The 72,089-nt window shown below is 36.1% G+C and overlaps 1 protein-coding gene across 1 annotated transcript; it reads left to right on the top strand.

The window, feature by feature from the left end:
* The first annotated feature begins 20,494 nt into the window (after positions 1 to 20,494).
* Positions 20,495 to 71,035, top strand: LOC106070144 (pyrokinin-1 receptor-like). Its single transcript, XM_056028329.1, has 7 exons — positions 20,495 to 21,293; positions 23,000 to 23,154; positions 26,554 to 26,803; positions 31,934 to 32,110; positions 64,216 to 64,426; positions 66,655 to 66,823; positions 69,947 to 71,035. Exons 1-7 carry the CDS (start codon positions 21,120 to 21,122, stop codon positions 70,323 to 70,325), a joined length of 1,515 nt encoding a protein of 504 aa, XP_055884304.1. The 5' UTR covers positions 20,495 to 21,119; the 3' UTR covers positions 70,326 to 71,035.
* Positions 71,036 to 72,089: the final 1,054 nt, after the last annotated feature.

Genomic DNA, 72,089 nt, shown 5'->3' with positions numbered 1-72,089 from the left:
TCTTTGAAATTTTCAAGTATGTATATCCCATACAGAATCGTTCCCAGTATTCTTATTTTTAGATTCTTACATTTTCTCTATAAGTAAAGAAAGTTTCCCATTCAGACCTTGCGATCTATAGGGCAGACAATTTAAAAGTCATCTGTTTCTTTGACCCACTGTTGAAGAAGAGATCAGCACAACGACCAACCGCCTTTACTTTTCCCCAACTAATGTCAAGTATCCATAGAGCTGGGTAGACTGAGAGACGCCCAAAGATCCCAAAATGAAGATCTCAGTCTACACCAGGATTCGAACTGGGACGCCCAGATCGGACATAAGCGCTTTGTCGCTCAGTCACCGCGCCTTTTACATTATTGTCACATTATATCCTCTCTACGTAACTTCTACCACCACACACATACACACACGTCTCCATACCCCTTTCTCTTCTTTTTCTGTTCCTCTATTTGATAGCTATAAAAAAAATGTTAGCCAGTTCTCTTATGTTATGTATAAATCACAGAACTATATATTCACGCAATCTTATGAAAGAAAGGTTCCATTAGAATAATGTTTCGAAAATCTATAATCAAAATAATTCACGTCTATTGATTTTAGTCATCTTATGTACATTTAAATAGATTGATTACCTAGATCTTTCTAGATTATGTATCTAAAATTGCAAATAATAATTATGAGACGACGGTGCTATTTTTTCAATGTTCAATATCTAGATCTAGATGTAAACATTTAAATTATATGTTACATAGGTTAGGGTTAAAAAAAAACTTGACTTCTTATAACTACTTTACAAAACAACGCCCTGTTTCAACTTTTCAAAAAACATTTCATGACATTTTTTGTAGCGTTAAAAGATTTCCATCTCCAGTCTAGATATAATATATATATAGGTCTGTGTTCCAGTCTGGATATAATATATACATAGGTCTGTGGTCCAGTCTAGATATAATATATATAGGTCTGTGGTCCAGTCTGGATATAATATATATAGGTCTGTGGTCTCAATTCCCTTGGTCTCGTGCGTGTCCAAATGTAAATGTGTCTCCTCTATGACTGAACCTAGAAAGGAATACCCAACCAACAAATGGTCGTCAACCATTTAGCAGTATTGTGTCAATGTGAGATTCTTGTTCTGCTCTGCGAACCATTAAATTTAGAACAACATGTCAAAAAATTTGTTTTGAAATAAGTGTTTTTTAGTGTTACCTCTCGCGTGACAGTACTACTCGCTCTGATTGCCACTTTAATACATGTTCCAACGACTGGCAGACGTGTGACGTTGGCAGCCGACTCTTTTGAATGTGAATCTTATCACTTACATCAGGGGCTCTCAACCTGTGGATCGCGACCACCTTGGGGGTCGATTGACGTTTTCCCAGGATTCGCCAAAGAACATTGAAAACATGGATTGTTATTGTCTATTCTACAATTGCTTTGTGTGTGCGGGGGGGGGGGGGGGGTAGAGGCTAAGTGGGGTATTGTAAAAAGGGGTCGCCGAGCATAAAAGGTTGAGAACCGCTGACTTACATGATGAATGTTTTTAAAGGGTCTCCTTTCCCCATTCTCCAACTGTTGTTACTGGTCGTTGACTTGTATCACCAGGCCGCTGGTAGACAACTAAACCGTAACGTACCTTAACAAATAAAGTTTTAAGTAGATTGAATAACTTCCTTTTGTAAACAAACTAAATGTAACTTTATTTATAATATAGACAAAATCAAGTTAATATCAAATCAAATAAATGTATTAGACTTTAGTGATAATATTCTTAATAAAATCAAACTCACTACAATAACATTGTAGTTATTCAGTCTCACGTTCTAGAGGCGTCTCCCGTAAGTAAGATAAACAACGACAATGCCACCTATATTGCATCATTCACAACCAATCGCTAACGTCTTCCCATCGTCACCATAGAAACACACACACACACACTCCATAACACCAACGCCAAAGGGAAACCATTGGTTTTAAAAAGTCACTCTCTGCCTCAGGGACCCAAGATGACATACAAAAGTACCAATGATGGTGGCGTTATATGGTCCTTAGTAGTGATCAGCCAGGCTGTACATTTCAGATACTTACCGAATGCTTTACCGCTAAGCCATTCTGCACCCAGTGACTGGACGCTAGACTCCCAAAACGACAGGGGACTTTGCGAGTCCAGTTCAAAGTGCTCCATACTGGCCTTGGTCGCTGGACAATACCGAATATCCTGGCGTGACTACACCTCTTTAGCGACCCAAGTCTCTTTTTTATTCTTTTGGAGACATTTATCCCTACGATCAATCATTCCACATGAGAACTGTCAGGAGTAAAACATAAAGTGTCTATTATGTAGTGTGTCACGTGATAGGCTCATTACACTTGAGTGTAAGCATTTAGGTGGGTGATATAAACAAAGGTGTGTGTTGGGGGGTGGGGAGGGGTTATAACGGACTCCCTTTTATAATTTTAATATTTATTTAAACTACAGTATTTATATATCTATGTATGTATCTATCTATCTGTATATGCATCTGTCCGTCTGTCTTTCTGTCTGTTTTAAATCTCTTATAAGGGACACAATTTAATAATTTTTAAATACTTATTTGAACTACAGTAGAAAACTATTTTCATCTATGTATGTATGTATGTATGTATGTATGTATGTATGTATGTATTTATGTATCTATGTATGTATGTATGTATGTATGTATGTATGTACAGTGGCGTAACTAAAGGGGGGGGGGATGGGGGGGGGAGAATTTTAAAATCCCCCCGGGCCCCCACCTGAGGGGGGCCCCCAAGTGGTTGTCCGAAATTTATTTGTAAATACATAAATTTATATATTTGATTGACAAATAGTGTCAACGGGTGTCTTTTTTTTTCAACATTTATGGATTAAATTTATCACAAAGACTAAACCTCGATCTAAGTCTATCAGTACGTTGACTTTGTTGACATTTTAAATATATTTTTTCCCACAGAGATCAAAGTTTTTTTTTAAAGTTAGTCTTCCATTTTCAACTTTGTTGCCACGAATAAAACTGCATGATATACAGCGAATTCCAGGTATCTTGTTACCTTTACTAATAATAGATCTAAATGGCGAGTATTTTATGGCTACACTAATTAACCTTGAAGCAAAATTTAGAGAATCTAGTATAACAGATCTAAAAGTTAATCTTAATAATGCTATAATAGTCCATTATTCGGGTGTGGCGTCTATGATTTCAGAATTAAACTTCACACTCGAGTTATTACCCCTCTATTCATCTTTCCTCAATCCAATGGAAACTCTCTTTTTATTTACATCTAATTCTTTTGATTTCGCACAAAACATAAACAAAAAACAATGACGTAATATCATATAATATTAGCACATCCTTCCTTTTGAAGTTATTATCACACCCTTCCTTTTAAAGTTCTTAAGAGTGATATCTACTAGCAGGGCCGGCCCTAGCATTTGCGGGCCCTATGCGAAACGGATCGCGCAGGGCCTAGTCTAGGTAGGGATAAGCATAATGTCAAAATTATTATTTTTTTTATTAGAAAAAAGGCCTACTTTCGTCTTTGCAATAAATTTTTATCAAATGAAAGCTCGCTATGCTACTTTTTTATTTATTGGCACCCCAAAATGTCCATTTTGTCTATTCTTTAGGAGATTTGAATAAATTTTAAAAAAGTTCAGGACTTTATCGTATATTTTGCCTTTTCATGAGATTTCCTGGAGGCCCATGGAAAATCAGGAGGTCGCGAAAACCCTGTTATTTTATATACGTTTTAATGGTTTAATTTAATAATGTACACTTAGCATTAGCGCGGGGCCTATGAAAGAGCGGGGCACACTGCGACCGCATAGGCTGCAGTGGCCTAAGGCCGGCCATGTCTACTAGGAACTTTAACAATTCGTCCACTTCTGGTTATCTTGACTGGCACAACAAGTTCTTTAGACGTTGGTCTATAACTGTCTGTTTCGCTTGTTCCAACAGTTTGCAGTTCATTGTCTTCATCGGTATCATAGTACCCAGAGATGTCTTTATCGAAACTCTTATGTAAAAAGCGTTGATTTCTTCTGTATGTTTTTCCATCGTTTGTCTTTATGATGTAAGATCTGGGTGCTGAATGTTTTTTTTATGACAACTGCTTTCTGCCATGTTTGACCTAGACGAACTCTCCGACAGAATAATCTTTAGGTAGTCTTGCTTTTGCATCGTATTTCACTTTGCTTTTCATCTGTCGTTCGTTGAGTAATGTCTCTGCATTTTCAGCTACCGATGGTTTCAATAGTTTGGGATCAGTTGGAATGATTCCCTGAGTCTTCTACTTGTCAGCAGTTGTGATGGTGAATACGGCAGTCCACTTATCGAAGTATTTCTATACTCGAACATAACGAGATATGGATCTTTTCCACTTTTGTATGCTCTGAATCCTTTTGCTTTCGCACAAAACATAAACAACCAACACTGACGTAATACAATTATAATATTAGCACAGAATCTTCTTCATGCAGTGGAAAATTAAGAATGTTTTGCCTATCTGGAATTCTGGTCAAAGCTCCTGCGTCCAATTAATGTAGTTCAGAAGAAGCTACAAAAGTCTGGACTGCATATACGGGAAGCTGCTAAAGAAATTAGTACCATTTCATGCTTTCTGCAAAATGATGAGAAACTGACAAAAACCCAATCCATCGAAAAAGCAAAAGAAGGTACTGAATACTATGGATTCCCTGTAATCAAAATAATCAGAAGAAAGAAAAGACTTGATGGGAAGTTTAGTTCTAATGTAGGACTGTCAATAAAACTGCCATTCAAAAGTGTTGCGACAGAAGTGCTGGACAGATTTCATATGGAGATGAAGGGCAGATTCCAAAGGCTGGAAAGAAAATGGATACCTTTGGGTTTCTTCTTCAACCAAGACACCTGTTAGATGAAGACACGCTTATGACAAATTGTGCTATTTTTCCTATTTGTATGATGAAATAAATGGAAAATCGCTTTTTCAATGATGTCATTGATGCACGAGCACTTTTCATCAACAAACCAGTAATACAATCACCAATAGACATATTGAGGAAACAAGCTTCATATGGGAATTACGTGTGCTCAAAGTATCGATGTAGTTGATGTTATAGATTTCTTTGCTGCACAGAATGCACGACGTGAATTGAGATTTGTCACTTGTGCATTATTTAACTAATAAACAACGGCATTATTCATTCAAAGAGTCTTGATGATTACTTTTTGGTAAGTTTACTGATATACTGAACCAATTTGATTTGGGGCTTATATATTTTTGCGTACATGATATCATGTCATATGTCGAATGTCAAAATGCAAGGGGCCCCCAAAGAGGTCAATCCCCCCGGGCCCCCAAATCCCTAGTTACGCCCCTGTGTATGTATGTGTGTGTATGTGTGTGTCTGTGTGTGTCTGTGTGTGTGTGTGTCTCTGTCTGTCTGTCTGTCTCTGTCTGTCTATCTATCTATCTATCTGTCCGTCTGTCTTTCTGTCTGTTCTATATATCTCTCTCTTCGTCTCTCTCTCTCTACTCCTTATTTCATTATTTGTCTTTCTCTAATTTCTGACTCTCTTCTCATTCTCTCTCTCTCTCTCTTTCTTTTTTCTCTTCCTGGTCTCTCTCTCTCTTTATCCATCTCCTCTGTCTCTATATTTTTACTATTAAGATGAAGACATCGCAGGTCAGTGTTGAGGGCTACAGTTGAGGTCTGCAAAAATGACAGGTCTTGGACATAAACAATCCAACTAAAACACCTTGCTCTACTGGAGAATTCAAAAAAAGATATACAAAACAAATCTACGCTACATTCTAGTTCTCGCTTCAACCCAAAACTACTTGACATCGCATTGAATGCAGTAAAATATAAGATATAATCTAATAACGCTTTCATTTGTTAATAAAGAATTGTGTATTCACATTAATGTGAAGCGCCAATGCAATGAAATGTTGACGCTTCGATACACAATTCTATTTTTGCTTCGATTTAGAACTTTTTGTGGCAAATAAAATTAATTTCATCGAACAAGACTGAATGACGCTAATATCCAGTTCAATTATTATCTCAGAAATCTAACTCTTTCATTTTTTAGCCTTTTTAATTAATTTTATAAATTAAATATACATTTTTAAATGCTTGCAAAAGAAGTGGAACATTTAAAAAAAAAAAATTCACTAGGGCGATGACATCTTGTTGACAGGGCGAGAACATCTTCCAATGTGGAGATCTGAGTTAAGCTTACTACATAATCTCCAGAAGAGCTTTATAGAAAACAAGGCAATACAAAAGCAAATGTTCTATAATAGTTTACAAACATCTTGATTAGATGATAGGGCGATGACATCTTGAGACAAGCGCGCCCAGGGTGGGGGAGATGAAGACCATCTCGTTTTCTGTTTCTCAAAGATGAGTATAATCTCATCTATAATCTGTTCATCGAACCCAATTGCAGAAGCGTCTTTATCGGGTGAAACTATCAAAAAATCAAACAAAGTATTAGGGTTTATTAAAAGAAATTTCTATAAATCAAATAAGAACATAAAACTAAAATGTTATTTAACCTTGGTTAGACCAATAATAGAATATTCATCCTCTGTTTGGGACCCCTCAACTCAAGAACACATTAAGAAACTGGAACAGACACAAAATAGAGCAGTTAGATTCATAACAAACGAATATTCACATTTGATTAGAGTAACACTTTAGTAAAAACACTAAATTTAGAAAGCCTTCAGGAAGAAGACTCAAAAGTAAAGGAGCAATTATACATAAAACACTAAACCATAATCTTCAAATACAAAAGCAAAATTTAATAAAATACTCAGAAAGACACACAGATAAAGGTACGTTCCTCGTTCCATATGCTAGGACAAATTTGTACAAATACTCCTTCTTCCCTAGTGCTATTAGAGCATGGAATGGGTTGCCTGAGCTAGCCAGGAAAACCATTGACTTGGCAGAATTTAAGTCATTGGTTAATATGAATGACTGAATGCATGACGCGTAGGACGTAATCATCTTTTTGAAGTAACGTCTGTATTATATAAGATAAGATAAGATACACACATAAATGTATAGAATGTTTAAAGAGAAAGATTACTTGTTCCACCCTCTTTTTTTTTTCTGAGCCGTGCTCTCTGTCGCCGCGAAAGTTATGTGGGGTAACTCTAGTTCGACTCTTTCGTGTCGTCCAGCATGTTTGGGCCACGAAGTTAATTATATATATATAGAGAGAGAGATCTCTATCCGCAGTGTCAACTGACAAAGAATAACAACAAAGGTCGGCCAGTTCATCAATACACAGTTGATAGCACTACTGGTCACTCAAAACAAACACACTTACTAAACACATCTTAACATTCAGGTCTCTTCTGAGCTTTTCATCTGCATGGCAGAACTTTCTGGTCGGTCATTGGGTTACCGAATTTCGGTCTTCGCTTGTGCATTACTTACTTCTGTTTCATGACATTCCTATTAGATGACCTACGCGTCGAAAAGTGTCACTATTCTGTCCCCACCGACGAGTCTATGATTAGGTCATGGCAAGTGTAAGCAGGACTACCAACAGCTATAATCTATTTGATAACATATAAACAGTCTCTCGTTCAACATTGATAGATTAAATCTTAGTTTTAATTTTTTTAAACCGGAAAAAAAAAAAGAAATGAAAAGAAAGATAATTTTTATGTTTTAACTAGTGATCAACATAGTCCTAGACCGCACTATGTGGAGAGAGATGGTGACCAAAAAGGTTCCGGACAGCGAAAAAGCATTAGCTTCAGCTCTGGAAGAAAAGCAAGCCAAACGAATAAATGACTGACTCCATATGAAAGTCAACTTAAAATGAGATTCGTGTGGACGGAATATCTCTCGAGAATAGAGCCTTACAGTCACAGGAACCGTAGTCGTTCTACAACTGGGGGGTGGGGGGCAAATTATTTTTAGATTTAGTATTTTGTTTTTTTGTGAGACCTGTTTCTATGACATCTTTGCACCTCTCTAGTTCAGAGAAGACAGATCAAGTATAGTACCGTTTTCAGACCTTTGCGATCAGTAGGGCAATTGATGTAAAGATAATATGTTACTACGACCGGGCGATTAACCAGGGTGTCATGTGGCCAACACAACGACCAACCATCCTTACTTTCCCATCTAATGTCAGGCACGCATTAAGTGATTCATTAAGTAATCCAAGGCCCAAGATTTCTTCAAAATTCTAACTCGAACTGGTCTGTTCAGAAGCCATTCGCTTTAACCCTCAACCATCACACCTACTCTCCAGTTCTACGGATTTGTCCAATTATGAGGTCACATTCTTCAAAAATCTAAATTAAATTTTTTTACGCAAGAAGAGGCTTTACGTCCGCCTTTTTTTCCCACTTTATTCTTTTGATTATTTTTTTTTCCTTAATGTTTTAAAAGCGAACTTTTTTTTTTTACAGATATTTGGCCTTGGGGTTTTCACTGACATATATATGAACATCTATTCGCTCACGTTCATACGTTCTTGTATTGTTGTTCTCATCCTCCTTTTGTAATTATTATTATTAGCTGGAGAGAACATTGAGAAGGTACAAAGTTTTTTTTAAATTCCTGATTATATCAGCAAAAAAAGGGCAACAAAGATTGCGATTACTTAGAAAATGTCCTCATTTAAGGTTCTTATCTTATCCTATATATATATTGGTTAGTGAAAAGGCCTCACGCTCACATTTGCATTATTTTAAGTATTAATACCACTGGCTGGTATGACAATGTAAATATTAAAAAGAAAAATGAGCTTCATTAAATCCTAAATGTTACAGTTAAGGTCATAAGAAAGCTGAAAAGAAATATAAAATAATCACCCTTTGGGTCAGGATTTTGTCATTTTGACATCACAAAAGAGATACAAGACAAGACAAACACAAAAACTCTTTTGATCACATGATGGATGGCATCATGAAAAGCAATTCTACTATCTGATATCAACTTTGTGCATGTCAATTATGAGTGAGTCTGGTGTGAATGTCTATTTTGGTTTTCTATAGTTATAATGTTTCGTTTGGGTGGTGCACAAACTGTAAGACAGATTTCCTTATGGATAATAAAGATTATTTTTTATTATTTTGTTTTGGTATTGTCCTATTGCTACAAGTTTAAAATTGCTGTAATAGGGATTTTTTTTTACAAAGCATATATCAACTCACTCTGTTAGTTTGTCTGTAACATTTTTTGTTATTTCTCTCACAGCCATTCTCTGATCAAGTTGAAATTATTTGTTGTACCTAACTAGCTAATTACTGTTTTCTTTAGTTTTAAAAAAGAAAAATAAATGCTACTTATTGAGAGATGTGGCTGTATATGTGGAGTTACTCCCATTTTAATGTCTAATTTCCTCCCACTTTTCATTCTCGGATCAAGTTGAAATTCTAATAATTATTCATAGTCGATGACAATGCATAAATGAATAAAAAAAATTAAACAATTAGTCAATAAATTAGTGGTTAGTAATTAGTCTTGTTTTAAATATAAAAAAGGGAGCTTAGTCCTGCAGTATTTTCTGTCTCTTTTTCGTAGATAAGTTTTTTTTTTTTTTGCTTTTTATTTATTTTTTGCTCGCTATTTATTTAATTTATATTTGTCCACTGGATAAAAGTTTAAATTGCATCTTTTTACAGAGCTTATATCAACTCACTCTGTCTGACTGGTGTTCTATCTGCCTGTCTATGTGGCCAAAAGTTTGTACACGTTATTTCTCCGACACCCACCTCACCTCGGATCAAGTTGCCCAATTATTTCTTTTACCTGACAACACAAGAATCATTTTTTAAAAATTAACCAATTAGTTAATTAACTATTGTTAATAAATAAATTTGTTTGGTATCTCAAACAAGGTAAAGAAATAGTAAATGACTGAAGTGGTGGTGTAAGCTGAATTAGTCCCCTTTATATTAGGCTGCCGTCTAATGAACACAAACATGAAATAAAAACAATAGATAACTATAATCATCAATGTTCATAGATGCTTCGCTAACCCAATAGTTACCCCATTGGCTTGCGAAGACTGAGAAGGCTTTAGCTCAGAAGTTCTAATTCAGGGGTCGTTCTCTATTTTTTTTTAAATACATTTTAAAGCGATCACCCAGATACCCCATTTTATTTCTCCCCCTTTCCAACTGGTTTAGACAAGTGATAGGATCATAGCGTATTGAGAACGCTAAAAGCCGTGAAATTAGGCCACAAAAACAATTGGTTAAAAATATTTCTAATCGCACAGATTTATTTTTGTTGTTTTACAAAGTTAATTACATGATTAATCCAAACTAATTGATGCAATTACTCTTCGTATAAGCTTTGCTTTTGTTTTTGAAGTATTTTTCTCTATACTCTAAGATCCTATCACAGACAGACAGAGTAATTTAATATAGCTTGTTCTAGACTTCCAGTAAAATATATAGCAAACAAGCAAAAAATATTTTTAGTGTGATTGAATGTCAGTACTTACACTACGTGATATAAAACTTATTTTATTTTTAAAAAGATAACTAACTGATGGTAATATATGAGATTTGGCTCACTGATTAATTATATATCAATATATGTTTAAATTAACTCTTTCTCTCCGTAATTATTTACCACATTCTGATGGAATCAACTTTTGTATCGTCGGTTAGGAGAGAAAGAGTTAAACAAGAATTAATAACACAACAAAATCTGGTGGAAAATACCCAGCTTTGATAGCACTGATTGTAAATATAGGGGAACAACATAAATACAAAATATCAAGTGAAAAAGAGCAATGGCATGACTTTCTCGACACTTTTCTACTGACATCGCGAAGCTAGTTGTCATAGTGACTGTAACCGCCGGTGTGGAAGACATAACACATATCTCTTGCCAGTAACTACTAATGACTCATCTTGCGATTGACCAGTACAGGGAACCCACGTATTGACTTTAGCTATTAAGTCCACGCCACTGGCCGAAGAGGTTGTTTAGTTTAGTGGTGCAGTAGGGCCTGATGTTCTTTTGGCGCTGGCGACTTTCATTCAATTTAGCCAACGAGCATTATCTGGTCTTTTGTTTGGGGCAATCTTCCTGGCACCCAGGGGACTAAAGACTACGATGTGGTCACCATTCGGACCATTAAGTGCTATTTAGACAACATGATAGTCGGGTCTTGACCAGAGAAAAAAGAAAGGAAAGCTGGTTTTTCTTTCCTTGATTTTTTTGGGGCCTCATTTTTCATTGGAATTTTTTTTTCCTTCTTTGTCTCTTTCTCTCCCTCTGACTCTGTTTCTCTCTCTCTCTCTCTCTCTCTCTGTCTCTAACTCTCACTCTGTTTCTTTCGCTGTTTTTTGTCTCTCTCTCTGTCTCTATCTCTAATTTCTCTCTTTCTCTCTCTTTTCTCTCTCTGATTGTCTTTCTATCTTCTCTCTCTCTCTTTTCTTTCTGTATCTCTCTTTTTCTCTCACTCTGTCTTGGTCTCTCTCTGTCTATCTCCTTGTCTCTCTTTTTCTCTTTCCCTCTATGTCTCTTTTCTTCATTCTCTTTCTCCCTGTAACTCTCTTTTCTATAACTCTTTCTTGGTGTCTGCCTCTCTTTCTTTACTTTCTCTCTCCTTTTTTCTTTCTTTCTTTCTCTTTTTCTCTCATTTCTCTCTCTCTCTCTCTGTATCCGCTCTCTCTAAGGCTCTATCTCTCTTTATTCCGTATCACTTTCTGTATGTGTCTCTCTCTGTCTCTTTCCGCTTCTCTCTAAGGCTCTATCTCTCTTTATTCTGTGTCTCTTTCTGTGTGTGTCTCTCTCTGTCTTTTTCCGCTTCTCTCTACGGCTCTATCTCTCTTTATTCTGTGTCTCTTTCTGACTCTCTTTCTCTCTCTCTCTCTCTCTGTCTCTATCCGCTTCTCTCTACGGCTCTAACTCTCTTTATTCTGTGTCTCTTTCTGACTCTCTTTCTCTCTCTCCCTCTCTGTCTCTATCCGCTTCTCTCTACGGCTCTATCTCTCTTTATTCTGTGTCTCTTTCTGTGTGTGTCTCTCTCTGTCTTTTTCCGCTTCTCTCTAAGGCTCTATCTCTCTTTATTCTGTGTCTCTTTCTGACTCTCTTTCTCTCTCTCTCTCTCTCTGTCTCTATCCGCTTCTCTCTACGGCTCTAACTCTCTTTATTCTGTGTTTCCTTCTGACTCTCTTTCTCTCTCTCTCTCTGTCTCTATCCGCTTCTCTCTACGGCTCTAACTCTCTTTATTCTGAGTCTCTTTCTGTCTGTCTGTCTGTCTCTCTCTCTGTCTCTATCCGCTTCTCTCTACGGCTCTATCTCTCTTTATTCTGTGTCTCTTTCTGACTCTCTTTCTCTCTCTCTCTCTCTGTCTCTATCCGCTTCTCTCTACGGCTCTATCTCTCTTTATTCTGTGTCTCTTTCTGTCTCTCTCTTATCTCTTCATTGATCTTTTAAAATCTATCATCACCGTCTCTTATTTAATTCACATTGCTTTTACAATTGTTGCTGTTGCTGCTGTTTTGTTTTGTTTTCTTGTTGGTATTATTGTAAGAAATAATGTTACTTTTATTGTTGATGTTATGTGAGGCACTGGCGGATCCAGAACTTTGGAGTGGGGAGGGGGATTTTTTTCCCAACCCTAACCCTAACGCCCAGTAAACCCTAACCCTATGCATAAACGTGCGTACAGCATATATATATATATATATATATATATATATATATATATATATATATATATTCGATATATGAGAATAAAATCTTCGGCAAAAAAACAGAAAAAAAAAGTCTTTCTCTTGCAAGCTTGGGGGTCTGGGAGCGCGCTGTAAGCGCCCAAAAGCGTTTCTTGCATTTTTCTCTGCAGAAACGCATTTTTCTGACATCTACAGCTCATTATATATCATTGGTTTCGGGGCGAAGCCCCGACGCCAAAAGCGTTTCTTGCATTTTTCTCTGCAGAAACGCATTTTTCTGACATCTACAGCTCATTATTTATAATTGGGGTTCGGGGCGAAGCGTTTTCTTGCATTTTTCACGGCTGAAACGCATGCTCCTGACATATGCAGCTCATTACTTATTAGTGGTGTTCGGGGTGAAGCCCTGACGCCAAAAGCGTTTTCTTGCATTTTTCACTGCAGAAACGCATTCTTCTGACATCTACAGCTCATTTTTTATCAGTAGGGTTCGGGGCGAAGCCCCGACGCCAAAAGCGTTTTCTTGCATTTCTCACTGCAGAAACGCATTCTCCTGACATCTACAGCTTATTATTCATCAGTGAGGTTCGGGGCGAAGCCTCGACGCTAAAAACGTTTTCTGGCATTCTTCACTGCAATAACGCATTCTCGTGCCCTACAGCTCATTATTCATTCTATTATAAAGTGCCTTTTGAATAATGAGAAAAATATTCTAATATGAATTTATAGTCCCTTAATACATTGCAAATTAAACCGATTTGTTCTTTGAAAAGATTAAATACCCCACATATTTAGATTAAGGTTTTGAGGATCGCCGCCGAAAAAAAAATATTCGATTAATAATATTCAATAAAATTAAAATTTTTCCAAAGCAAAGTCTTTCTTAAAATAGTTATGATAAATTCATGTCAAATTACACAAACTCTGCCTGGAAAGGGCAAGGGCGGTAACATGAAAACTATTAATTCTCGCTCCTTTTTATAATTTCTGCTATTGATTGCATTTTGCATTAAAGAATAGGGGTTGGGCGACTCAATATAAGAATTTACTTTATAGCATATATAAATTATATTAGTGACAGATTTTTTTAATTTTGTAATTTCTTACTATAATACAAAAAGAAAAAGTATTGATTTGTCCGATGGGGGGGGGGGAAGGGGATTGCATGTATCGCACTTCCACCTGTTTATATTATATAGATATTCGACTAATTTTGTTCACATACTATTATTTCTCCATAATAGTAGGACACCCCCCCCCCACTCAAAGGGTTTAGATGGGAAGGGCGGTGGAGGTATTTTCTCTTCCCTTTCCAATCGGCCAACAGGTGAACGAAATTATATAAAGACCGGTTAAAATACCAATAACAAGTTTTAATCATATAGATATTTATTTGATTCTGTTAGCAAGCTGTGATTTCTACAAATAAATAGGAGCGCCCCCCCCCCACTCGAAAGTTTATGGTGGGGGGGGGCGGATTGATGCCATCGCCCCCTCCCGACCCTACCAAATCGGCCAAAATACTAGAAGGGGGGGGGCGAAATAATCTAAAAAAAGGTTGAAATATAAATAATTAGTATATATTATTAACATAAGTAATAAATTCGCATACAAATTGTGTGAATTCTATACCATAATTCGTCCGCCCCCCGGGGAGGGGTCGGCCGAGTGGGGGGGGGGGGCGATCGCCACTACCGCCCCCCCCCCCCTGGATCCGCCAGTGATGTGAGGTAACAGTTGTAACTAATGACAAGTATGGTTTTTACTTACTCAGTATTAAGTATTATTACTTAGTATTATTATTGCGTCGTTACAAACAATCCTAAGTTATTTCTCTGACTGATGCATTAACTAAAATACCATACATCAGAATGATCATCTACTCGCAGTGGTTAGAAAACCATAATTTATTTCAAGCGTTTGAGAGCCACCGGCTGTAGTTTTCTTTTTTAGTATCCCACACCAGCTGGCTTAATCTTTGAAATACACGAAGGTTTATGGGAAAATCCCAGAGAAACCAAACTAGAAGCGATTTACGGAAAATTGCAGCTCCGGTGAAGTCATTAGTTCAACATGGTGTCATGAAAATTGTAGGAGGAGCTTTTAGATTCAGGGCCGGATGTAGGGCACTGCGGACAGTGCGAAATTACAGTGCGTTACCCTTAAGGTACACAAAGTTAAAAAAAAGTAGAGAGGTCTAACATAAATGTGCATGTGAAAATAAAAAAAAAGATTGAATTTTAATCGAGATGCTATGTCTTTGGTTTTCCTGGCTGACTCAGGCAACTCATTCCATGCTCTAATGACACTAGGGAAGAAAGAGTACACATTCGTTCTATTATATAGAATAAGAAATGTGCCTATCTCTCTAATGTTTCAAATTTATTGTACAGCCTATATAGAAAATGTAATGACATGACTGATTAAACTAATTGATACAATTACACTTAAGATAAACTTTTTTGATGTTTTTGTTGTTATTAAGGTATTTTTTATTTTGTTTGTTTTAATATTTCTGGAAGCACTGCAAACTTTATTCGAATCTTCCCCTCTCCGACACAAAGCTGTAAGAGAAGCGTTGAAGATTTAATGGCACTCTTGTGGTCAAATCATCACTCTTAGGCAGCAAGAAAATTACGACTTTGTGTTCATGTGTATAAGACTTGTCATTGGTTGTTGGCACTACGTAGCGCGGCGTTTCTCAAACTGTGCGTAGGGAGGCAAAGCCGGTCTTTTTCTAAGAAGATTAATGAAGAATGCAGTATTTCCCGTGGCTACGCAGCCCCAGCTGTGACCTACATATTTTGCCACATTCAGCGCAGGCATAACCCTGTTGTATATGCAAAGTTCTAAATTGTAGTAAAGTAAAGTAAAGTTCCTCTTTCAGACCTTGTGGTCTATAGGGCAGATGATGTAAAGGTTATCTGTTTCTGTGGCCTACGGTTAACGAGGGTGTCATGTGGCCAGCATAACGACCAACCACCTTTACTTTCTTCTTCTTCTTATATAATACAGATGTTACTTCAAAAAAGAAGATGATTACGTCCTACGCGTCATGCATTTAGTCATGCATATTAACCAATGACTTAAATTCTGCCAAGTCACTGGTTTTCCTGGCTAGCTTTTTCCCAACTAGTGTCATTTGTAAATGATCTAACTAACTAAATACATTTATTGTCAAATAAATATTCTCCAAGTGGAATTCGTCCAACGCTTTGAGGTAACTCGTGTCTTTGTTGATTTCTAACTATTTTACTTTTCTAGGGGGAAAAATCTAGAACTTTTAAACCTGCAGACTTTTCCCATTTAAAACGATGATACCTAAATTATGGACTTGATATATTCAGTAGTGACTTCACACCGATACCAATCTGATAATATAGAGTCGACATACTGGAACATCTTAAGATCTTTAAAAAGAAATGGACTTGTGATTAGTAGAGAGGGAAGACGCTCTCATTTTAAGTCCTTTACTTTCTGTACTTTTAGACTCCAGTAAGTTTACCCACTGTGACGTCACACCTGGGGTAAATAAATTTAATTTGCGTAATCTTTATGGATTCTATCAACACGATAAATACTCGACTTGGATTTATGTCAAAAGATAGCCTCGTTTTTGTTTTTAGGTTCGTGTGCACACTCACACTTACACACTCACAAAGCGCTACCCCCCCCTCCCCTCTCTCTAGTACCTACATCACATACTCTCCAACTAATTTGTTTACGTTTGGCCCCTCGCGCTCGTGCGAGAAGTAACAAGGTTACGAGAGTATGGAGAACATATTTGAAACAGTGGGAGGCCAACGGGTCTCTTGTTAGGTTTTAATGTAATAGCTTTCCCGCTCCCGCCATCAGGCCAATCAGGTCAGGCGAAGTAGAGTATCGCTTTTTAAAAAATCCAATGTAGTTTTTATTCGACCTATTTTAATACCGCCTAATCTCGATATAGTAACATTTGTTTAAAATATTTTGTTTACTCTAGGTTCGTAATTAATGTTTTGATTTTGTACTAATACATATTCTAGTCAGTCTTTTGTATTTTTTTTCCGACCTATTTTAATACAATTCAATGCCGATAATGCAACATTTGTTTAAAATATTCTGTTTACTTTGAGCTCGTAATTTAAGTTTTGATTTTGGGTTTTGTACAAATACATATTCTAGCCAGTCTTTTGTATTTTATTCGTGTACCAGTTTTGTAGCGACACCAAATTGTTATGATAACTGCTACAATTTATCTGAATTCCATCACTACATTGTTATATAACTCTTCTCCAACTTACGATCCAGTCAATTCATAAAAAAATTATAGCAATTATACATAAAACATAGCATATACATAAAACATAACATATACATAAAACATAACATATACATAAAACATAACAATAAAACATAACATATACATAAAACATAACATATACATAAAACATAACATATACATAAAACATAACATATACATAAAACATAACATATACATAAAACATAACATATACATAAAACATAACATATACATAAAACATAACATATACATAAAACATAACATATACATAAAACATAACATATACATAAAACATAACAATAAAACATAACATATACATAAAACATAACTTATACATAAAACATAACAATAAAACATAACATATACATAAAACATAACATATACATTAAACATAACAATAAAACATAACATATACATAAAACATAACAATAAAACATAACATATACATAAAACATAACAATAAAACATAACATATACATAAAACATAACAATAAAACATAACATATACATAAAACATAACAATAAAACATAACATATACATAAAACATAACAATAAAACATAACATATACATAAAACATAACAATAAAACATAACATATACATAAAACATAACATATACATAAAACATAACATATACATAAAACATAACATATACATAAAACATAACATATACATAAAACATAACATATACATAAAACATAACATATACATAAAACATAACATATACATAAAACATAACATATACATAAAACATAACATATACATAAAACATAACATATACATAAAACATAACATATACATAAAACATAACATATACATAAAACATAACAATAAAACATAACATATACATAAAACATAACTTATACATAAAACATAACAATAAAACATAACATATACATAAAACATAACATATACATTAAACATAACAATAAAACATAACATATACATAAAACATAACAATAAAACATAACATATACATAAAACATAACAATAAAACATAACATATACATAAAACATAACAATAAAACATAACATATACATAAAACATAACAATAAAACATAACATATACATAAAACATAACAATAAAACATAACATATACATAAAACATAACAATAAAACATAACATATACATAAAACATAACATATACATTAAACATAACAATAAAACATAACATATACATAAAACATAACAATAAAACATAACATATACATAAAACATTGAACCATTATCTTCAAATACAAAAGCAAAATTTAATAAAATACTCTGAAAGACTCAAAGATAAGTGTATATTCCTCGTCCCGTATGCTGGGACAAATTTGTACAAATACTCCTTCTTCCCTAGTGCTATTAGAGCATAGAATGGGTTGCCTGAGTTTGAAAGATATAATTTTTTTAGACATTTATTTATGATAATAAAACTTTCATAACTAAAAAAAAAAAAGATTTAGTTGCCCAAATTTAAGTTCATGCGTTTCAATTAAAGAAATTTACCCAGCATTTAAATAGCAAGGAAACATAGAATGTAATTCGTCCATTTTTGCAGCACTGTAAAGTTACTTCCCTTTTTATTACGTAGAGCTACTTCCCTTTTTCCATTTACAACCCTATACAGTCATTACCCTTTTTACTTCAAGGTAGAGTACTTACCTTTACTGAACGGTAATATTATTGCCTTTTTGCATCGCTGTAGAAAAAGTTGCCCCCTTTTTGTTGCTCAGATGTATGCAATTGCTGAACTTTGTACTAAACTGAGTGTACATTCGATAGACAAGACACTAAGTTCCCCGTATATCGCCTAAAATTAAAAGGTCAGCGGTAAACAGCCAGTTGATGGCGCTCAAATTATAAAGCTCCCTTTAGATTGAAAGTAATTGAAACGCCAATTCCACTAAGACAGATACCTCCAGAACAAAACAACTGTTACCTTGCAGATGATCAAAGTTTTTTTTTCTTTTAACTCAGAAAGAAAGCACAGTAGTTTGTGTTTAGCGCAATTTCATGCTTTTAGCTTTCTCAATACTCTATGATCCTATCACTTGTCTGGACCAGTTGGGAAAATGGGAGGGGGGGGGAGAAAGAAAAGAATATCTGGGTGAATTTTACCGTAATCTCTTTTTAGACGAATTTTTTTTTAAAAGGAAAGGGGGGAGAAACTTGAAATCGAACTCATGGCTCAAGCCTCCTCAAGTCGACATACTTACCACTTTGCTAGTGACTTGCGTATGAAAATGGGAGTCTGTTTGGTAATTTATTGTTTGTTTCAAACTTTCTGATCTATAAAGGGGACTAATTCAGTTTATACCACCATTGCAGTCAAGTACAATTTTTCCCTTTTTCGAGATCCCAAAAAAACAAAAACAAAAATTAATTACCAATAGTTAATCAACTAAGTGGTTAATTTGTTTAAAAAATGATTCTTGTGTTATCAGGTAAAAGAAATAATTGTGAAAATTTCAGATCGATCCGAGATTAGGTGTCGGAGAAAAAACGTGTAAAAACGTTTTACCGGACAGACAGACAGACAGAGTGGGTTGATATAAGATTTTTAAAAAGAAGGAAAGTAAAAAAAAAATATTAAGCAATTTTTTTTTTACTAAATCTAAGAATAAACACAACCAAAAGAAAAACAAATCTGCTCACCTCGACAACATATGTCTTTCGACGGGACTTGACGGGTGACACCAAAACGTTTGACAAGGAATTACAAAAAAAAAAATACCTCTTTGAATGTCATCCGTTTATTTTACGTAGCATTCAGAACTCGGGGACGGTTGTGGGTCGATATAGCACTGACTGCAATAAATTGTGTTTAGGAATCAACAACATGTATAGAATCTTAAGATAGCACGATTACAAATTATTAAGCGGGAATGGCAATGGGGCATGTCTTGGCTAGGTATCGTACATTAGTTCTAGGAACAGAAGGTTAAAAAATGAAATGCTATGTTAAAGTACAAGGAAATGTAAACTACTCCAGAACATGAAGACGAGATCTGTCTGTGCCGTTTCTAATATAACTTAAGAGAAAGTGTCAGAGAATGCTGTAACTGTAAAATTCTTTCTTTCTCTCTCTCTCTCTCTCTCTCTCTCTCTCATATAAACAAATACAGAGAGAAAAAGGGTGAGAGAGGGAGAGAAGGGAGAGCCAGAGCGGGGGATGATAGGGAGAGGGAGGGAGAGAAAGATGGAGAGGGTGAGAGAGACAGAGTGAGAGAGAGAGGGATACAGAGACAAAGAGAGGTAGAGACAGAGAGAGGTAGAGACAGAGATAGAGGGCGAGAAAGACAGAGGGAGCAAGAGAGAAAGAGAGGGAGAGAGTCAGTGCGAGAGAGAGAGAGAGGGAGATGAACAGACACACAAACAGACAGACAAATACAGAGAGAAAAAGGGTGAGAGAGGGAGAGAAGGGAGAGCCAGAGCGGGGGATGATAGGGAGAGGGAGGGAGAGAAAGATGGAGAGAGACAGAGTGAGAGAGAGAGGGATACAGAGACAAAGAGAGGTAGAGACAGAGAGAGGTAGAGACAGAGATAGAGGGCGAGAAAGACAGAGGGAGCAAGAGAGAAAGAGAGGGAGAGAGTCAGTGCGAGAGAGAGAGAGAGGGAGATGAACAGACACACAAACAGACAGACAAGCGAAATGACGCCCCTCACATTATTTTATTATTAAATTTATCTATTGCATTTAGATCAGTTTTAGGTAATAAAAATGTCTGCTTGTTTTTTTTTTATTTTGTTGTTGTTTTTTTTTTTTTTTTTTTTGTTTTTTGTTTAACGGTATTTTTTTCTTAAAATTATTGCCTCTTAAAATTATTAACTCTTTTTAATATTTACAGGCACTGGAGGACAACCTGAGAGCATCAAGTGCAGCCATGCTGTGGATATTTCATTTCTTTTTTCATTAAAAACGTCGTTTAAAGGATGTGTTTACTCAGTTACTAGCACAACCAAAGTGTGCCCGTCCTTCGAGCGAATGGAATTTCGTGATTCTAAACGCATCATTCAGTTAGCCTTCTTGTTTCATTTTGAACAAGACCTAAAGCCTAAGGCTTGGAAATAATAGGATAACAAAGGTTAATTTCATTGATCTATACAAGAGTGGATAGTTGGTTTTTTTTTCCTTTTTTCTTTGGATTTAGTTCCACGGGGAGTTGTGGATATGGATGATACCGAGGGTCACGTCTCTTCCAATTCTAACATGTCCAGCTCGAAGCAGGAAGTGGTTTATGGGATACTGGCCTCTATAATGGAGGAGGAGTCGGAGGAGGGTGACGTTGCACTGCGTATAGCGGACAGTCTCAGGCCTTACAACATGTCCCTGAAGCCTGTTGAGGTAGGTTGGTAGCTACATGTAGAGAGAAAGATATTTCAAGCAAATGTGCTATAGCCTTTTATATATACTTAAGAAAGAGACACGTGAGGTCCTAAAGGGATCGCCGATGTACAGGGTGCATAAGGTGGCATTACGACAATTAATCACATCTCAAATAATTGTTGTGTTTTATGTTCGTGTTTAAGGAAACATAGGCATTTGTGCTGTTCATTTTTAGCTTTCTCATCCTAGGAATCCTTGGGCCCTAGGCCTCTTTTTTTTTGTTGCCCAATTTTATTGAAAAACAGTTTACATGTTGTTTTATATTAATAATGACAGGAAAATAAGTTCTAAATAATATTGTGAAGAAATTAATTAAGAACACTTCAACCCCCTACACATTCAGTTTGAATGTGGAGTATGTTATGTGGCTTTGAATGAATGCCACAATAGAAAAATATTAACTAATTGCATTTATATTCTTAAAATTAACGTTTTGTTTTAGGTGAAAAATCGATTGAAAGAATTCTTGAACCGCAGTTACAGGTTGGGTATCAGTAATCACCGGACGCCGTTGCACTTTCAGCCTTCTTTCTACTTCTGGTGTGTATGGCATCTGCAATCCAGGACCCTTCCTTAATGCTTGCTCACCACGTGAATCTACCCATTGCCTCTTTTTCGCAAGTGTTTGCTTCATGGCACGTTGGCATACAATGGTATACCTTAAAAGTGGACAATCTGCGGATCCCCTGCCTTCTCGCGTTGTGAAATGCAGATTGTCCTATGGGAGTCGACCTTTTTGCATTTTGTAACAGCGCGGATGTCATGGTAACTTGCTAATGGCATCACTTCCACAATACCTATTTTGTAAATTTACGAGATAATTATCTGCGAACCACAAAACTCCCTAAATTAATCAACATTCTAGTATTTCTTTATAGTATTAAATTTTTAAGGGAGGCAACTCAACAATGGCCAAGAAAAAAAGATTATAAACTTTTAATATAATAACACTGATTGTCGAACTTAGGTTCATGGTGTCTTTTTCTAAAGTTCAGCTAACCCTTCTGCCTATCCACTATCCAGTCCAACACCACACGACACAGTGTTGCCCCAGGTCCACACGCCAGTTATAAGGCAATACGAAGGACACTTCTCTTTCTTCTTGGTCTATAGCACTAGACTATTTTATCCCCTTGTTGGTGCTTTGGGCTCCAGGGGATCACTTCGTGTGTCTTCCATTACATTCAGCTTCGTTCTAGGCTTAAACTCTGCATTGGTGCGCACCACCAGCGTATAAACAGCGGGAGGGTTATTACAATTACAATATTAATAATTTAATTTCAGTGTTTCCCAAACTGTATTCCGAGGAACCCTAGTGTTCCGCGAAACCTGAATAGGTGTTCCACAAACTACTGGAATAATTAACTAGTAGGCCATCACGTCAATTAATCTCTCTAAAAAATATGCATAGTTTTCCGCTAAACACTCGGAATGTGTGAAGTGCTCCGCTAAACACTCGGAATGTGTGAAGTGCTCCGCTAAACACTCGGAATGTGGGAAGTGCTCCGCTAAACACTCGGAATGTGTGAAGTGCTCCGTTGAAGTCGGGAAACACTAATGTTAATATTGGCTAAATTACCTAGAGTATTGTATGGTGTGTGATATTTAATGCCTAGATCATTGCACGTATTGTTTTGCTATATTGAATGACTTTGCCAACTCAGCTGGACCTGATCAAGGAGTTAGTTCTTCCGAAGATACTTGGACACAAGCATCAACCTCTGAGCATCGTCATACCAATAACCATCGTCTATTCCATCATCTTTGTCACGGGCGTCGTTGGAAACTTTTGCACCTGTCTAGTCATAATAAGAAACAAGTAAGTATCGCTGTTGTATACAGGAAATATAATTAACTCTTTCTCTCCTAACTGACGATACCAACCCAACGTTGATTCCACCAGAATGTGGTAAATAATGACGGAGAGAAAGAGTTAAAGCTACATAAATCATAGAGATCTAGGCAACTAGAAATCAAATGGAAGGAATCATCAACATAAAATTTTTTTTCTTGAAGTTGCTTCCCTTTGCAACTCAAGGACTGTTACTATCTTATCTTATAAAGTACAGACGTTACTTCAAAAAGAAGATGGTTCTGTCCTAAGCGTGTTCCTAAGTCAATCGTTGCATGTTAATCAATGACTTAAATTCTGCCAAGTCGTTGATTTTCCTGGCTGACTCAGGCAACCCAATCTTTGCCCTATTTGCATTAGGGAAGAAAGAGCATTTGTACAAATGATCATTTATATAGACAAGTGAACTTTCGAATCGGAGATTTCCTGATAAATTTTTCTAACAGATTACCATTAAGTCTCTCCATTTATATATTCATACCTTTAAATCCGGTTTATTTAAGCCATGAACTAAAGTCATATAGAAAAAGAAAAGGAAACGATATGGAGAAATGTGGAGGAAATGTAAGAAAGGAAAAGAAAGGAAGAGATTAATTGATAAGTTTAATAAAGTTGCCATTCCCCATATTGAAAGGTCGTGATGCTAACATAATATGAAATTACTTTATGATAAAAGTGAACGAGCGGAGAAATTGAATAATTCAGTACCAGAAAATATTTGGTTAAACTCATAGCTTATCAATACTCCTATATCTTATACACCGGATATAGATTATACAGTACTAGAAAATATTTTGCTCAACTCATAATTTATTCATACTTCTATACCTTATACACCTGATATATAGTTCGTCCATCGTGGTACGATGATGACCACTTTGTCATCCAGGGGGCTGAGGGCATTGCACTGGGGTCTTATGCCTCCTCATGTGGCTAGTGAGACCTATGTGAGCCCGGAATGTTCGGCTGCACACTGGGCAGGTTATTCCAACTGGAGCTAGTGTCGTGTACCTTGCTTTTCTTCTCTGGCGTTTTTCTTCTGCCAGCGTTGTTATACACCTGATATAGATTATACAGTACCAGAAAATATTTTGTTAAACACATAGCTTATTAATACTCCTATATATTGAACACCCGAAATAGATTATTAGCTAGCTCTTTTAAGTTATCCACCAAAGATGTAAATCTATTTTGGATCGTTCTTTCATGTACTAGATCTCGATAGGTCGAGCTCAATCGATACCATTCATTACAGAAGGCCTCTAGGACAGGGGTTCTCAACCTGTGGTTCGCGACCCCCTTGGGGGTCGATTAACGATTTGCCAGGGGTCGCCTAAGACCATCGAAAATATGGATTGTATTTGTATATTCTTCTATTACTGTATGTTGGTTCAATATGTATGCACTTTGAACCTAAGTTTAGTTTTGAATTTCGAATATTTATTATTCATTGTGTTCGCTGTACACACATTTTTCATATAATAATAATGGCAATGTCTTCGATTCCGAAGATTAAGGATTAGTGATTCTAAAAAAAATGGATCCTCCCTCCCAATAAGAATTTGTTGGATGGGGGTAGAATTCATACTATACATACAACAATATGGTATAGAGCTACTTGTTTCTTAATTTATAGTCAAAATACTTCGCGCGAAAACGTCTCCTGCGCCTAAACGGTTCGAGCCAAAACGGCCGCGACAAAACAGCTCCGCCTAAACGCCACGTACCCACAGGTTGAGAACCCCTGTACTATACAGAGTACAGACAGAGTAGTTTTAAGAGTAATAAGTATCAGAAGAATAAAGTTTAAAAAGGAAAAAAAACAACAGAGAGCTGGTTGATTTAAAGAAATGGGGGTTGGAAAAACAAGGGACACAATACACTAAAATCGTGCACGCTAGGTTGCGTTCATTTTGAATAGGAGTGGGCTAGGAAGTTGCCATAAAAAAAAACATGTATATTTTCTACATCACCCACCTGCCGGCTGCCGCCCCCTCATCCTGACTGCCCTGTAACTCCAGCCCTTTTCCGAAGGATAGGTTTCTTTCTTTTATTATTACCATAAAGTTCTGACTTTTTCTTGTATTTGTCTTAAGAGAACGTGTCGTCTGCTATCAGATATAAAATATTCTTGTAAGAAAAAACGGACACCGTGATCCAAGGGAAATCGGAGCGCTTGAACTAACCACATGACGTTCTCATATGCCAGACAAGATTTTAAATTCATTTATGCTACATTCCATAGAACTTGAAATATACAATACCGGCTTTAGGCATAGGAAAGCTAGGCAGCTGCCTGGGGCCTCCGTTTGGTGGGGACCTCGCAAGGGACTCTAAAATTATTTTTTTTTTTTTGGAGAAGAACCTTGTCCACTTATTGGGTGTTTTTTTTTTTGTTTTTTTTTTGTTGTTTTTTAGATTTTATTTTGGCCCCTTAATTTACTTCACCTAGGGCCTCCCATGATCTAAGGCCGGCTCCGTAAGAACCAAGAACAATTTTGAAAGCTTTAACCTATAACCCCTGATGAAATAACCTAGATCTATGTTGTAACCGATCGAACTTGAAAAAAAAAACACAAGATTTTAGCTGGAAAAATTATTACTGTAAATAGGTATTGAGAAAATACCTTAGACCTATATTGAATAGTGTAGCACATTCCTCATAAAGTTAATACAAAATAACCCAGATTGACAAAATACCCTAGACTTTAAAGCTATATTGAATAGTGTAGCACATTCCTCATAAAGTTAATACAAAATAACCCAGATTGACAAAATACCATAGACTCTAAAGCTGTATTGAAAAGTGTATCACATTCCTCATAAAGTTTATACAAAATAACCCAAATTGAAAAAATACCATAGACTCTAATAGAGCTATATTGAAAAGTGTAGCACATTCCTCATAAAGTTTATACAACATAACCCAGATTGACAAAATACCCTAGACTCTAGAGCTATATTGAAAAGTGTAGCACATTCCTCATAAAGTTTATACAAAATAACCCAGATTGACAAAATACCCTAGACTCTAGAGCTATATTGAAAAGTGTATCACATTCCTCATAAAGTTTATACAAAATAACCCAGATTGACAAAATACCATAGACTCTAAAGCTGTATTGAAAAGTGTATCACATTCCTCATAAAGTTTATACAAAATAACCCAAATTGAAAAAATACCATAGACTCTAATAGAGCTATATTGAAAAGTGTAGCACATTCCTCATAAAGTTTATACAAAATAACCCAGATTGACAAAATACCCTAGACTCTAGAGCTATATTGAAAAGTGTAGCACAGTCCTCATAAAAAATTATACAAAATAACCCAGATTTCAGCTATTCGTTTTTTTTTTGTCCTCAGATATATGCGAACAGTGACCAACTACTATCTCTTCAATCTGTCCATCTCTGACCTTCTACTGCTGCTGATGGGCCTCCCTATGGAGATCTATCTCACTTGGTCTCAGTACCCTTTCCCCTTCGGGGAGGCCTTCTGCAGGTTTCGCTTCTGGGCGTCCGAAGTGTCCAGCAACGTGTCAGTGCTGACCATTACAGCTTTCACAGTAGAGCGCTACATGGCCATTTGTCATCCTATCAGATTCCCTACCCACGTAAGTACTCATCGGGTTAATGTTCCCATAATGGCTGTACACCGGTTCTTGGTTTAAAAAAAAACACAAAAAAACTTAGCAACAGATTCCCAGCCCACGTAAGCACTAAGCGGGTTAATGTTCCCTCGATGGCAATACATCAGTTCTTTGTCAAAAAACAACAAAAAAAAAACTGAACATCTTGGGGTTTCCTATCGATCTTTTCCCACATTTGAACCGCTCTATTGGTTGGAGTTCATGCACTAGAACTATGGAGCTTCGTCTGCGCGTTTAAGTATATGTAAGCAAGCCAAACATACGGGGCGCGGTGGTCGAATAGTTAAGCGCTTGGCTTCCGAACCTGAGGTCCTGGGTTCGAATCTCGAATCAGACTGGGATTTTGAATTTTTACGGCGCCCCTGAGTACCCAACCTTAATGGGTGTTGACTTTAGAAGTGGAAAGTAAATGAGGTTGGTCGTTGTGCTGGCCCCATAACACCCTGCCCGTTAACCGTTGACCAAAAGAAACAGATAGCCTTAACATCATCTGCCCCATAGATCGCAAGGTCTGAAAGGGGAAACGTGACTACTTTTACGAAGCCAAACACCCCCCCACTTATATTGAAACATGTATATTTAGGTCAACCATTCTCTTCAACACATAATAGTAAACGAGCTACTTCCAGGGCATAAGCAAGTGTGGATGTTCTGTACTCCTGGTGACGTTCTGTTAAGACTTGATGTATCGGTATACTATAGTCTTAAAGTGTAGGATTAGTTTGTTTGTTTTTTTACATGTTTTGGATGTTCCTTAAGAATGAAAGATTACTACATCCTAGCCCATGCCTCCCGCAGGGCGGCGGGTAGGGATTGATCCAGGGACTATGTAAATGACAGGTTTAATGGTATAAGGTTGCAGAATGCGAATGTCGTGTAATGCTGGGTTCTTGCTTCCTGAAGTACTCTTGACACGTGACAAGACAAATACTATAAACTGACCTAAGTCCGTTTCAGCAGACAAACATGAAGTTTATTTTACAACACAATAATAATAATACTGCACTCCTTGTTAGTGCTACAAGTCAAGAAATAATAAACATCCTATCCGCATGACAGCGATATCAAATGTATCCAATATATGTTAGTTACAAATCACGTCCACATCTCAGCGGGTAACAACAAGAACAATTACTACTAGTTACACTGGAGCTTCGACTATAGATATCCATTGAAATACGAATAATACTTAATATTCAAAAAACACATAATGAAATCAGCTCTCAATCACTAATCTATCGACTTTCATGCTATATACATATATATACACCAGTCCAGGAAGCAACGTCCAACCTTCCTGGACCGGGAGCAAGACCTTACTGACTTGACTTGACTGAACTCAAAGTCAACTTTATTCATTCTACTTCCTGTTTTCTACATCAGGAATTTCACGTGTCTTTTAAGCTCTTAACATGAAGTGAACATTAAATCATGCAATGTCAACTAAGACTGTGACAGACTATCGAGATGACGGTTCAAAAAGAAAACTACACGACCCCTCAGCCATAACAGCAACACATACTAAGTTCATGAAGTTAAACACTAGAGTGACATAGCGTTAAACTCGTAGTTCATTAAATTAAACACTAAAGGGGTATAGCGTTAGACTCGGTTTAAGTGATCTGTATATGACAATGTTGTAAACATTATGCCACTTCCCCCCCCCCTTCTTTTTTTTTGTTCCTAGAAAAATATCTCAGAACTATTGTGTTTAAAAAATAGTACTATAAACTCTGTGTGTGTTTGTGATTTTTTTTTCTTCCTAGGTGTGTGTATGTGGGTTTTTTTTTTGTGTCTGTGGTGTGTGTACTTTTCTGCAAATTTGTCTGCATTTTTTAACCGTGTATTCTGAATGTGTATATAATAACAATGGACATTTAGTATGGCTTTCTGATGAGTGTCTGTTTGTACTTTAAGGCAGATAGCTCTTTCTAGTTCTCTCTCTCTCTCTCTCTTCATCTCTTTTCCCTTTTGTGTTTTGTCCATTCTCTTTATCTTTTTTTCTTAAAGATTACAGACTTTACTTCAAAAAAAGAAGATAATGACGTCCTACGCAATTCATGTGTCAATCTAATCATGCATGTTAATCAGAGGCTTAAACTCTGCTAAATCATTGTTTTTCCTTGCTGATTCAGGCAACCCATTCCATTCTCTAGTGGCACTAGGGAAGAAGGAGCCATTGTATGAAATAGTCCCAGCATATGGTATAAGAAAAGTGCCTCTCTCTTTTTGTCTGAGTATTTTATTAGGTTCTGTTTTTCTCTCTCGTTCTGTCTCTCATTCTCTCCCTCTTTCTTACTCTCTCTTTTGTTCTCTTTCATTCTTAATGGTCTCTCTTCTCTCTTTTGTTCTCTTTTATTCTTAATGGTCTCTCTTCTCTCTTTTGTTCTCTTTTATTCTTAATGGTCTCTCTTCTCTCTTTTGTTCTCTTTTATTCTTAATGGTCTCTCTTTTTCTTTTCTCTCTTCGTACACTTTCTTTTTCATATTTAAAAAAAAAAATTTATCTGTAGCTCATGAAGTTAATTTTGCTATTGGACAGCTATTCTGATACGGATACATTTTACAAAACTTGCTGTAAGAACAGGATCAGAATAGCTTCCATTGTTGTCTATTTTCTAACCACAGAGCAAGCCCAATAATGTATTTTTCACCATCAAACATTACGTCTATAATAATAATAATTTTATTTATAAAGCGCTGTTAACAAACAAAATGTAGGCTCAAGGCGCTGTAATAACATTACAAACACAAACACGACAGCAAAAATGACCAAGTAATATAAAAAAGTTTTAAACAGATAGGTCTTAATGTTCTTCTTAAAAGTGGTGTAGGATATTGTCTATCTGAGATCAATGGGGAGTGATTTCCATACTTTTGGTCCGTGCACTGAAAAGAGGCATACTTTTAAGGGGGGGGGGTATAGTGGCCCAGTGATAAGGAGCTGGCTTCCAAACCGTGAGGCTCTCGGGTTCGAATATCGGTGAAAACTATTTTGAATTTCGGAATTTTTTAGCACCGCATGGTCTGAAAGCGGAACTTTACTTTACTAGGACTCCCTCCAGTTCGCCCAACTCTAATATATAATACCTGACATTAGTAAAGGGACAGTCGTTTTGACCACACGACACCATCATTAACAGTCGGTTGTAGAAACAGATGACTTTAAATCATCTGCTCTGTAGATCTCAGGGTCTTAATGGATACTTTACCTTAAAAGACATTTATTCATGTATACAACCTAGATTACGCTGTCTGTATCGCTCTGTAACATCATGTATAAGAAATGATGAGACAAATCATTTCCTCTGAAATGACGGATAACTCTGATTAACTTCATTCAGACGACAGATGATTTTGAAGCCCACCCACTCTCCTCTTGTTTTGTCGTCCAATAAAACTATACTCTTGGAATGATGAAATTATTCTTCTGGGCACACGTCGAGGATAGACCTATTAGATCTAGAGTTGTACTCCCTGAGAAGATCGATGCGGAAGTTCTACAGTGGATTCTTTTTTTTCATGTTTTAAAATCAGTTGTGGCCGAAGGTCATTCAACTTTTCAAATTTGGCTGACAATGCTTTTGTGGGCGAAATTATTTCCCCTCTATCACGTCACTTGGGCATTTAGAATTTTTTACAATTATTACAGCAGGGTTTGGGGCGTGGTGGCTGACTGTTTAAGCGACTGGTTTCTGAACTTGTAGTCCTGGGTTCGAATCTCGTTGAAGACTTGGATTTTGAATTTTGGGATTTTTAGAGTGCCCCTGAGTCCACCCAACTCTAATGGGTACCTGAAGGCGGTTGGTCGTTGTGCTGGCCACTTGACACTCTGCTCGTTAATCGTTGGTCAAAGAAACAGATGACTTAACATTATCTTCCCTATAGATCGCAAGGTCTGAAAGGGGAACTTTGCAACAGGGAGGGTGGGGACATTTGGCTGTTTTAATTGCAACTACTTGTCATTGTTTAGAAGAAGTCATCAAATCCCCCAAAGAATTGTTTGAATTCCATATTTAACTACACGTTATCTCTTAACATTATTGTTTGATTGACTCTCGTGTTTGTTGGCTGATAGCTGGATTACATTCTTTCCCCACATCCTGTCCTCCTTATCTGTGTTGATCGTCTGTTCAATCATGTCAGTGACCTCAGGGACAGTGTTTTGTCGATTCTAAATTAATTATTTCCCCCACTCTTCTTAAGTAAAAGCAAAGGTATCCTTTTTCAGACCTTGCGAATTGTAGTGGGATTTAGGTAACAATCGTCGGGGGTGGAGGCGAGGCGGACGACGGTTAACGAGGGTCTCGTGCGGTCAGCACAAAGATGACTTGCCCAGAGTGTGTCAGGTAGAGGCCCTACTTATTAGAGCGAGGATAAAACGTCCTTATAATTCTACCAGTCGAAGAATCTCAAACTGGAGTTGTCATTGGGAACCTCTTGGTTGAATATCCAGCTGTTGGATACCCATATTTCGTGTCAATCTTCTAGCAGATAAATAAAATAGTAGAATATAGTTTAGAGTTGTTGCTGCTTGTTTATAGGTTTGGTTTAGTTTGTTATTGTTGCTGTTTGTTTATTGGTTTGTTTTGTCGTTGTTTGTTTATTGTTTTTTGTTGTTGTTTGTTTATTGGTTTGTTTTGTTGTTGTTGTTTGTTTATTGGTTTGTTTGTTTTGTTGTTGCTGATTGTTTATTGGTTTGTTTTGTTGTTGTTATTTGTTTGTTTTGTTATTGTTATTTGTTTTATTTGTTGTTGCTGATTGTTTATTGGTTTGTTTTGTTGTTGTTTGTATATTGGTTTTTTTTGTTGTTGTTTATTTATCGGTTTGTTTTGTTGTTATTGTTTGTTAATTTTTGTTGTTGTTTGTTCTTTTTGTTCTTATTTGTTAATTTTTGTTGTTGTTTGTTCTTTTTGTTCTTATTTGTTCATTGGTTTGTTTGTTGTTGCTGTTTGTTTATTGGTTTGTTTTGTTGTTTTTTGTTTGTTTGCTTTGTTGTTGTTTGTTTGGGTAAGGTACGCATTCGTTTCTCCTGTTTATGACTGTAGTGAAGCAGGCTTAGTCCAGCATTGACTGTATGCATTACTATTTCCAGCCCGGACTGTCCAGGCCTCTAAGGGTAATGACGGCTGTCTGGCTCTTGTCATCGTTATGGTGTATCGGCCTGGCTCTGCAGATGGGCCTATCGTTCAAGCAGTGGAACCAAGAGAAAATTGAGGAGTCTGCAAGGTGTGAGATGCTGAGTCCAAGCGTCGCCATTACGGTGTTTCAGGTATGATTTAGTCATTTAAAAATATTCTTTTTCTGCCTTGATTGGATATAGGATAAAGGTAATACAATGTCTAAACAACACAAAAATGCTCCAATGTGATTTCTGCTGTAAGATCTTTATTAATTCTATCAAATTGATCAAGGTGATAAAATATTTACATCTACTTATAGAAATAACTATAATTAGCCTAAAGAACTCTGTGCTGAGCCATAATGCAAAACAGAAGACGTTTGGGCCATTTGGCCATCATGAGATACAATTTAATGAAGGCCTCGAGGGCCGAAACAAATCTATATATATATATATATATATATATATATATATATAATTCTCTTCACGGCTCAAGAGTTTCGTCACCAAGTAATGGCAAGATCACTCTTTTATTTCTGCAAGTCGGACGGACTAGAATTAGCGCGGGTCCTATCAAAGTGCGGGGCCCACTGCGGTCGCATAGGTTGCAGTGGCATAGGGCCGGCCCTGCAAAACAGCGGGGTATGCTACGCCGCGAGTCGACTAGTTTGAATATAAAAACAAACTGAAAGGAAACGTGAAATAATCATGAACAAAAAGCTTAAGCATTCATGAAGAGGGACTTAATGATCTTTCTTTATAGCATTTAACAATGGACCTCATTCACCAATGGTAAACAAACAACCTTTTGCCTCGTGGTTCTCTATATCTTCTAAACAAATTACGCAATCCATAAAGGCCGACACTTGATACGTAATTTTCATTGTTTTATCAATATTATCACGTGGCTAAATGTTGTTTGTTTACGATTGGTGAATGAGGTCCATTGACAATGTTGATGTGTTGACACATTTGATAAGTTACGTTGTTGTGAAAGTTACATGTAAACACAATATTTCAGGAATGAATATCTATCATTATGTTATACAGCTGGCGTTGATAATCAAATTATAGCTAATAAAACAGATGTATCTCGGCAGGACGCAAAGTTTTTAAAGCACTTGTAATTACATTAGAAGATATTTGTTTTCGGCCGGTGAAAGGTAAATAAAAATAAAGAAAATGTGTGGGGAAATATGTGGGAAATGTGTGGCGCATTTTGTGACAATGTATGTGGAACGTATGGTGAATTGTCATAGGTGTGTGGGGAAATATATGGGAAATGTGTGGCGCAAATTTTGACAATGTATGTGGAACGTATGGTGAATTGTCATAGGTTTGTGGGGAAATATGTGGGAAAATGTGTGGCGCAATTTGTGACAATGTATGTGGAACGTATGGTGAATTGTCATAGGTGTGTGGGGAAATATGTGGGAAAACGTGTGGCGCAATTTGTGACAATGTATGTGGAATGTATGGTGAATTGTCATAGGTGTGTGGGGAAATATGTGGGAAAATGTGTGGCGCAATTTGTGACAATGTATGTGGAACGTATGGTGAATTGTCATAGGTGTGTGGGGAAATATGTGGGAAAACGTGTGGCGCAATTTGTGACAATGTATGTGGAACGTATGGTGAATTGTCATAGGTGTGTGGGGAAATATGTGGGAAAACGTGTGGCGCAATTTGTGACAATGTATGTGGAACGTATGGTGAATTGTCATAGGTGTGTGGGGAAATATGTGGGAAATGTGTGGCGCAATTTGTGACAATGTATGTGGAACGTGTGGTGAAATGTCATAGGAGTGCGGGGTAGAATGTGGAGAAATGTATGTAGACAGTGTGGCAAAACATGTGGGGAATGTGTGGGATTCAAATTGAAATGTTCGTGGATGCATGGTGATTACAAGGCGAAATGTATGGAGAATGTGTGAGAAATGTGTTATGAATGTATGGGGTTTGTGTGTGAGTATAGAAATGTATTGTGAAATGTGAGGAGAATGTAAATAAAATGTGTTGGAATGTATGCGGTATGTATAGCAAAGTGTATGGGGAATTGGGACTATGACATTATATAGTATATGAGATCTTACTAGATGCTTAGACTAAGACATACAAACGTAACCACAGAAGAGATACAAGTAAACAAATATGTATGAAAGGCAATATAAGCATTACTTGATGTGTCATATTATTCTCTTGATATATTCCAGTCTGAAGACTCTCTGAAGAATAGTTGTATGATTAATAAAACATTTTTAAATTAATACAATTCTTTAAGTTAAAACGGTTAAAATTATTTTACAATGGCAATGTTCTCGATTCCAAAGATTAAGAGTGTGTGCAGTGGTTCACGTGACTATGGAGACCCAGTTGCGACCTGCATATTTTCCCGCATCTCGTGCAGACGTAGCCGTTGTCCGCTGGCGGTCTATCTAAGTTTTCTTTCCGTCTTCTGCGATTGTCTTCAATAATGGCTTTTCTTTGAGTCTCAACTGTTTGTCCCTCTTTCAGAGGCCATCTGCTGCCACTGAATGCCAGTTGCTTTCCTCTATGCCAGTGTGGGCGAAATGGCGCCTGAGTTGATCTTAATAGCGCTTACGAGAGGGGGGGGGCCACTTAGTTAAGGCGTCTACATTTAAGCTCGCCTCGGATAATAATAATAATAATGATAATCTTTATTATCCGTAAGGAAATTTGTCTTACAATGTGTGCATTACACCAAACAAAAAACATTATAACTATAAGAAACCAAAGTGTACATTCACACCAGACGCACTCATAATTTACATGTGACAAAGTTTATACCAGATTGTTCTTATTTAATGATTTGATTGCCAGGGGAACAAAAGAGTGTTTGTGTCTGTTTGTCTTTGCTATCGGTGTCTTGTATCTCTTTTGTGATGGTTAAATCGCAAAATCCTGACACAAAGGGTGATTCTTTATTTCGAGGATCTTGTTAGCTTTTTTATAGATGTTTTTCTCAAACAACTGCCCAAATGGGGTTTGTTTTTTGCCAATGATTTTACCAGCAGTATATAATATGGTGTTATGTAAAAATCAATAGTGCAAGAGTGTATTGCTATCTCGCACCACCAGGCACCCACAGTTACTGACATTACAGGCGAGTAGAAACATTATTCAGCGAAATGTATATTATTAATCAATTACTTTAAAATCAACATTTCACACATTGCCTCTAAAGAAGTTCTAGTCATTCTATAGAATGCCTAGGCATTCTTTCAGGGTCTTTCTTAGGCATAGGCAAATTAGACAGGGGCTTAAGGCCTCAGATTGGTGAGGGACTCATACATGACTCCAAACAATTTTCTAACAAGAAATGGCTACAATCAAGCCCAATTTTATTGCCGGAGTACACTAGCCTGATTAGGTTTGAAATAAATTGCATAATTTATTTTTTATTCTTTATTTTTATTTGTTTTTTAATTAATTTTTTTGCTGCAATTTTCTTTTTCTATTTCATTTGGAACGATTCACATCACCTCAGGCCTCAAATTATCTAAGGCCTGCCCTGATGCTATACAACGCCTAGGCAAAGTAGGGTACTTAGAATTCATTACTTACTTCGCCTGACCTTTTGCATTCTATTGAATGTTATAGAATGCCGGTTTTTACACTTTATATCTTGCCACGCAAATGAAAGTAGAGTGTGGAAATGGGTTTAGCCGTTTAGCCGACATATTCATATGTAATAAGTTAAGCATCTAATACAGCGGTTCTCAACCTTTTAAGCCCGGTGACCCCTTTTTACAATCCCTCACTCTGCAGCGACCCCACCCCCCAACACACATACAGCAATAGAAGAGTAGACAATAACGATCCATATTTTCGATGGTCTTAAGCGACCCCTGGGAAATCGTTAATCGACCCCCAAGTGGGTCGCGACCCACAGGTTGAGAACCCCTGATCTAATATATTATACTTTGAAAACGGGTTTACCCGATTTGTTTAAAAGTTTCGTTCTTTAGTAAAAATAAATGTAGGTATTTTTTAGGGGGAGGGGCTTTCTAGTTGTGGGAAGGACTTTTAAACATACACTACTGTCTCCGCATGATCAAAGGAACATTTTTGCCAAGTTTTATCAAGATTGGTCAAACAGTTTTGATTTCTACGCAGGACATTCATACTTACATCCGTACGCCTTACATTGTGCTTTATACATATGAGTTTGAGTGTGTGTGTGAATGTTTTTGTACGTGTGTGAGCGCGTTTTTTGTGTTTTTCTTGACATTTATCCATATTGAGTTCCATCAAATTTCCCGTTCAAACCGAAATAAGTGAATTTAATATCTTCTTTATTATTTAGTTTATCCGACAGATTCTGTCAAAGTCTGTTCCATTTTTTTTTTCATGCTCATTTGATACCAGCTAATGTTGTGTTTTTATCAAGCATTGCAGATCATATTTCCGAAAATAAAACCAGAGAAAGAAAGAGAGAGAATGAGAGAGAGAGAGAGAGAGAGAGAGAGAGCGAGAGAGAGAGAGAGAGAGAGAGAGAGAGAAAGAATAAAAAGGAAATAGAAGAAGAAGAAATGAAAAAAAACAAAGCTTTTATTTCGCCTGTTGCTTTCAGTTTTACCTGCGTAACATTTTTGAAAAAGTCAATGTCTTAGAAATGTCTTAGAAATGTCTCAAAAACATTGTGTGCAATTAGGACGTCAAAAACAAAGATATACTAGTACAGGGGGTGAACGATTGTATAGAAAATACAATAAACATGCATCGAGACTTAAACCTATTTTGTGTTTATTGTTTGTCTTTTTTTGTTTGTTAGTTTGGCGGCTGATGAAGGCCTCATATCCCAAACGTCCTTTGTTTTACCTGGTCTCACAGGATCACATTTATGCATATTTATTGTATTTACTGTACAAATTAGTGCGACGTAAAATAGCAGACATTTCATGACCAGTCCGCTGCATAGTTCATATCTTAAACTAGGTGACACTTTCGACACTAAAATAGCTTCGCAGGTTTAAGTTATAACAAAAAGTAGGTCATATCGGGGTTTTCGTAGCCATTTAAAATCCAACTTTCCTTCTGGACTATCAGCGGCATTCACGTTTTTATCAAGGATGTTTTATATAAACAATTATACATTCCATTGGCTGATTTTAAAAAATCATATCCTAGTCTCACGTGTAGTTGAAATTTCCTGTCTATAAAATTGTATATAGAAGGCATCTAAAGCTTCTCGAACGATACAATCAATGGTTCCTCTTCTACATAAAGGGCATACGGTGGTAGGACTTAACATGCATGACTAAATTGACCTAGGGACATATAGAACATGAGCTTCGAACCCAAGTCTTCTGACGTGGTGCTATAGGGTCACGCGATAGAAGCCAACAATGCATAGTTAAAGCGCGCAGGCTTGTTCCTCCATGCACTAATGTGAACACACACACTCTCTCTCTCTCTCTCTCTCTCTCTTACAACACACGTATATCTGTCTAACGCTTTTAGTTTTCTCATTTCAATTTTTTCTTAAATCCCACAAATCAGATGTTCATTTCATTTGCTCACCTATTCCCCTATAATTCAAACTCAACTGCACATGTATTCATACTTTTGGCTTGCTAAATATTAGGTTCTGAGTTCATTATTTATCTCTTCCATGTAATTGTCCTTTCTCTTTGCGAACCTGAATTCATCTTGAATTCTTTTCGCAGACTTCTCTTTTCTCTCTATTGGTTAATAAGTAAATGTTGGCAAAATTGATAGCCACTTCCCCAGTAATAGAGGAAGGAGTATTAAATAATAAAATATTAATCTTCTTCACTTGTCCCTTTGTCTGCTGGACTGCTGGGGCACCATACATGATCTGTCGACCGTCTCTCTCCATTCCTTTCCTCTTTGTCTTTTGTAAGGATTTAATTATTTCCATGGACACTCCGGTCCTTTCATTTGGTGTTATCTTACCAATCACATCTGAACCTGTCACTTTTTTACCTGGTTCTGTTTCTTTGCGGAAAGTTTTTTTTTTACTAGCCCTGAAAATCTCTTTTTATGACTGTACAGTTTAAGCTTGCGTATTTGACCCAGATCAATCAATATGGAAGGCCTGAACACTGACCTGCAACGTCACAGCCTGTGGGCTCGTTGCCACGTAGTAGGCTTGTAAGACATAACAACGAGGTCTTAAGTCCCCCACAGTTGTGACGTTGCTGGTCAGTGTTCAGGCCTTCTTTAACAAATGGTCTCGATATGACAATGGTCAGATGGTGATGGTGTTACCCAATGGCTATTGTGATTCCATCTCGGACACATTTGTATTGACCAAATATGAAACGCCTTTCCGTGCCCTCAAATCTACACATTTGCAACGACGGGGTATTGCAAATTGCTATAAGGTAAAAGTTAAAATAGGGGGCGCGGTGGCTAAGTGGTTAAGCGCTCGGCTTCCGAACCTGGGTTGCTGGGTTTGAATCTCGGTGAAGACTAGGATTTTAAATTTCTGATTTTTTAGGGCGCCCCTCTCGTTAACCGTCAGACATAAAACAGATCACCTTTACATCTTCTCTCCTTTTTTTACACTGGTCAGCCTGTTACACAAATGAATATCACTTTCATACCACACATACACTCTCAGACACTCTCACACACAATCTCACACATCAAAATGAAATGCAAGTGCAGTCCTTCCAAACGCCGTGATCAGATCCTTGACAACGTTATTAGATATTTTCTCCCCAGAACGTGCCCTCGCGTAAGTCTAGACACAAATCTTTAGCTTCGACTCGGTCATTGTGCCGCCCACTTTTCATATAGATATCAAGCGACATATCTCGTGTCTGTGAGGCGATATCTTTAGACTAAGCTTGCAGTCAAATCTGGCTCTCTATCTACATCCTAAAACATTGCCTACTCATCTTTCAACAGTTCAGCACCACGCACGTGCTGACGCTCGTGATCTTTACCTACTAAAGGAGGATGATGACATCGTTTGATATTTGAGGACGTATATAATCCTTGGACTAGCTTTATTACCCGGCTTTGTCTGGGATTGTAATTACAAAGAGAAACTGATAGTATTACTAACACATTTCATTTCTGCTGAGCTTGTCTTCGAAACTACCTAGACATTATTTACAGGGCATTGGACTGAGATGGACTAATAGCTTACATTGTTATGACATTAATCAAATCATTTTCTGCAACGGCCAGTTGTTCTCTATTCCGGTAAGAGAAAGAGGGCGACAGAGCTGGCAATGAACGTGATGTGATCTCAATACCGAGTATATTACATATAGTTACATTGTAGGAAAGGTATGCCGTTCCTAGTGGGGTTAACATATGATTGCGGCAGCCCTTTAACATTTAGTGGTGGTACAGTGTAGGCATACGTAGGAAGGGGGGAGGGGGGGCCACAATGAATCTTTTCTCAATTTTGGCAGATGACTTCCATGTCTCACATCCATATGTTGCTGTTGGGATGACGATTGTGTTGAGAAGGTGTATTTTTGTCTCAAGTCAAATGACTTGTCTTGTCCAAATAGGATGCAGCCTTTGGAAAATGCTCCCTGCCTTTCCTATTCGCAACGCTACATCGTGGTTGGCATTTGTTATGATGCTGCCAAGGTATGTAAACTTGTTCAACTCTTCAAGCTTAGATTCGCCCAGTCTGACGGGGGCACCCTTTGTCTTATATCCCACTCGCTAAATTTTAGTCTTATCCAAGTTTATGCGGAGGCCAATTTTAGGTGCTTCTCTATCTAGGTTCTCCGTCATTTCTTGTACTTTGAGGAATGACTATTAATAGTGAGACATTTCTTATAATATGATTACTCTCTATATCAGGGGTTCTCAACCTGTGGGTCGCGATCCCCTTGGGGACTATTGACGATTTGCCAGGGGTCGCCTAAGACCATCAAATATAAGGATTGTTATTGTCTATTCTTCTACTGCTGTGTGTGTCTATGGGAAGGTGGGGTCGCGGTAGAGTGGGAGATTGTAAAAAGGGGTCGCCAAGATTAAAAGGTTGAGAACCGCTGCTCTATATCATCTGTAAGCATTTCTTTTATTACCGAATGATACAAATAAAAGTTGAAAGCTCATCCGGGAAAAAAACGTGTCTCCGTCTACTGACCTGTTCTTTTATTTAACAAGTCTACCGACTTTACATCGATCGTGTCCATTCAGAGGTTCCAGGAAGTTATTGACCAGTGTATAATGTTGACTTTAATACACAAAATGTATTTTGTCCGGAATGCTTTCGGATTAAATCATTGAAATGAATGTAACTTTTTGTTTATGATCTTCATCTCTAGAGTTAGACCATAACTCATGTTGCTTTAAAGTTTAGGGTTCTAATCTTCAGACTATACTATTTGATGGGTAGTAGCTAAAAATAAAAACACTCGTGTGTCAAGACGACCTTAGAGGATTGCAGGCATTTGCAGCTATTCCAAATTTCCAGTAAAAAAAACAGGTTAAAGATTGGTTTGTAGTTTTCGACTGAATTCGACTTTTTAAAATGATATCACCAGCTTCACTAGTATTATGTTACCTTGAAATATATGAGGACAAACGCAAGAACCAAAAGAACAATTTAGCCTTTAATGATATTAGACAGTGGCGTCCCTACGAGGGTTGCGGGAAGTGCGGGCTGCACCGGGTAACACTAGCCCTAGTGACGCCTTGAAACAAGATCTCTAGTATACGATGTGGACATTATCAGCTGTTTAACAGTCAAATTACATGTAGGTATTTCAGTTGTTTACTATAGCTAACGCAGTGTACACATTTTAACTCATAATTTTGTATTCTATATATCAACAAATGTCAATATACATTGCATGTTTTGATTTATATTCATTTTTTTCTAATTGACCAGCTCAGCTGACCATCCATTAGCCAGGCATCACTAAGGGTCATGTTTAAACAAGAAATTTAAAAAAATTAAATTAAAAAAAAAAAAAAAAAAAAAAAAGCCTATCTAAGGGGAATAAGTCCGCACTTACAACTATATCTCTCACTAATGTAGAAGTAATCTCGCTTATTCAATATCAAACAAAATAACTAATGACCAATAATTAATTGAATAATTATTTAATTTCTTAAATGTATTTCTTGTCTATGCCAATGAATCGTTGTGCAAAGTTTCAGCTTAATCCTAGAATGGGTGTAGGAGAAATAACGTGTACACACTTTTTATCAAACAGACAGACAGACAGACAGAGTAAGTTTTTATAACATTTGTAAAAAATATTACTCACTGTAATTTAGTTTTGTTAAAAGAACACCCCCCCCCCTTTTTTAGAAAAAAGCAATTAAGAAGAAAAAATGCCTGTGTAGCTTGCAACCGGAAAGAAATTTATTTCAATTTCCTGTAGTTGGAAGATCAACCTCGGTGCAAACAAGTACCTAGGACGCTCAAAGGGAGATACACGTTTACCGAAAGGGGGAAGAAAACCACTTAATTTATAACTTTTATTGTAGAAATGTTCATGGTTTAACTGTTTCAACTTCCTCTCTGATTATCCTAGGGGCTAAAAAACAAACTTCTAGATTCTTTGACATTACTTCGATTGACGACGACCCCTGGTAAAACCCGAGCAGAGAACTGCTAGAGATAATCTCATACACGATTGTTTCCCCTGATTTTTCAGCCTCTATCTTAGGCGAGCAACTTTTTAGTTCTTTCGTTATGTGTCTCTCTGTTCGTCAGTGTGTCAGTCCGTCTATCAACTAAAACTATAAGCACTTTGAAAAATCCAATTTTATTTCGCCAGCACCTGTATCGTGCTAGATGTAAGTGCAACGGCTAATTTTTTTTCTTCCGATGGAAAACTTTCGCATTTTAAAAAGTTAATTTGCGAAATATTTGTAAAAGATTTAAATATTGTAATACTGCTCAAATTTAAATGTCATGCCAGATTTATGGAGAGATTATCTTACTAATCCGCATTGCGTAGCAAATATTATGCATGAAATTAATATCTATATATTGCTTTATATTTTTAAAAAGAATCACAGTTGGATATGCTTTTAACATATGTAATATCAGATTTAAATTACATAAATGTTTATATATATGTGGTGTCCATATTCTTTGTCATGCTTGACTGAAGATTACCATAAGGAAGAAAAAGGCAAACATCATCTTTAAATTGATGATGACCACGACTGAATAATGAAAGCTCATTAACCATAAAAAGATTTTGTATTGTGTGTCGCAGAAATGTTAAACTTCATAAGTAACTCAAAACAGTGACCTTCAACTATCTTTAGCTCCAGCTTTAGTTCAGCTGTGAACATTTCACAGGCAATGTCAACCGAGACTGTGACAGGGATGTAAGAGGATTTTCACGTGTTTAGGTGTAGCACATGTGGGAGGTAGGCAGAGGCGTAGCTGGGTTGGTGGGCGAGGGCGGGGGATAATTCCCCCCGGGCTCTTGTTGAGGGGGCCCCCTAATTAGTGTTTTTTTACTTTAAATGTTAAATATTACGCAAAATGCAGGGGCCCACAAAGAGGTCAAGCCCTCGACCCCAAATGATGGCTAATTCCTAACTACGCCACTGGATGAAGGAGGATTTTCATGTGTTAGATGTAGTACATCTGGGCTGTAATGGACCTTCACGTGTCTAGATGTAGGCACATATGGGATGTAGGAGGACATTCACGTGTCTAGATGTAGGCACATATGGGATGTAGGAGGACATTCACGTGTCTAGATGTAGGCACATATGGGATGTAGGAGGACATTCACGTGTCTAGATGTAAGCACATATGGGATGTAGGAGGACATTCACGTGTCTAGATGTAAGCACATATGGGATGTAGGAGGACATTCACGTGTCTAGATGTAAGCACATATGGGATATAGGAGGACCTTCACTGCCCACAACGAGAAAATAGTACAACCAAATGAGCACATGACATATGAACAATTTCTGTAAAAAAGTTTGAATTCTCCAATCAATCTAAAGTATATATTTAAGTCTCACTGTGATTAAAATATTAAATTTTTTAATCGGAAACTCGGAAAAGCATTTAATTTACAGCTGAACCGTGACAGGACATTTCAAAAAATGGAACCTCGTAGTTGCCAGCATAGCAAATCTCTTGGCAGATTAGAAGTTCTCAAAAAATAACTGTTGAAAAAAGAAAGAAATTTTATAACGAATATTTTTAAAGGAATTCCATGACGTCAATGCCAATAAAATTATGATTTTGCTGGCAATGCCTCTGGCGGTGCTACATTACAGATCTCGCCCATTCCTGAATTATGATAAAATGAAACTCGTCACTTTAACGAGACTCCCGGCCTTTTTAAAAAAATCTGAATTTAATTTTGTTATGATCTAGAATTAAGCCCCTTTCTGTATCCTCTCATTAAGAAATAAATATTAAGCAGACGAGATGACTTCCCTTGAGCAATGGATTTTTGTTTTAAATCTTTCTGTATGGTTAATGACGAAATAGCCAGGGAAAATAAAGGTAAATTATTCGTGCTAATAGTGGTGGACAATCAATTCCTTCGTATGTGAGAGTCAGAAAAAAGCTTGGTATCTAACGTCTCCAGACCGGTAAACGGTTACCTTTCACTCCACCGATGGGACATTAATTTAGTTGTGTGTAAGCACATATCATCTAACATCCACATAGAGTTTCATAGAAATCCATACTTACCATTTAAAAACATAATATCCACTTTCAGACCTTGCGACCTTTAGGACAGATGATGTAAAAGTCACCTGTTTCTGTGGCCCACGGTTAACGAGAGTGTTATGTGGCCAGCTGGACCAAACGCGTTACCTTCCCCAACTAAAAAGAGGCACCCATTAGAGTTGGGTGGTTTGGGAGGCCATAAAAGTTCCGAAATAATTAAACATCACTGTCTTCACCGAGATTTGAATCCGGGACAACGGAAGTCAAGCACTTTACCATTCAGCGATCACGCCCTCCTACTCCTACAAGGGGAAAACAATGGCACAACACCGAATTTACCATTTGACAAAAGGAAAACAATGGCACAACATCAAATTTACCATTTGACAAAAGGAAAACAATGGCACAACACCGAATTTACCATTTGACAAAAGGAAAACAATGGCACAACACCGAATTTACCATTTGACAAAAGGAAAACAATGGCACAACACCGAATTTACCATTTGACAAAAGGAAAACAATGGCACAACACCGAATTTACCATTTGACAAAAGGAAAACAATGGCACAACATCGAATTTACCATTTGACAAAAGGAAAACAATGGCACAACGCCAAAAGTCAATAGAAGAACTACTAGGAACTACTATTTGACGTGTGGGATTGCGGAGTACTCGCTTCTTCGATTCGTGCACACAAAAAGGCCAACTTTAGGGAATAAACACCGAAGGGCACGGCACCCAACACTTCCCTCTAACAAATAAACACATTGAATAAACTCCCTTGTATTCGCAGATAGTTCGTGTATTTACTACCGCTACACTACGTACTGATCACTATTTCTAATAGATCATCATTCCATACGTCTTATCGAAGACAGCATTGTGCCTTTTGGTGTAGATGTCCAAACCAGCAGAGGCTTTCTACTGCTGATAACATTGAAGATGTCTCGGCATCCAGCTCCTCACAGATGCAATATCTAAACTAGATATATTCACTAAGCTACATAGGCCCTACATTTATTTAACTAGATACGTTCACTAAACTATATACATTCACTTAATTATATACATTCACTAAACTAGATACATTCGTTAGAATATATATATTTACTAAACTAGATACATATGCTAAAGTATATACATTCACTTAAATATATACATTCGCTAAACTAGATACATCCATTAAACTATATACATTCATTTAACTACATACATTACTATTATTCACTAAACTATATACATTCGCTAAACTAGATATATTCACTAACCTATATACTTTTACATAACTTGATAAATTCCCTAAACTAGACACATTCACTAAACTATAACCATTTACTTAACTAGATACATTCACTAAACTAGATACATTCGCTAAACTAGATACATTCGCTAAACTAGATACATTCGCTAAACTAGATACATTCGCTAAACTAGATACATTCGCTAAACTAGATACATTCGCTAAACTAGATACATTCGCTAAACTAGATACATTCGCTAAACTAGATACATTCGCTAAACTAGATACATTCGCTAAACTAGATACATTCGCTAAACTAGATACATTCGCTAAACTAGATACATTCGCTAAACTAGATGTATTCACTCAATCAGATCTAACTAAAACAAACTGTTTCCTTATAAATATTTAATAATGCTAAGCAGCATAGACAGATTTGTTTTAATAAATATGTATGCAATTATGTATTGTTAATTAAATGAAAAAAAAAAATAAGTTGACGCTTCTGACACCATGTTTACGCCACTGCTTAAGTCTCATCTGTTTCTGTGGAGATTCCCCAAGCTTCAATTGCAAATTGACAGCATCTCTAACTTCAATCCCAAAAGAACTCTTTTGTGTTAGTAATTCCAGTTTGTCTTCAGAGATCTAATTAACTTAAAAGGGAGGGGGGGGGGGAGAGACAAAACTGGGGAAATTTCTGACCAGAGTCCCAAACGGTTTCTCCAAAGTACAATTCGGCCATTAAAATAAAAAGTATTTCAAATAATAGATAACAAGAACAAATATGCCAATGTATAATGAAGCTAAAATAAAAATTGTAAAATAAAAATATATTAAATATGCATTATTGTAAAACTATATTTTTTTTTATAGTTTTGGTTCTTCTGGGAAAAAACAAAATTTTTTTTGTCTCAAATTCAACATACAAAGACGTAATGAAAGATATCTTGGTTTAAATGCCATTTGCAAGACGTGTTTTGTTTTAAATTTTGGATATTGGCTTTGCTGTATCATTGTGACCTATTTTTAAATATACAACGTCGGAAGTAGAAACACGGGTGACAACAGAGCTCAAAATGAGACGGTGGGCTTCTCACATTCCCATGAGAAATGTCTTTCAATCAAAGAAATCATAAAATAAGTTTCTATTTTTTTATACTGTATTTGTTATGACATGATTAGAATTTAGTATTTGTTTCGGGAATAAAGGGGAAAGTTTTACTTAGCGACAAGTGACGTGACAGATCTTTAAAAAACAAGAACGCTCTAAGTGACGCTAGAAACACCACGTCTTTTGAAGAGACAGACGGCTAATAACGAAGGACATTGGACGGATCCCTTTCTTTCAGTATTAAAGGTGTTTATTTTGTTAACACTCGTGTGGACTACCTAATTTGATTGTTTCGGCCTTTCGCCGGTGTTTACTGAGTTGGTAAAGGTTACCTCCTTCTTTCTTCATTATTTGGATTTGGCACGGCGGAAGAGCCATAACATATTGCATATAATAATGATAATAATAATAATCCTGCTGCAGATTGGCACGTCACCAGAACATTCCTCAGTGGACACTGTTAAAAGGACTACAATGAATTTTCGTTTCACTTTAACGAAACTCGAACCTGGCAGCGCCAGAGAATGACTACTCGTTCGTTTCTAACATAATAATACGACTTTGGAGCCCCGTAGGCGGAGGAACGGTGGTAAAGGTACTGCTCTCTAGCAAACTTCTGCAGCTACCTGATCCAAAATTGCGATGGTGTTCCATCTCTTTGGATCGGTCAGTATGGAGGAGAAGTGAATGCTGACGTGTGGGCAGCCCAGCACTCACTAATTTACCTGCCTGGCTTTCCCACAGCAATGGAGAGGTCATTCTGCAATAGACAACGATAATAGAGAGAAAGGGTGAAAGTGCAACGGCGCCTGGTGATTACAGATGTGCCCAACCCGTAACTGTGGTTGTGCGTCTTAAATTGGCCTCTTTAGTCAAATGTAAAGTTGCAAATGAAAAAGATTCAAGTAAAAGTTGATTAGTTTGTTAAATCTTTCATTATTTCTTCTTCCTAAGAATACGACCACAAACATAGACTAACTAACGAGGCAATATTTTTGTATTCGTTCATTTTTAGCGGCCCCGTAAGGGGAAAAAGCCGCTATTAGGTTTGTGCAAAATGTCCGTCTGTCCGTCTGTCACACTCAGATCTCGAAAACTAGAAGAGATATGAAAAATATTATTTCATCATTAAATGCGGCTTGAAAAGTTTAGGTGCAACGGCTACTTTTGGTTTTCTAAAAGCAAACCGTTTAATTTATAAAATTAATTATGCAAGCTATTTTTTCATAAAAATACACCAATTCTAAAACAATTACGTAAATGTAAGGGAGGCAATGTTACAATATGCTAACAAAGATGGACAATTTTTGTTTATTTTCAGTATCACTAAGTCAAATATATTTTTAAAATGTACAGGAAATGTTTACAACAAATATAAATAGAAGTTAACGATGTTTTTTCTGGTCAACTAGCTGCTAAAATTAAAAGAAAACATTTCTGTTTGTTTATAAAGGCTAATAATGCATTTTGTATGTAAATATCACGCACATTTTTTTTAATGGACTTTTTATGCAGCGATTTTCGTGCAGTAGCGTAACTTCGCTACATGGCTAGGTGCTAAACCAATTCCCTAAACTTTTTTAAAAAATCAGATTTTATTTATTTTTTCTTTAGTGCCCCCATCCGAATAAAAGAAGATTATTTTTGTGCGTTTTGTCTGTTGGTCGGTCTGTCCGTCACGATTAGATTAAAAAAAAACTAGAACTCTAAAAGCTATTGAAAATCTGATTTACACTTTAATGTTCCTCCCGTAACATCTCAATAGTTTTAAGTATCTAAATATTGATTGTTCCGGATTTTTTTGTGCAAAACTAATCAACCCCAACAAATGTTTGTTTGCTCTTCTAATTTATATTACATTAAATTTCCATGCTTAAACGTTGCAAAAACACATTATCAACAATATGTAGTTCCGTTTTTTATGTAAATAGCATATTAATGCTAAATCAAAATCTCTATACTGACTTATATTTCATTAAGTGTAAAAATGTTCCGGATATTGTTTTATAAAACATGAATTATGCCTAATGATTGTTTGAAATCGCATAATTTACTAATATTATACTTATATTATTTGACAATGCGTTACTATAATTTGGTTATCAATATCAAATTGTTCCGTATTTTCATCTTTAAACAAATTTTAAAAATATCGACAATAGGTTGTTCAGGGCTTTAAAAAAAAGTAATTTACTAGAATTGATTACTGAAAATAACTTTTTAGACATTTATTTTTTTTGCTAAAACATAACATAGAAGTTTTGTAATCGATAAAGAAAGTTCCGGATTTTGTTTCTTATAAATCGTCGCCAGAAATTTCCGAATTTATTTAAAAATCTACTAACGCCAAATAATTGTTTGAACTCCCTCTTCTAATTAATAAACAAATAATCTTCTCATTTACGAAATAATGTTTTTACGGATTTTTATGAAAAATATTTTAACTCACTACTCTCTTACGGTACATTTAACTTTCTACCTAAAACATTTAAAAATCTAATTATCGTTAATATTATGTTCCGATTTTTAAGGAAAACAGAATCCAAACACCAAAGTAAGGTATGAAAATCTCTCCACATGGCTGTAGTACATCTAATTTTTATACGAGACCATCCAAAAAATTTAATTAACGGTATTTTATTTATCTGAAATTCTCTTTTTCTTTTACTATTTATACAAACATCCGGAACAATCTATTATATAAACATTTCAATTGTGTTCATACCTAAAAATTTTTGCGATGTTTTGAAACGTAGAATAAAGGTTAATCAATTTTAAATAACTTTTAGTTGTTTTTTTTTTTATATCAAGATGACGGACAGACCGACTGACAGACAAAACGCAAAAACAATGCGGCTTTGATCCTTTTTAAATAAATTCTATTAGAACACAGTGCACCAATGTCCTCGTTAAATATCTCGTGTAAATAAAGACAGTTTTTATGGTACCGGTACTAGCCTATTGTGAGGTAATGGAATTTTTTTTCTTTGACGTCATATGAATGGACTATTTAAATGTAATGTTAAAAGAACGCACTCGGTGCACCAATGTCTATTAACCCTCGAAAAATTGCTTGTATTAATAAAAACATATTTTAGTCTAACTAAGCCGTGTGACGTAGTGGTTTTTGTTTCTTTTGACGTCATATGGAATGAATTTTTTAAATGAAATGCTAAAAGAACGCACTCGGTGCACCAATGTCTATGAACACTCGATAAATGGCTCGTAATGATGAAGGCGATTTTTATTCTAGCTAGGCCGTGTGACGTAGTGTTTTTTTTTTCCTTTGACGTCATATGGAATGAATTCTTTAAATGAAATGCTTAAAGAACGCACTCGGTGCACCAAATTCAATGAACACTCGGATAAATGGCTCGTATCGATGAAGGCGATTTTTAGTCTAGCTAGGCCGTGTGACGTAGTGTTTTTTTTTTCCTCTGACGTTATATGGAATTAATTCTTCAAATGAAATGAAAAAAGAACTCGGCATAGTAATGTTTATTAAGCCTGGTTATGTGACTCGCGTTTAAAAAAGGAATGATATCTTGATTTAGATCTAATCTAGATTTTTTAAACTAGATCTAGATTTTTATTACAGTATAACTAGATCTGGATTTATATTCTAATTAAAATTATTTTAGAGTCTATATCTAGAATTTGTAGATCTAGTTTAGACTAAAATAGACTAGATTAAGATGTAGAATTTCAATTTCTAAACTTAAAGTGTAAAAAAAAGTGTAGATTTTCATTTCCAAACGTTTTGATCAATATTATAATGTTTTAATATACTAAAACTAATCTACTATTTTTTTATTTAATTTAAATTTAAATTTACGGCAAATGAATCTTTGAAACATTATTACTTTTGACCATCGGATGGCTGCCTGGTCGTGCGGTTTTCGCGTTAGACTGTCGTTCAGATTTATGGATGGTCCAGGGTTCAAACCCTGCCCGCTCCCATCCCCCGTCGTCCTGCGGGAGGTTTGGACTAGGAAGTAATTATCTTCAACTCTGAAGGAACATCCGAAACATGTAAAACATTTTACATCAAAATTAAATCACTTCTTGAATATTATTTGCGAATATGCAGATCCAACAGGGATCCGACTTCGACGGGGGCCGCCTCTGAGTTTGTGTAACACAAACTCTCTTTGTCATCTTGTAATTAATATCATTACTTCATCGCTAGGAAAAACAAATCTATGTACTCTAAGAATTTTTTCAATTACTTATTTACTTAGAATAAAACGTTAATTTTAAGAATATAAATGCAATAAGTAATAATTACTTTGTTGGCGCTTATACATATATCTAAAACCATATTGCACTCATGGATATCCAGTGCGTCAATGACACACAGTAGTGTACACATGCACACCACAAAGGTTCCTCCCCTTTGTAAATGGTGTAATCCAGTGATGCCCAAAATACGGCCCGCGGGCCAGATCCGGCCCGCGACGCGGTTCCATCAGGCCCGCCGAAACGGCGGCACAAAGTGTAGAAATCTCCCTTGCAAAAAAAAAGGTTGAAAAAATGTATCTTTACCTACGTTTGGGCCCTTATTTATGATCTTATGATCTTTAACATTTATGTGTTTATGAATGGGAACTCTGAATGTGGAATCTACCATGAAAAGTGAACGTGTGTGTACTTTTTTGTTGAACATGATAATAAGCGATATATTTATTTTATAAAGAAAGTGTCTGGCTGTTTAATAAAACGACAACATAAAAACGGCACTATAAAATAAATATGGCGGCATTATTGGTTTAAGTCGCGAATAAAAGATTGTTAAACTAGAGATTGGAGGATTGATGGGAAAATTTACCATAAAGAAACCAAAAAAAATGTAGTCGGTTGTAAAGTTATCTTCGCTGTTGCTCACATTTGAAGCTGTTTTCTGACGCTTAAAAACTATGTCAAATAACCTATTAATTAAGTATTAAATTCAAATTTCTACCAAAATAGTTTCAGAACAATTTCATTTCGTTTTTGAAACTTTTCGGTCATGTGGCCCGCGAGACGAGTGTCGGAAATTAAAACGGCCCGTTGGTCGAATTAGGTTGGGCATCACTGGACTGTAATCTGTATTGTTGCAAAATGGTTTATCTGGTTTGATATATGAATGAAGAATTAAGTCATGTGTAAAAGATGTAGCAAAGGCTTGTTTTGTAATATCCTTTATTATTCTGAAAGTGTTTTTTTTATTATTTTTGTGTTGTTTATACCAGAACTAATGGTCCTGTATGGTTGCAGCCAAAGGAATTACCTAAACCTTGACCACGGCTCGATATCAATGATTAGTCTCCTAAGTTACATGAGAAGTTGCAAAAGGAAAGAACAATAACAACTCAATACATAAAATGACCCAGAACAATATTGTTTGATATACATCCCATGAAAAAGAGATCTGCACTAATAGTTTTATATTCTGGGACACATTGACAGTAATGTCATTTATTGTCGAAGATATTTGTGAACATTTTTTTTTACCATCTTACAGTTGTAAAAATTCTACATTCACATTTTTTTTTTAAATCTGGACTCTCAAGGGAGCCAAAGAGTAGGGGTTAAGCTCCTAAAAAAGAAAGCCAATAAGAGTTTCACCCACCAAGGCCAACATGAGCTAAATTTCATTTTCTGTGCTCTAGGAGCAGGCATAGGAGTAGCTCAGGAATCAGGGAGGGTGGGAAGGGTGTTGGCACTCCTATATGTTACTATTTTCGTGGTCCGGGGAAGGGGTGAATTTATGTTAACATATTTGTTTAAAGCTCACATCATAAATAGGAAAGGACTGCCAGACGGAAATATTACAATGAATGATAAAATACAGAACTCCAATGTTTGCAAACTAAAATTACATTTAACTCTTTCTCTCCGTAATTATTTACCACATTCTGGTGGAATCAACGCTGGTATCGTCGGTTAGGAGAAAAAGAAGTAAATTTCCCCTTTCAGACTTTCCGATCTATAAGGCAGATGTATAAAGTTCATCTGTTTCCGTAGCCCACGGTTAACAAAGGTGTCAAGTGGCCAGCACAACGACCAACCGCTTTTACTTTCCCACAACCAATTTCCGGTATTGTGTGGACTCAAAGGCGCCAAAAGATCCTGAAATAAAAAAATCCCAGTCTTCATAAGGATTCGAACCAGGGACTTCGATTCGGAAGCTAAGCGCCTTACCCCTCCACCGATGGTGGACAAGTATGAATAGCTAGCTATTGTTAGGGTTATTTTCACGACAAATGTTCCATTCTAAACAATGTCAAGGACGCTTAATTTTAATATAAGATAAGAGCACTCTTATCTTATCTTCTTATATAATACAGACGTTACTTCAAAAAAGAAGATGAATACGTCCTACGCGTCATGCATTTAGTCATGCATATTAACCAATGACTTAAATTCTGCCAAGTCACTGGTTTTCCTGGCTAGCTCAGGCAACCCATTCCATGCTCTAATAGCACTAAAGAAGAAGGAGTATTTGTACAAATTTGTCCTAGCATATGGGACGAGGAATGTGCCTTTATCTTTGTGTCTTTCAGAGTATTTTATTAAATTTTGTTTTTGTATTTGAAGAACTACTTATCTCCGATTAGCTAATATCGCTTTGCAGTCACCAAGTTTATATCTAACAGCCATCTAGGCCCCCCCCCCTAAAAAATGAACCTTTCAAGCCAGTGGAATAATCGAAACACGTATCGTCACCCAGGGTCACGTGATTTCTTAGATAATATAATCTCACGTCTGCTACCTGATTGTTCTACAAGGACAACAATTTTTCTCTCCCTTATATCGCGAGCGTCTCCTTGTTTTTCTTTTCTACATTCAACGAGAACCAGTAAATCTAATTCCTGGAAGCAAAAAGTAGCAGACAACAGTGGATCAGATTGGCGGGCGGGGGGAAATACGTTGAGCTATCTCTGAGGGGTCATGAACTCATTTGCATGTTACCTCCAAAAAATAGTGGTGCTGGTGCTCTGGCAGACGTGAGAGATAGGCGGGTATTATTTAGTGACACTGGGGCTGCAAATGAACCAGGAGTTTGTGAAGTTGCCCCGATCTTGGTAGCATCGATTACATGTATCATCGATTACACGTATCATTGATTACATGTACCGTCGATTACATGTATCATCAATTACATTTATCATCGATTACATGTATCATCGATTATATGTATCATCAATTACATTTATCATCGATAACATGTATCATCAATTACATTTATCATCGATTACATGTATCATCAATTACATTTATCATTGATTACATGTATCTTCGATTCTCTGTAAGAGAGGCTGAAGTAATGTTTATAAGCTCGAGATTTTGTGCGGCCTGATCAACGCCAGAGCAAATGTTTTTTTGTTTATTTTCGAGTATGACTTAGTGGTTAGGCGCTCTTGCTTCGAACCTCGGCTCCTGGGTTCGAACCTCTGGGATTTTGATTTTCGGGATTCTAGAGCGCACCCGAGTCCACCCAGCTGTAATGGGTACCTGACTTAAGTTGGGGAAAGTAAACGCTGTTGGTCGTTTTTTGGATACATGACACCCTGCTCATTAGCCGTTGGCCAAAGAAACAGATGACCTTTACATCATCTACCTTCTAGATCGCAATTTCTGAAAGGGAAAAAATAAAATTGTAATTAATTTACATTTCTGAAAGAAAAAACTTAACTTGATTATAAACCTACGACCCGCGGTTCACATCCGACCCTAAAGCGGTCTCATGTGGCCCATAGAGCATAATGAAGTCGCAGGGTCTCATTGAACTGAACGATTCTATGCAGTGTTGCTGTCCTTGACAAAAGAGACAAAAGTGTATTTGGTCCGTAGACTGAAGACTGAGCGACACTTTCTTGACGTCAATAAGCTAATTTAATCTAAAGCATTGGCTGGCCCTTTCAGTGAACTAGGCGAGCTTGTTTTGGCATAACGTTCTGGTTATAGTCCAGCAAGATGGCGCGGTGGCTGAGTGGTTAAGCGATCTGCTTATGAACCTGAGATCCTGGGTTTGAATCTCGGTGAAGGCTGGGCTTTTTAATTTTGGGATTTTTAGGGCTTACCTGAGTCCATCAAACTCTAATGGGTAGCTGACTTTAGTTGGGGAAAGTAAAGGCGGTTGGTCGTTGTACTGGCCACATGACACCCTCGTTAACCGTTGGCCATAGAAACAGATGACCTTAACATCATCTGCCCCATAGATCGTAAGGTCTGAAAGGGAAACTACTTTTTTTTTTATAGTCCAGCAATATTAAAATCAAACGTTTGTTTAAAGGAAACAACAACCCATTCTGAAAAAAAACAAAAACACTATTTAGTCTTTAGTTAACATTAATTATTTCTCTAGTTTAGACATTTGCAGTTTATGCTCAGTAGTGAACGCTCTTCTAGATGTTTGTAAAATGTTTTATATGTTTCGGATGTTCCTTCAGAGTTGAAGATAATTACTTCCTAGTCCAAACCTCCCGCAGGACGACGGGGGATGGGAGCGGGCAGGGTTTGAACCCGGGACCATCGATGAATCTGAACGACAGTCCAGCGTGCAAACCGCACGACCAGGCAGCCATCCATGGGGGTGTACCTGAAACGATTTCTTTTTCCATCGTGTGCTGGCTTTCCTTTAGCTGGCCCTGAAGAAGCATCATAGGGATGTGGGAGTTGTCCTTTCTGCTGATGTGGCTGAGACTGCAACAGGTCTGCGTGGATGCTTTGCCACCTGGGAGACAGAAGCAAATGATTGATCATCGTTTCTTCGCTCTGTAAAAAAAAACTGGCTCAAATATCGCCTAGCTTTATTTATTTTAATTAACCTTTTTAGCTCGGCGACCCCTTTTTACTATTCCCCACCATGCGGTGACCCCCAACCGTAAATATTCTAAAGTAACAGCGCTTTTGATAATGTTATAAAAATCGTAATCCATAGTTCTGTTGGTCTTAGGCGACCCTTGCAAAATCGTCATTCGACCCCCCAAGGGGGTCGCCATCCACATGTTGAGAACCCCTGGCACAAGAAAATAGCGCTGGTAGAAAACAAAAGCGTCGGAGAAAAAAAAATATATTTAATGACTCTAGCTCCATTTGGAATAACAGTGTGTGACCAAACATTCCAGGCTCACATAGGTCTCACCAGCCTCACGAAGAGCTACAAAACTCCAGTGCAATGACCCCTGGATGACACTCGGTCTTTAACGTACCTCGATGGATGAACTACATTTTTTAAAAAACCTCTATTCAAGTCACAACTGGAAACCGGGTGAAACCTGGACACGGGATTCAAAAACGGCTGGAACGATTTTCCTGGAAATTTAACAGAAAAGAATGACTAGCCACACTGGGAAAACTCTAGTTTGACCATTATAATTTCAAAGTACAAAAAAAAAAAAAAAGAAAGAAATTTAAATTTGGCTAAAGAACTAGGTCTAGATCTAGATTCAACATCGGTTTTGACTGGGCTATCCGCGTTCTTAGGAGGATTATCCCTTCGGGAATTTCCGAATGTAAGGCTTTATTGAATCACGAGTGAAATAAATTAATGTTCATGAAAATTTTTGCGCATCTAAGTCTTGACCCTAGCCCTATAGCATAGGAATATAATTAAGTTTAGTAGATCTATCCATTCACTTAACCAGCGGAGAAATACACGTTCTATTGCTTTTTTTTTAAATCCCATCAGTAATTAAGAGAAAAACAATTAATCTATATCGTATAAGTTAAATGATGGAGGCAATGTCTTATTGAAAAAAAGAAATTATTTTTTAAAAATGTTTTTCTTATTGTTATTTAAAAAAAAAAAAGAAACTTTTCTTTAAATAGAAAATTAAGATTTTGTTTGTTGAAGATAAAATCGATGTTGAAGAAAAAAATATGTATTTTAGAAGATTAAATTAAAGATTTCAAGATGAATACATTTTTGCAACTGCCCTTATAAAAAGAAATAAAACAGACACTACAAAAAAAAACAACATAACTTTAAAAACATTCGACAAAAATTTCCTGTTTTTATTTCTCGTTCATCTGCCGTAGTTTCTCCCAGATTTTTCATTAAGTCTGCCTGGCACGGTATCAGCCTGTAATCTCCCAGTCTGGGCAATCTGCTATCGTTTTGTACTCAGCGGTTTTCACACTATTGCAGGGGATCGTCTCAGAGGCTTCAAGCAATCAGTGTGTAGCGTGTATGTGTGTGTGTGCATGGGATTGTTTATGCGACATGTTTACGGGACTCTGTGTGTGTGTGTGTGTGACTTGTTTTATCTCTTTTGCTGTTTTTCTTGCTTCCGCATCACAACTTAGAGCGATGTATTCATGCGCGCTGCAGAACTAAGGGAGACGAACAATAGTCATCTTTCAAGGCTGTATACATTCCCTTAAATGTAAACACTGGTAGTCAAGACGTGACAATGAATACGCTAATAGAAAACATAAGCTTTAAAATTGCGGTGTCAATCGTTTAAAAGACATTGTCACAGGAAATCGAGTTATTTGTCCTTCAAAAATGTTTTTGGACAAGAATATGTGTTTTTTTCATCCAGACAGAGGTACACAACTTTTTCTACCTGTCACAGCCTTAAAATTTGTCTCTAAAATACTCATGACAATACAAGAAAGTTATTATTGTTATTTGAGATTCTACCTTCGAGATAAGAAACGTAACAATAATACGTAAAACACTGATCCATAGCTTATAAATAAAAGTAAATAAATAAAACTACCTAATATATACTTCAAGATAAACAAAGATCAAAGCACAGTTCTTATTCCACAAGTTGGGACAAATTAGTATAAGTGCGTCTTCTAAACTAGTGCTGTTACAGCATGGTGTAGGTTGTCTGAGTCAGCCAGGGAAACAAATATCTTCGCAGAGTTTAAGTCATTGATTAACATGCATGAATAGATTGACTAAATTTAATCTGCTAAGGCGCGCGGTGGCTGACTGCTTAAGCACTTGTCTTCCGAACCTGGGGTCCTGGGTTCGAATCTCGGTGAAGACTGGGATTTTGAATTTCGGGGTTTTTAGGGCGCCCCTGAGTCCACCCAACTTTAATGCGTACCTGACTTTTGATGAGGAAAGTAAAGGCGGTTGCTTGTGTGCTGGCTACATGAGAGCCAGCGTTGATTGTTTGACAAAATAACAGATCTGCCATTGAAAGGTCGGTTAGGGTTACTTGTGGCTGAGCGGTAAAGCACTTGGTTTTCGAACCAGGTGTCCTTGGTTCGAATCCTGGTGAAGACTGAGATTTTTAATTCGGGATGTGAATCCACCCAAGTCTAATGGATCCCTGACCTTATAGATCGCAAGGTCTAAAATTGGAACTTTACTTTTACAAGATTGACCTAGGGACATGTGTGTGGCGTAATCAGAACATAACTTTTCTGTAAGATAAGATAACTTTTACAATTTTAAGCTAAAGTATTTATTGGTTGCTATTTATTGATTTTAATTGTTCAACAATACTGGCTCTTTAATGTCAATCTAAACGTGTATGTTGACAAAAAAAAAAGTCACATGTAAACAAAATTATTTTAACAACCATCACACCGAACATTTTCTTTATATTAAAAATATCTTGACATTTTCCATCGCTGGGGCTCCCACGGGATTAGATAGCAGACCTGCTTCCCCAATATTATAATTTCTTTCCAGTAATATTTTTCCCTAGAGAGCTTTGCTACAACAACTGACTTTTCCGGCCATATCGGTATCGATTTCAGAGACCCGGATAACGAACAGTAACCTTACTATGCTTACTATGCTACTGGACTTGTGTGTCATAATAATTTTATTATTCAGTTGTTCAGATGTTGCGACTCGGTGGAGAAAAACGAGCCGAAATATTAAACATTTTTGGCTTTGAATTTTTTAGCTAACATTTTGGTTTCTCTGATAGTGAAATTCAGCCTGTGGGAAACAAGATGAGTGATTTTTATTTCACCACTCTCACCTTCACCTATCCCTTACTCTGTTGGGGCACCACACAAGATCTGTCGACCGTCTTTGCCCATTTCTCTTTGTCTTTCGTCTTGGATTAAATTTCATTCAATGACATGCCTGTCCATTTTTCCTATGTTGTCTTCCAACCTGCTTTCTCTATCTGCCTCTTCTTCTTTTTCCTGGTACTGTTCCCTGTAGCAAGGTCTTTGCCAGCACTGACAACCTTGTGATGTGGTTATAGAGTTTAAGTTTGCGTTTTTTGACAGTGGTTAGTAGGTCATCATGGGGTCCTATTGCTGTATCAATCCAGTTTCTACATCCTTTCGTTTGTGATACTTTCATTTCATCTTATTAGTTTGCTAGCTCATGGACAACTCAGGGTGGGTGGACATGGATTTCGAAAACGTCTCTAACAATTTTCATAGAGATTTGACAGTTTATGTATATCTTTGGGATAAACAATTACTAGCTAATTGACAACACAGGGAGAAGTCTGTTTGACCTTTTTACTTTTTCAAAATAATTATCTTCTAAAATTAAAATTGGTTTGGAGTTCTAGGCAATCTTTATCTTAAACACACATTCGTCAGCGGGTATTCCCTATTCGTTAAAGAGCTGAATAAATAAATAGAAGTTCCGAAACATTTTGCGCACTGTCTATTCTACTATGTCTGGAACTATAGACCTAACTTTAACATACCTAGATCCAGTCATCTAGTCATCTTGGAATGACTTAAGACTCGTGTCCACCCAACCTTTAACCTTAAGAGTTAGCTAAGTGACAGAAGGAATTGTACAACAAACAAAATTTGTTTTAAAATCTTTTTTTTTAAAAAGGATTATCTAAGGGGAAGAACCTGTCATTTCAATACTGCGGGAATAAGTTCCCTTTTTCCATATAGAACAAAATTAATAACAACTAATTGATTAACTAATTGTTGTTTTTTTTTTTTAATGATTCGTGTATCGTTATCGGCTATGAATATTTATGCGAAATTTCAACTTGATCCGAGAATGGGAAATGGGACAAAAAATAATACGTGAAATAACTCCACATTTACAGCCACATTTCTTAATAAGTATCATTTATATCCCTATTTCGATATCAAACAAATACCTTTACCTTTACATCATCTGCCCTATAGACCACAAGGTCTGAAAGGGGAACTTTACTTTACTATAGAAAATAGGAGACCACACGAGTACCGCTTGGCATGGTTTAAAGTATTTCCTGTAGTACGCGTTCCACAGATATCTTATCTTATCTTATGAAATACAGACGTTACTTCAAAAAAGAAGATGACTACGTCAATATCTACAATACAATTCTGTGTAGCCTAGAAAATAAGTGGGTCATTGCAATCAACAGAAAGTAATTCCAATAAAATTATTTGCTTTTAAAATCGAAAGTCGTTGACATGACGGTATATTATCTCCCTTTGGCGACCAGCAATAAAGATCCGATAACCTGTCATCTTTGGTAATTGCTTGTTAATTTTATGGCATTCAAGAATCGTTCCTAGAGATGCGTTCAAGAATCGTTCCTAGAGATGCGTTCAAGAATCGTTCCTAGAGATGCGTTCAAGAAGAATCGTTCCTAGAGATGCGTTCAAGAATTGTTCCTAGAGATGCGTTCAAGAATCGTTCCTAGAGATGCGTTCAAGAATCGTCCCAAGAGATGCGTTCAAAAATCGTTCCTAGAGATGCGTTCAAGAATCGTTCCTAGAGATGCGTTCAAGAATCATTCCTAGAGATGCGTTCAAGAATCATTCCTAGAGATGCGTTCAACAATCGTTCCCAGAAATGCGTAATGTAGGCTTATAATTAATAATGTCCTATGACTGAATATATCGTGTCACATCATTATGTCTCAAATAAGCTTTAGCTTGTAAGTTCCGACAGTTATACGATATTGCTGTGGTGGTCAAATCAACGCTCAGCCACTAGTCCTATGACCAACGAATGTACTGCAAGCGGTAACAAATAATTCCTTCAGTATTTGCAGTGCGGCTAAATATTTAGGATTTCGTCCCCTTAGATAATTAAACACTTGAACACTTTATTTCTCTTACACCCATTCTCGAATCAAATTGAAACTTTAAGCAATTATTTATTGTACCTAACTAAACATGAATCAATAAAAAAAATTAACCAATTAGTCAATTAATTATTGGTAATTACTTATTTTGCATCAATAAGGGAAACAATTCTTCCTTATTGAGAGATATAGTTGTAAGGGGTTGTTTCCCTTAGCTTTTTTTCAAATGAATTTTAAAAATATTTTGCTTGTTTTGATGTCGTGGTTACACATAACGACTTATTTTTTTTTTTTATTTTTCCATCTGACTTACGGCAGACGACAATTTATTTTATAAAGTGCAAGTACTTTTAAGTATGACGTCCACTGGGGTTGCTCTCAAAGAAATAATGTTAAGAGACAGATGTTTGGCAACAAGGAATGGGTGTAGTAAATAGGTCTAGATGTGCAGTAAATATGAATAGATGTCGTAAACTTTCTTGTTGCGAAAAAGCAATAACAATCATAGCGACGTTAATAAAGTTCAAGTGGATTGTTTCGCTTAAACTAAACAATGTCAAGGACACTAAAATGAACATAACTGTTGCCAACTAAATAGAATTAAGTGGAACTACAAATAGAAAGAGAAAATTTGATTCTGCTGTTCTATAAAGTGCACACAAAAATTATCATAGAAGTTAATCAATAGTTTATCAATAGTTTATCAATAGTTTATCCATAGTTTATCAATAATCAATAGTTTATCGATAGTTTATCAATAGTTTATCAGTTTATCAATAGTTTATCAATAGTTTATCAATAGTTTATCAGTTTATCAATAGTTTATCAACATGTTATCATTGGCTTATCAATAGCTATAAATAGTTTATCAATAATCAAGGTTTATCAATAGTTTATCAATAGTTTATCAATAGTTTATCAATAGTTTATCAGTTTATCAATAGTTTATCAATAGTTTATCAATAGTTTATCAACATGTTATCATTGGCTTATCAATAGTTTATCAATAGTTTATCAATAGTTAAGCAACAGTTTATCAATAGTTTATCAATAGTTTATCAATAGTTAAGCAACAGTTTATCAATAGTTTATCAACATGTTATCATTGGCTTATCAATAGTTTATCAATAGTTTATCAATAGTTAAGCAACAGTTTATCAATAGTTTATCAACATGTTATCATTGGCTTATCAATAGTTTAGCAATAGTTAAGCAACATTTTATCAATAGTTTATCAATAGTTTATCAATAGTTAAGCAACATTTTATCAATAGTTTATCAATAGTTTATCAATAGTTAAGCAACATTTTATCAATAGTTTATCAATAGTTTATCAATAGTTTATCAATAGTTTATCAATAGTTTATCAATAGTTAAGCAACATTTTATCAATAGTTTATCAATAGTTAAGCAACATTTTATCAATAGTTTATCAATAGTTTATCAATAGTTTATCAAGTTTATCAATAGTTTATCAATAATCAATAGTTTATCAATAATCAATAGTTTATCAATAATCAATAGTTTATCAATAATCAATAGTTTATCAATAGTTTATCAATAGTTTATCAATAGTTTATCAATAGTTTATCAATAGTTTATCAACATTTTATCAATAGTTTATCAATAGTTTATCAATAGTTTATCAATAGTTTATCAAGTTTATCAATAGTTTATCAATAGTTTATCAACATTTTATCAATAGTTTATCAAGTTTATCAATAGTTTATCAATAGTTTATCAACATTTTATCAATAGTTTATCAATAGTTTATCAATAGTTTATCAACATTTTATCAATAGTTTATCAACATTTTATCAATAGTTTATCAACATTTTATCAATAGTTTATCAATAGTTTATCAATAGTTTATCAACATTTTATCAATAGTTTATCAACATTTTATCAATAGTTTATCAACATTTTATCAATAGTTTATCAATAGTTTATCAATAGTTTATCAATAGTTTATCAATAGTTTATCAATAGTTTATCAAGTTTATCAATAGTTTATCAATAGTTTATCAATAGTTTATCAATAGTTTATCAAGTTTATCAAGTTTATCAATAGTTTATCAAGTTTATCAATAGTTTATCAATAGTTTATCAATAGTTTATCAATAGTTTATCAAGTTTATCAATAGTTTATCAATAGTTTATCAACATTTTATCAATAGTTTATCAAGTTTATCAATAGTTTATCAATAGTTTATCAACATTTTATCAATAGTTTATCAATAGTTTATCAATAGTTTATCAACATTTTATCAATAGTTTATCAACATTTTATCAATAGTTTATCAACATTTTATCAATAGTTTATCAATAATTTATCAATAGTTTATCAACATTTTATCAATAGTTTATCAACATTTTATCAATAGTTTATCAACATTTTATCAATAGTTTATCAATAGTTTATCAATAGTTTATCAATAGTTTATCAATAGTTTATCAATAGTTTATCAATAGTTTATCAATAGTTTATCAACATTTTATCAATAGTTTATCAACATTTTATCAATAGTTTATCAACATTTTATCAATAGTTTATCAACATTTTATCAATAGTTTATCAATAGTTTATCAATAGTTTATCAATAGTTTATCAATAGTTTATCAATAGTTTATCAATAGTTTATCAACATTTTATCAATAGTTTATCAATAGTTTATCAATAGTTTATCAACATTTTATCAATAGTTTATCAATAGTTTATCAATAGTTTATCAATAGTTCTTTTATCCTGTACACCAGATCCACCAGAAAGCTATTTCTAACTCTACGGGCATAGATTTTAAAAAAATCTTTATTATAAGGCTTGTCTTGTCAAAAGATTAATGAAAATATGGTGTCGTGCAGTATTTCACCTTTTTGAGAGGTCCTAGCTGTGATCTACAATTGACTCGCCTCGTCCATTATTTTCGCGAGGCAGCAGCGAAATTCCCAGTTTGTTTTTAAGAATTTTAGGTAAAGTTCTAGCTGCGCAGAGGTTTAAAAAAATTTGCTTTTCTTTGAAATAAAAGAGGCCAGAGTAAGAAAACGTACAAATGAAATTAACAGGAAAAGCAAAAGAAAACAGAAACATAATTGAGAAGATTGGCTAATGGCAGCTTTCTGTTCAACCAATCAAATTTTGAGAGCCAAATTGACACCCTTCTAATATCGCTCTGTTGACAAAGCAAATGGGGAAAAAAATATTGACAAGACCACTTCTGTAAAATGTAGAAAGTGTTTTAATTAAATAAATGAATTGTGCAGTGTTTAGATTTTTTTGTTTGTTTGTCGAAAGCATGCTTGCCCTGGATGTGGCAAAATATGTAGGTCACAGCTGGGACTGCGCAGCCACTGCATTCCTCACTAATCTTCGGACTCGAAGACAAGCCTTGTTAGTCGAAAACATCACGCTGGCCCGCCACTGGGTGTATAAGCTCAGACGGTTGTGATGATACATTTAGACCTACTGGGTAATCTTCCCCTTAGCAGACCTTGCGATCCTTATGGTAACAGTAACTGATTGGGCACCAACAGTAACTGATTGGACACCAACAGTAACTGATTGGACACCAACAGTAACTGATTGGACACCAACAGTAACTGATTGGACACCAACAGTAACTGATTGGACACCAACAGTAACTAGGGTGTCATGTGGCCAGCACAACGACTACATCATCTTTTAAATGTTGCGTGGACTAAAGGACATCCTAAAAATCTTAAGGTACAAAGAAAGTCTTCACCAGTACTGGAACTTATGCGCCTCGGTCCCTAAGTCGAGTTTTACTTCTCGGCCACCTCAGAAATATGTAGTCTATATACACATAAACAAAATCATAGCAAAATATTTTAATTTATAAAATACTAAGACAATTTCAAAATGTCACTGTGGCCCAGAGCACTTAGCCTTGAACCTTCTTAGTTATATATCTTTTCTTTCTTTTTTTTTTTCTATGTCCTTTTTATGCATAAAAAAATAAGAAAAGAATAAAGAAAGAGGAGAAAAAGAGACAGATTTAATTTTACTTAAAGACACAGGAAAGCGTCGATACAATAAAAACTGTAGAAATCAAGAAAAATTTTGTTTTTCAACATATTGCCTTGACTAGGTTTTAATACAATTTCCTTTGAATTCCTTGTTTATTTATTTGTTTATTTGTTTATTTATTTTTATGTTTATTTATTTATATTTTTTTATTTGTTTATTTTTTTTTTGTTTATTTATTTATTTATTTTTATGTTTATTTATTTATATTTTTTTATTTGTTTATTTTTTTTTTATTTCTTTTCCTCTTCAGGTGTCCTCCATTATATTTTTCATCATACCAATGTCTTTGATCGCCCTGTTGTATTTCTTCATTGCCCTGGCCATCAGGAGGTCCACGCTGATTAGAGCCGGCTCTAACTCGTCCAATGACTGCTCCCACACGCACTCTAACAGCGACGTGCGACAGAACAGCACCAACCAGCAGCACGCCAGAATCAGGCAGTCGGTTCTCAAGATGTTGGGTAAGAATTAGGGCAGTTTCAAATTTGGAGCTTCCATTGCTAATATAGGCGGGTATTGGAGCTTCCATTTCTAATAGAGGCGGGTATTTGAGCTTCCATTGCTAATATAGGCGGGTATTGGAGCTTCCATTGCTAATATAGGCGGGTATTGGAGCTTCCATTGCTAATATAGGCGGGTATTGGAGCTTCCATTGCTAATATAGGCAGGTACTGGAGCTTCCACTGCTAATATAGGCGGGTATTTGAGCTTCCATTGCTAGTATAGGCGGGTATTGGAGCTTCCATTGCTAATATAGGCAGGTACTGGAGCTTCCATTGCTAATATAGGCGGGTATCGGAGCTTCCATTGCTAAAATAGGAGGGTATTGGACCTTCCATTGCTAACATAGGTTGGTACGCTTATGTATATATTGGTGTAGGCATTTTTATTCAGAAATATAATCATTTCAGTGATACTAGGAAAAAATAATGCCAAGAATAAACTTTCATAGATCTAGTGTTTCCGATTTAGCTGTATGGCGACATCACGAAGACGCCAGGGCTCGCTAAGATCTTCCTGCATGGAACAGTACCAGGAAAAAGAGGTGTCAGAGAAAGCGATGGGAAGGTAATATCAAAGAATGGACGGACCGAACATTGAAAGAGAATCTAGTCAAGGCGAAAGGCAGAAAGGAAAGGAGAAAGACGGTCTACAGATCATGTGTGCTGCCCCAACGGTCCAACTAAGTGTTATTCATTCATATAAAGTGAAGAATGTGAAAGACTTAAGAAGCCCACCAGTTTCCTTGACAGTTTTATCTTTACGTATTTTTTTTCCTGCCATTCCTATGAACTCACTCTATCTTATATGTTCTATGATTTTATATTTAATGAACTTTTTTTGGTGGTTGATGATGACGTTGTGTGTGTGTGTGTGAGAGAGAGAGAGAGAGAGAGAGAGAGAGAGAGAGAAAGAGGATGTGTATGTGTGTGTTTTCTCCTCATAACAATATTTCCTCCTGCATAAAGATTTCCAGAACTCTTAATCTTCAAAGAATTTAATAGTCTCCCCTGCCCTGGACATTTCAATCTCAAACCAATTGTTCTGATGTGTCTGAGATGAACTCTGGTTGAATTCAAAGAAAGGAAGGAGTACTCTTCCCGTAGTACTCTGCCAAGAAGCTGTGCCGTCCAGCGTAATGCCTTGTGACCCACATACAGATCTAGCGAGCGTCATACGTTTCAGGTAAAATGATGAAACACGAAAGGTCGAACAATGGGTCTCCACAGCATTGCCAAGCAGCGACACCTGTACCAAGATGTAATCTGACTTGACCATCCAGGCTACGAAACAACCCAGCATAACCAACACCCTGTATGACAGCCAACACCGAGACAAACATTGCCAGAGCACAGACTGCAAAAGATCTTACAAATCAGCATTAAAAACTGGCTAGTTGGGAGAAAAAAAGAAGACCCTTCAGACCCAACGACGTTACTGTAGGAGACAATGAAGGAAGAGCCCAGACTTTGAAGGCCATCATTGACGAAGTACGTCACGGTGCTGACCATCCAATACCAGTGCACCCTCAGCCATTATATGTCTGATACAAAAATTAAACGAATAATCTCCTTTCTTATTACGTGTGTAATTATTTCTTATACTGCTTTTTATTTTTCGAGACCACTATTTAGAGCAGGGGTTCTCAACCTGTGGATCGCGACCCCATTGTGGGTCGATTGACAATTAGCCAGGGGTCGCCTAAGACCATCGAAAATATGGATTGTTTTTGTCTTTTATTCTATTGCTGTGTGTGTGTGTGTGAGTGGGGGGGGGTCGCAGCAGAGTGGGGGATTGTAAAAAGGGGTCGCCGAGCATAAAAGGTTGAAAACCGCTGATTAAGAGTAATGAAAGAGTCTTCATGGAATAGTTGGGTCTGGAACCTTTGATTCAAGTAACGCCCTAGCGCTTCCAGACAAATCCAAGTGAAAATCTTTGGATTAACTTTTTTTCTAGTCTTTTTTTTTTAATTCCTACATGATTAAGATTTATTGCAGTTGTGTGGTATATTGGACATGAATAGAAGAAAGGCTTTAAGATTCGTGCAGACCAATTATTTGAAAGGCATGCGAATGTTCTATAATGTTATTGTCATACAAGATATTTGAGATTTCTGTTGTGTGCTTGATATCATCTCTTTGTTTGGATCGAATTTCTATCTCACCCTTTTTTGTACCTTTTTTTTCAGTGGCTGTTGTAGTGGCGTTCTTTATCTGCTGGGCGCCCTTCCACAGTCAACGCCTTCTGTCGGTGTACGACGGGACTTCCAGTAAAAACATGGAGGCCCACAACGTCGTGTTATATATCAGCGGCGTCACCTACTACGTTAGTGCCACTGTCAACCCGGTACTATACAGGTAACGCCCCTGACTCCTAGAAACATGAATTTGCCCAGAAGGGAAATGTTACCATTGCAATAACCAAACGTTAGCCTAGGGCTAGCCCCTGATTTTAATATGTATAGGCGTGGGTAGGATTTTTGTTGAGGTACCTCCTCAAGCTTCAGTGTAAATGTACTTTATAATCTCAATGGACTTAAAAGCGAGTCCTATTTGTCTTGAAACAGAGAAACTTCTGAAGTTAATCTAATTTTCTTTATTTTTGTACATTTATTTTAATTTGTTAAAAACCATATTTTTGCACTATATTAAATCCGGCCCTGTCTATGCCTAGTGGTGGGGGAAAATGAACTGGAAACATTAGACTCAAACTATGCGTACACAGAAAAAAAAATTATAAGCCACATTACTTTGTAAAAATTGTTTGTTTTCAGTCTCAAAACCTAAGGTTCTCAACTACATACATTGAAACAATTAAGCATATGTATATAAATTATATACATATGTATAGGACTACTGAACTTATCTATTTTTTTAATTTTTTTTTTTAAAGGAAACCTCAGAATTTGCGCTATTCAATTTTAGCATGGGAATCCTTGGGCCTTAGGCCTCTTTTCTTCGCCTCTTTTTTGGGCTTTGTGTGCCTCTTTTATGGGCCATCTTGCCTCTTTTGTGGGCTTTTTTTAAATATGTTTTTATTTGTAAGTTCTCATAATTCACAAGTATTAAATCATAAACAATTGAAAAGTGATTAACCTAAAAATATACTAATAGTAATAGAAATATTATTTAATGTCAAAGACATACTACCTAACCATCCTAACCATTGAACCCACTAGAGACAGAAAAATGATACAAGTATCCTCTACTCCAGAACAATCCACACAATATCAGATATCCCTGACCCCCAACACCCCATTTCTGGAATACTACCTGAGCATTGTACAAGTATATAAAAATCAAACTAGATCATTCTCTACCCTAAAATCCATTATTTTTCTAAATGTCAATTCTAAGTGATTAGGATCAAGCACCTTATTATTATGTAGAGCTTTGAGCCAGCTAGCCCAAGCAAGATTCCTGTATTCGGAAACAATAATCAAGTTAAGGTTATGCACCATTTTATTTTTTAGTTTTGGCAGCTTGTTTAAAACAATAGACAAGTTAACATTTACATAGTTGCCACAGTTTGCTTCTAATAAGTCCCTTACAGTACTTCTAACTTTAAGGAATAATGGACATTCCAAATAGATATGTTTCTCATTTATCAGCATTTTCAAGATGGCATAATATACATTCTCGGTCATTTGCCCGTTTTCTAACCATAGGGGTCATCCCAAGGATAAGTCTATAACTTATCTCTCTAGCTTTTGGTGGGATATGTTTGCTGTGTAGGTTTATGAATGTGTCCTTGAATTCTGTCACCCCAAGAACTCTCCCCCACTTGATCCTATTCACTAGGCTTTCGTGTAACAGCTTTTTAAGTGTTGTGTATGATTCTTTGGTTTTGTTGTGTATTAAATGTTCATTACCAGGTAAGGTTCTTGAAATAGATCTGTAAAATGGATGAGTGACTGTACCAAAATAGTGAGGAGTATCATTGTGTATTGGAAGAAGACTACTTAATCTTAAACCATAATAGTAAATTGTCAAGGGAAGGTTTGTTGGGTTTCTAACTACTTAACCTACAAATTTTAACCTTAGCGAATGTATTTTAGTTTTAACATCTTGCAAGTTTATCCCCCCATCCTCTTTGTTTTGAATGAGTGTAGTGTGCTTAATGCTCCTAATAGTGTTTTTAAATATAAAGCTTCTAATTAATTTGTTCTGCTTGTTTATGAATTTAGGAGGTGGCTCTGTAATGTTAGCTAAATAGACTTATCTAAATTCTCATTCACTTCAACTAATTTTGATTCTACATGAAGAGAAATCTAAATATTTATATTTCTTATATTTTCACAAATAGGTTTAAAATTGGTTTATGTTGTCAAAGAATAAAAAAAAAAACAGCATTTTAAAACTACGCTCCAGTGTTTGTGTAAAGACCTCACATTCATCTTGGTAAAAGTTTGCAATTAAATTATTAAACCGCTCTAGCACTGATGTATATCATATTTCTTCTTAATTTTCGTATCAGTAAATCACCGTGTGAAGCATTTAGTGTTGTGTAACTTACTTAGTTTATGCTTAGAGTTGATATTTATTTGTAAAAAAAAAAAATAGGTGCCGATACTCAGTGATGGATTGCCTAACTTTTAACGACTAATAAATTAATAATAAACGTTAAAATACAAGAACAGTAAAAAAAAAAAAAAAAAAAATTCCCTTCATTGAAAAAGGTGCCTGTGCGTACCAACGGTACCGTCACAAAAAAAAAGAACTGCTTAAGCCTCGGAGTTAAAACCTAAGCCTTCTGTTCATAATTTGACAAAGAATTAATACTTAGAATTGATATATAGAATTGATACTTAAACCTAGAGTTAGTATTTACAGTTTCTGTATGGCTTTTAAATTTATTTCAATGTTTAGGATCGATGACATACTCTCAAAACCTACCGCAGGATTGTAGTGGGCAGGGTTCAAACTAGGACCAAGAATCGATACTTTTTGAACCAAGAATCGATACTTTTTGGACCAAGAATGGATTCTTTAAGTTCATACTTAGACTCTGTGTCGATACTTAAACCTAGAGTAGATACTTATATAGTTAGACCTTATATGGTAACACCTTTAGTAAAATCACTAAATTTAGAAAGCCTTCAGGATAGAAGACTCAAAAGTAAGGTAGCAATTATACATCAAACACTGAACCATAATCATCAAATACAAAAACAAAACCTAATAAAATACTCACTAAGACATAAAGATAAAGGCACATTCCTCGTTCCATATGCTAGGACAAATTTGTACAAATACTCCTTCTTCCCTAGTGCTATTAGAGCATGTATTGGGTTGCCTGAGCCAACCAGAAAAACTAGTGACTTGGCAGAATTTAAGTCATTGGTTAACATGCTTGATTAGATGCATGACGCGTAGGACGTAATCATCTTCTTTTTTGAAGTAACGTCTGTATATTTATAAGATAAGATAATATAAGATAAGATAAGATAGACCATTGCAATTATTTTGTTCGTCTTTCAGCATTATGTCCCTCAAGTTTCGCCAAGCGTTCAGGGCCACCCTGCTGTGCTGCTGTTCATGGGCTCGGTCAAGGCCGAAGAGGCGCGCTAATAGAAACTCCTACACCTTCAAGTTCCACCACCGGGCAGCCCAAGCCAACACTCACTGCTCCATCGTCGAGAGCAGCAGCAGCAACACCAACAATAACGTCAGCAACAACAACAAGCAGGTGGCCAACTTCACCACGCCCGTCTTGTGCTGCGTCGTCGGGAACGAGGCCGTGTCCACGCAGCTGGAAGGACGTCCGCTGGTCGGCGTCGTAGCCTGCGAGCCCCCCAGACGGCATAGCTACGAGAGTAACTGCTACGGGCCGGCAAATAACCTCCCAAGAATGTTATGAAGATGGGTGAACGTTATGACGTCATCATTTCTTGTGCTCAAGTGTCTACACGCTTCAAGTTTTGAAGGTAAATGTAATGCAACTGCCAAAAAAAAAATCGGACAGAAAAAACAAGGCACTCAAAGATTTGAATAATCTTGGAGCGTATTTTCACCATCATTTCTTAGATGGAATTTGTATTACAAAATTTGCATTCTTGAAGCTCAGAGACAGAGACTATTTCACTTCCCTCTTCTTGCCACTAGTTGCGCAGAGTTCTTGTGCGCACTCCATAAACATGCCACGGTATTCAAAACGAGGCTGAGTCGTGTATGAACTCCTGCAGACGTGTATGCAAATGATCTCGTGCACTTATAGACAGCGTGAGGATATCAATTCGAGGCACTCCCTCTGTCAACATGGCGAAACTATATTTATACATATGTACATCATGTAAAATGAAGATGAGATACTATCATATTTTCTATGTACCTGAGTCGACCTGACCATAAAAAGGCTACAACTTTTTCTTTCATTGCCATTTCATTATTTGTACTAAAAATATTACATAAATGCACATTATTGTGTTTTATTCACATAACATTCACATAACATTCTAGCATCATATAAAAAAGTTAGCCTTTGTTTCGGAATTAAATTTAGGGAACACGCGTAGGACGTAATCAACGTAATCAACGTTATCAACTTATTATTATTATTTTTTTTTTTTTTTTTTTGAAGTTACGTCTTACGTCTGTATTTTATAGGATAAGATGAGATTGTACAGTTTCAAAGAAAATGAATAACATGTTGCAAGGGAAGTAACTAAGCGAATGTGTTTCTCTTTCTGAAAATTCTGATTGTCTACCGTAGAACATATGTATTTTTTCGTAAAAAATGAAAATATTGAACTTCTAGCAGTACCGGCTTCGCCCGTTGATTTATTCCCATCTTTATATGGATAATTATGGTCGGAACAATCCTTTCTTTTCTTTTTTTGAAATTTGATAAAAGGGGCACATTTTAACGATCAACCTAACTCTCTTTTCTCTCTCTCTCTCTCTCTCTCTCTCTTTCTTTAGAACTCCCATTTGTTTTGTTGTTTTTTTTTTAGCCTGCGCATCGAAATTTCTCCGACATAGACTTTTGACTTGATTTAGAAACACTGGCTAATAATGTTCCCCAGACACATAAACGCAGGTATATTTTGGGTACGTTCATTTAGTATCACTTTCACTTATCCCCCCCCCCCCCAAATCCGCCCAAAACAAAAGTTAGTCTTTCGTGTGACTTTCTCTTCGGCTTACCTATTCAACCTATATTGTACTTCGACCGTGACCCGGGGAGGGGGGGGAGGGGGGGGGTTTAGGCCGCAATCTACATCTAAAGCATTTCAAACAAAATATCACGAATTCTGTCTTGGTAAAGCAGGTTTTTTTTTTCTTTTTCCATAAGTCTTCTTATTTTAATCCTAAAATTTCCTCGTCTTTTTAGGCAAAACCCAATCCTAATAGCATTTCAAGAGAGAGAGGGGGTGGGCACGGCATGGCCTAAATTGTGCCAATGTGTCAAATATCCAAAATATCGTATATGAGAACATGAACCAATCAATAAATTAAACCAATTAATTAATTAATCAGTGTTGCATTATTGATTTTGTTTGGTATAGAAAAGGGAAAATAAATCTTACCGTATTGAGATGAGAGTATTGACTGTAAATGTGCAGTTCTTTCCACTTATCTAAGGTTGTTTTGTGTTGTTGTTTTTTATTTTGGGGGGGGGGGT

This window comes from Biomphalaria glabrata, chromosome 5 (assembly GCF_947242115.1).
Source record: "Biomphalaria glabrata chromosome 5, xgBioGlab47.1, whole genome shotgun sequence".
NCBI classification, from domain to species: Eukaryota; Metazoa; Mollusca; class Gastropoda; family Planorbidae; genus Biomphalaria; species Biomphalaria glabrata.
Note: the sequence above shows the minus strand (reverse complement) of the source record. Positions and strands in the feature narration are given on the sequence as shown.

Excerpts from the sequence above, each read along its gene's own strand:
- LOC106070144 (XM_056028329.1), top strand. The coding sequence starts at position 21,120 with ATGGATGATACCGAGGGTCACGTCTCTTCCAATTCTAACATGTCCAGC. Across the intron at positions 64,427-66,654 it reads GTCGGTTCTCAAGATGTTGG|TGGCTGTTGTAGTGGCGTTC; the intron begins GTAAGAATTAGG and ends CTTTTTTTTCAG. Across the intron at positions 66,824-69,946 it reads GTCAACCCGGTACTATACAG|CATTATGTCCCTCAAGTTTC; the intron begins GTAACGCCCCTG and ends TTCGTCTTTCAG.